The sequence below is a fragment of the Vigna unguiculata genome, chromosome 4 (genome assembly GCF_004118075.2).
Source record: "Vigna unguiculata cultivar IT97K-499-35 chromosome 4, ASM411807v1, whole genome shotgun sequence".
In the NCBI taxonomy this organism is placed as follows: domain Eukaryota; kingdom Viridiplantae; phylum Streptophyta; class Magnoliopsida; order Fabales; family Fabaceae; genus Vigna; species Vigna unguiculata.
In genome coordinates this window covers 25,981,741-26,053,829 of record NC_040282.1, presented here as the reverse complement: position 1 = coordinate 26,053,829, position 72,089 = coordinate 25,981,741, and the positions used below count along the sequence as shown (strand labels likewise).

The window sequence follows — 72,089 nt, the reverse complement described above, 5'->3', positions numbered from 1 at the left end:
TGAAAGAAGGACTAAGATTAGGAATATCTACCAAAGTCCAACCTATTACTCTTTTGTGATCTTCGATAAAGGTTTACGATCCCTCTCAAGATTAACATATTTTAAATGAGATGGTAAAGGTTTCAACTTCAAAGTGGGTGGTTGTTCCATAGATGGCAAAACTGTACTACCTAAGGTAATTTCAGCCACTTAGTATCATACTTAGATGCCACAAAGGTATCATCCATTGACACCGCATCCTCAATATCACCTATTTTACAATTTTCCTTTTTGTATAAAATCATGTACGACATATTCAAAAAAGAAAAATACAAAGAAGAAGAAAAACCAGAAAAAATGTCTAAAAAACCAGAAGCAAAATTGTTCACTACATCACTCAGTAAATCGATACAAAACAAAGAATGGTCTTTAGTCAAGTGCTTCATGGCTTCTAGCACATTGAACTACAACTTCTCATCTCCTATCTCCATAGTCAAGGATCTTGAATGAACATCTATCTTGGTACGTGCTGTCATCATGAATTGTATTCCCAACAAAATTGTGGTTGAACTCATTCCTTCATTGTCCTTCATGTCCAAGATATAGAAATCTGTAGGAAAAATTAACTTGTCCACATGGAGAAGCGCATCTTCTAGCACACCTACAGGGTTAACTATGCTACAATTGACTAGTTGAATGACCACACCAGTAGGCTTAAGAGGTCCAAGATGAAGTGAAGTAAAAATTGACAAAGACATTACATTAATGGAAGCTCCTAAATCTAACATAGCATTGTCAAACTTAGTACTTCCTATAATGTAGGAAACAAGAAATATACTTGGATCCCTGTAGGGTTGTTAATTAAGTTAGACATGTTTCTTCCCATGTTCATTACCGCTTTATCCATAACACACCTTTTATGTGTGTAAAGTTCTTTAAGAAACTAGGCACATTTAGAAATTTGTCTAACAACATCCAACAAATGGATGTTTATCTCCCCCTTCTTGAAAGTATTCAAAATTTCTCTGTCTAACTCCTCCATCTTTTTAGTTTTTAGTTTCAAACGGTTTGGATAGGAAGAAGAAGGAGAATAAGGTGAAGAATTTTAAGAGGAAGTATTAGGGGATACTAACATGGAATCATCATTGGGTTCAGGCGTTTCAGATGTTACTTATCTTCATCTTCTTGAACATCCCCAAGGCGTTGTACTTGCTTACCTATTCTTCAAGTAATAACACTTACATTTCGTGGGTTGATTACATTTTGTGCGGGTAGACTACTCGAGCCTTGTTGGGACTTCATCTAGTTCAACTCATTTGCCATTTGTCCAATCTATTTCTGCAGATTTTGGTTAGTTGCTTCCATCGTCTGTTTCAATTCATTGATTTGTCACTTCATCAAGTTAGCCATCATTTTCATCATTATTTCCATGTTTGACTCACTAGAGGTTGTAGCTAGTTGTTGTTGTTGCCTCTATTGAGGTGAAATATAGACTTGTTGGTATTGAGACTGTTGATTTCCCCATTTTAGGTTGGGATGTTCCTTCCAACCTGGGTTGTATGTAAGACCCACGAAATTTAAATAATTAAATAAATAATTATTTAATAAATGCGAGCAGTGGAAGCATTTATGACATTAAATGTTAACTTTCATGACATGAAAAAGTACTAGCTTAAACGGTTGAAAGTACTTGGGTGTGTGAGAGGACTTGGGTTAGAGTCCTATGTATGCCAATTGTGTGTTATTCAATTTTATTATTATTTTCTTATGATATGGTGGGCGTGATAAGAGAGTATAAACTTCTAGATTTATAAATATTATCATGAAACATGTAATGACTTACTGGTTATGCATACACTTTGTAATTGTGTGGATGTGACTTCGAACCTTGGCTTGAATAAAATAACTATCTTTTTGCTAAAATCAAATTTTGGCATGGGTGAGAAAGTGTGAGAACCCTAGCCGTCAAAAGGAACAGATGGAGAGGCTAGAGAAACCCTTAGTAATGGAAATTGAAGTACCATGAATACACTTTTAATTAGAATTTTCTTTTTTATTAAAAGTGATTAAATTGGATTAGTTAAGGGAGGGAAGAGAGTAATTAGGAGATGAAAACACTTCTGAATTTCATGTGCACTGGAGGAAGAGTCTGTCAAGCATCCTTCAGTGAGGGAGAGAGAGAGAATAATGCAGAATTTTGGGTGATCAAGAGGAGACCTTGTGGAGCAAAAAGATATTCAAAGTTTGGCAATTGGAGCTTAAATACCAGGTTAGGGGAGTTCCACTTTGTATTTTAATACTAATTAGATGATTGTGTGATATGTCTCTTGATCATGATACATTGCCTGCTGCTTTCGACTGGGTTTTCTTTGTATTTATGAAAATTTCCAAAAACCGCATGGCGGCATCGAATGAACCGCCAGGCGACGCATGTCACAGAACCCATTTATGGGTGTTTCCCTATGAACCACGTGACGATAGTGCATGTTCCGCCAGGCAGCGCGAACTGGTTTAGCTAGTTGTTCTCATCTTGCTTGCGTTCTGATAAATGGTACGGGTTGAATTAGGCCTTTGCATAAAAATATAAAATTGTGTAAGTGCTTATGTGTTTATAAGACTAAGATTTGATGTATGTGTGATGTGTTTATGAATCTGTGAATGAATTTGGGGATTTAGGGTTCCTATTGGGGTTGGTGATGAATAAGCATGAATGGTGTAATTGATGGGTGCGTTGGTGTTATGGAAATAATGTTAATATGAATACAATATGAACCCTATATGATGTGTGCACTTGAAATTATGTCTGCATGATAGTGGGCGTTGTGATAGGGATGTTTGGGGTCACGAATGGTGCGGGAGAAATCTGGCAGAACCCAGATTGTCACGCACCACCTGGCGGCATCTAGCTTACCGCGAGGCGACACATTAGGGCAGAGGATGTCTTGAGTTGAATCTGTGAGTTATGTTTTTTGGGGTTTCGCTGGTGATTTTATGCATGAATTGGGTTGGTTGGCAGGGGTTTTCTTCAGCTGAAACAGGTGAGGGAGTAAATTTTAATGTGTGTAAGGGAGAGTGGAAGGGAATCAAATGCATGAAATAATAAATAAGGCTCTTAGACATAATGTGATGAATTGTATGCTTTGAGCTGTAATTATGTGTTCATTAGTTGCAAAGAGGATTCTTAAGCATTTGAAAGGGAAAACTAATGTTGGATTATTGTATCCTAATGATTCTAACATTGTTCTTAGTGGTTTTTCAGATCCTGACTATGCAGGGTGCAAATTGGATAGGAAAAGCACAAGTGGCACATGCCATCTACTTGGATCAACCCTAATCTCATTGAATAGCAAGAAGCAAGCATGTGTAGCACTCTCTCCTATTGAAGCTGAGTACATAGCAGTTGTAATTGAATGTGCTCAAATCATATGGTTGAAGCATCAACTCATGGATTATGGTATAAAGCTAGAAAAGGTACCTCTTTATTATGATAATACAAGTGCAATAAACCTAACTACGAATCCAATTCAGCATTGTACAACTAAACACATTGAAATCAGGCATCATTTCATAAGGGATCATATTGAAAAGGGTGAAACGGAAATCAAGTTTGTAAAAACTGAAAATCAATTTGTGGATGTGTTCACTAAACCACTTGCACATGATAGAATCAACAAGCTTAGAATTGAATTAGGTGTTCTTAACATGAAGAATTTCTGTAGATATTTGTTTGGCTTGTTAACTTTATTAGGTCATGTGCTTGCTGCATTTAAAGTGTTAAATTCTGCATAATCTTTGAACTGCCAGTATTTTAGTTAGCTAAACTTGCAAAATTTGCACATAGATTTCATTTAAAATCTCAAATTCTGCATAATTTTTGTTCTAGAACTATTTCAATATGCTAATCCTCACAAAACAACACATAAATTTCACTTAAATTGGTCTAGTATGAATTTCATTAGATCTGAAATTTTTAGTAAGTTGAATTTGCAAAATCAACATATAGATTTCACTTAAAATTGCCACTACACCAAAAATCAGTGACCTAGTGCAGTTTTAGTTTACTGACTTTGTATTTTTATGTGTTGATTTCACTTATGCTGATGTGGATTTGATCGAATTGATTTTAATTGATTGACCTAGTCAAACTATTCATCACATGACATTATTTGAACTGTAGTTGCAAAATATAACAACTATTACATGAGCTAAAAACTAACTTTTCAGATTGCATTGGCCATAAAGCACTTTGATTGCATGATTTCCAGTGTGCATGCATTTGTTGTGAACTATTTTTGAGTAGATAGCACATAAAACACATGGGAAACACATCACTAAATGCTCTGATACAAATTCCATAACATTTAATTAGTTGTGATTTCCTGTACTGCATTGAAACCAAAATATCTATACAAATTAGTTGACTAATTTTAAAAATCAACATGCTGATTCTATAAAGACATGCATAAGCATCATGCATTGGCATTGATATCTGCTACTAAGAGCCAAACCTGGATTCATCATGCCTAGAAGATAGATAACAAATCCCTCAAATGAAGAAAACTCCATCCCACCTACTCCATCATCTCCTATTGCCTTGAATCATGGAAGGCTTGAAGCATGGTTTGAAGGGCATGAAGATAGGATCCAAAACTTCTTGATTGAGATCACTAGGAAGCAAATCATACTTCCTAAGGTGTTGCATATGTCATGGCTGAGGGCAGAGAACTTTGGGACTTTAGAGCAACATCTCAAGTCTTAAAAATTAAAGACTTTTCTTGAACTTTCGGGCAAGATCTATCCAGACTCGGTGAAGGTCTTCTATGCTAACCTCAAGTTCAACAATGGCATCCTCAAATGAAGTTTCAAAGGTGTTGAGATAGAGATCACTACGCAAACATAGAAGGATGTGGCTGGCCCAAGGCAAAGGGGTGTACAAGTTCACAAAGGAGAAACTATTATAGTGGATGAATTTAACAAAGTCCAATTTTTCAATGAATGTATACGTAATTAAGGTGTGTAAACTTGAAATTTCCATGTGGGAAGGCTTCGTGTAGAGGAAAGGTTTCTAGCCATGGAAGTGACCAAGATTATCATGCCTAGGTGGAGCAATCATACAACCTTGAATGAAGGTGACTTGGTGGTCATGTAATGCATCCAAAATGGACATACACTATCCATGACCATATGATGAAGGAAAAAAGAATCACTAATTTCAAGCTTCCATATGTGGTTCTCATCTCCAAGTTCATTAAGCATTTTGGTGTTGATTTGGAAGGAGAGCTTGAAGAGTCTACTAGCCTATGGAACCATGTTTCCACACTGAATATGCACAAGATGGGATTCACCAAGGTAGGCAACACATGGCTGGTTGAAGGAGAGCAAGCTCCAAACATTGAAGTTGGAGCAAATGATGAAGCGGGCACAAATGGTGCAAACCAAGGAGAAGATTATCCATAATCCATGCCCATTGAGATTTATCAACCTCTTGAGAACATTGGACCTGTATATTCCTAGTTTTAGAGGATGGTTATCAACCAACTTTAAGATTTGAACATGGCACAAAATGCAGACCATGCATATTGCACAACAAGGTTCCAAGACTTCGATGATTCGCTACATAATGTTCATGACCTCCTCTCTAATGTCTACAACAGAGACAACCCCAGGGATGAGTGAAGGGGATAACTTATAGGTCAGGCATTGTATTTAGTGTTGCATTTTGTGTGTTTGTTTGTCTATTCCAATATTTTAATTAATTGCTTTCCATTTTTAATCGACTGATTATATCAGTCTCAGCTTCATGTTTGGTTTTCCATTTCTATTTTGATTCTGCAGTGTTTGTATTCACTATCAATTGCTCTGATAGTCCCTTATGTTACTACGTTAATGAAATTTTACTCTTTCCAAAATTATATGTGGATTTTCTTTAATTAATGAACCCAAAGGGGGAGAAAAGGGTATAAAGTTGAGTTAAAATGAGTAAAATTGGGTTAAAATTGGAAAATATGAAATTAAATTTGTTGGAACCATGTAATATAGCAAACTGGATTTGAAATTTGAATTTAAATCACATTATTAGTGATAGGGGGAGCATATGCATGTGATATGTATGTATGCTTTTGTTCTTTTCCTTGGATGTGTATTTGGATATTGGTATCCTATGTGCAAAAGCTTTTTCAAGTTTCTCAATGGATCTTAGCTCATCCATTCAACTTGAGGGTGTTGGCTTCATCAAATCAGGTGGAGATTGTTGGTACAAGCAAGCTTGAAGCAGACATTTGATAAAGCCAAGTGCATCAAGATCACATTTGTTTGATGAAGATTGATGAAGATCCACTTGAACATTATGTTTTTAGTGTATTAAATCTGGAAATAATGTGTTAAATGTAATGATTAGATGTTGAATCATGTTGGTAGGCAATATGACATAGGTTAGATGTCATGTTAGTCTTAGTGTGTCCTTTTTAATATGTTAAAATGGGTTTTAACAGGTTAAAAGGCTTGCAGTATATAGTTTTTGGTATGAATGTATTCAATCAGTTGAATTATTTTTCAATCAACTGATTTCACTTAAACTAGACTACATAAGCTGTATTTTTGAGAGCAAAGGTACAATTCCAAGTGTTTGAGCGCAAAAACTTGTCATTCATCACTGGAAAACTCTCTTTCTCTTTGCAATACACAACTACAACGTGTAGATTGAAGATCTTTGTTTATCTTGGAGGCATTTTGGCTTTAGATTAGCTTGAAGAACTCATGTATTGTTGGCTAGGGAGAGCCACCATCAAGTTTTGTAGTTCTTGTGCCTCTAGTTGTTTGCCTGATGTGATTTCAGGTCTATTAGTGTGATTCTTGTAGAGTGTTAGTCTAGATTTTTGTGTGAGTCCAAAATCTTGTGAGTTTCTTTGTTCAAAAGTTTAATCTTGGTGTGTGATTTGTAAAACTACTGAATATAGTAGAAACCAGGCTCAGGTTGTCCTGGTAAACTGGATGTAGCTCTGTGATTGAGTGAACTAGTATAAAAACAACTATGTAATTCTCTTTCCTTCATCTCACCCACTTTAAATCACTAAAAACTCAAGAAAACCAAGAAATTCATTATTCGTTGTTCTTTAATGTGTTTTTGTGTAATCTGAGGTTGCATACCTGTTATAAATATTGATTAGAACAAGTCTTGTATGTAAAAGTTTGTTGTTTGTGTTAAATATACGAATTCTGCATTCTGCATAAATTCCAAGGATTGTAGCCAATTGATTTGAAATTGTAATCGACTGTTTCATAGGTTCAAGAACAAATTAGTCAGCTGTTTTTTTTTACTGATTGAAAGTGTATTGTTTTGCAACTTTTGCATTTGAATTTCATTGTCTATTTGATTCAATCGGAAGGGGTTTTATGCTTTCGAAAATGTTTTAAACAACCAATTCAACCCCCCTTCTTGGCTTAAATCACCATTTCAAATTAACATAAGCATCATGGATAGGACTATGATAGATGTTTAAGTGGAGGGGCATTGGTGGACAAAACGCCTACAAATGCGAGACAATTGATTGAGAATATAGTGTCAAACCATCAATAATTTACCACCAATAGTAATTCCAGAACTCTATTGAAAGGAATCCATGGAAATCACAAGAAAATAGAAGGGAAGTTGGATGACTTAGCTGCCATGGTAAGAACCTTGGTAGATTTACAAAAAACTGCTACCCCTGCTACCTTATGTGGAATTTGTGCTTTTACTAGTCATCCTACTGAGGTGTGTTCTGTGTTAAAGGAGACAGGGATGTTAGACATTTAACAACCTCAGGCGTATGCTGCCAACATCTATAGCAATGGTAGATCACCTTAGCAGCAATACAACAATGATTTGTCCTCCAACATATACAATGTAACGTCCTAGCCGGAAATTACTTATTTAAAATAAAATCAACTAAATATAGTAATAATAACCTCATTTATTCTCAAATTCTTTCCCAAAACGCGAGAAAATTTAAAAAACATTTAATTGAACGCGACAAACCAAATAAAATCATGGTGTTCAAACATTACAATCCTAAAATAGTATTGAAGCCAATACAAATAATCCATAAACTTCCAAATAGAAAAATTAGTGAATTTTCTATTGTGTTCCCCACTCCATCTCTACGCATCTACACGCTCATTTGCATCAACATCTGATGTTACATGATCATTGCCAAACACACACAGATAGGGTGAGCTCATTTAAATAAACAAATAAAACATGATAGTAATTAAAGCGTCACAAAACTAAATCCAAAGTTAGCTTTTCTCTTTCCATAGTTCATCCACTTTCAACATTATGTTAAACACCTCTTGATTCTACACACTTTGGTGAGGACACTGATCGACCTTTGTTGCACGAGTGTCTACTCACCCCTCCGACTATAGGCCACCACCTAATAGTCCACACGCGGGAATAAATTGCCACGACCACAATTCGCGACACCAAGTGAAGTTCCCTAAAACGAACCAAAGTCCGTAGTTGTCCCTAAACTACCAAACTCTATTAGATGCATTGAAGAGCGCAATCATCTGAAACCTCGTCGTACGAGTCACGATCTTGCACACTCCACTGGACTTCCTAAACTACCAGGCTACAACATAGAGTTGCCACGTGTTACCCCAATACAAGTTAAACTCGTAACTAGGGCCCTAGACAAAACATCGCATCATGACATTCATCCAAAGCTGTGTAGAAATCCTCCTCACAAACCACTCTACACCCAAAATCATTGGCGCCCCTCTCGCGTCGCTAGGCAGAACTTGGTTCCAGACCGCCAAGCGCACCTCTCGTGCCGCCAGGCCCAAGCCCCTTCTAGGACTTCTGCCTCACAATTTCCGCCTGGCAAGATAAAACCTGCCGCCAGGCGCTACACGCGTACAATGGCCATTGTCACTATTTTGGGTCTCCATCGCCTGGCAGGCCGCCGCGCACCGCCATGCGCCATACCACTAGCGTAATGTTACTGGTTTTTGGCATATTAAAGAGGTCCTAAAGGACCCCAAACACACAGTACGCGAATTATAACACACTTAAAATCATCCAGTCATGATAGTATGACTGAACATCAATGTACCCATTCAATCATGCCACAATAATTGTCAATATTGCACATACACTTTAAAATAACACAAACAGTGAAGCATAATATCTATACCACCTCCAAACATCAATCTCATCCATCCAGGCATATTTATAACAACTGAATTACACTTTCACTCACTTCACTTAGCAAGTTTCTTCATTCATAGCATGCCTTCCCCTTAAACAACAATGGTGCATTCTACTTCACATTCATCATATTACCAATTAACCATCCCTTAATCATCTGAATCAACAACTCATAGTGCCCTAATTACCGCTTTCCAATAAATACAACCCATATCAGTTTTCATAATTCAAGTTGTGCTTTATACTTAGATATAATGTACACAATGATGACTACATTATTTTACCAATTAATACCTTGCACACAAGGATAAACTCAATTGGATATCTGGCCTCCTAGTTGTTAGATATAGCAAAGATCCAATCAATCCTCTATATTTATTTGAATCAACTTACTGCATTGCTTCATCTACATCCATAAGGCAGTTTGTAGCAATTGGTGTGATAGCCTCTTTGTAATCCTCCATTTTGAACTTTTTCAATAGGTAAAAAAAGTATTTTGACTAGCTTAAAAATGTCTCATGCTTGAGTTGCTTCACTTGTAGGCCTAAGAAGTAGGTTAGCTCGCCCATCATAGACCTCTCCAATTCTCCTTGCATAGATGCAACAAACTCTCCACACATGTAGTTGTTATTTGATCCAAAGATTATATCACATCACTTGCATGTTTTCTAATGAAAAGTGTTTTATCAACAACACCTCTATCATATCCTTTAGATAAAAGAAAGTTGCTTAGCCTCTCAAACTATTGTCGTGGTGCTTGGTTCAAACCATACAAGGCCTTTTTCAATTTGAAAATGTGATTAGGATAGAGGTGATCTCCAAATCTAGGGGGTTGTGATACATACACTTCTTCATTTAAGAAACCATTCAAGAATGCACTTTTCACATCCATTTGAGAAAGTTTAAAATTACATATTCAAACATATGCCAACAATAATCTCATAACTTCTAGCCTAGCTACAGGTGCATATGTTTCATCAAAATCAATATTTTCCTTTTGATTATAACCTTTGGCAACTAGTCTAGCTTTATTCCTAACAATGTTACCATTTTCATCCATTTTATTCCTAAACACCTATTTAGTCACAATCACATCATTTCATTAGTTCTAGGAACAAAAGACCACACATCATTTCTTGTGAATTGATTAAGTTCGTCTTGCATAGCAACAACTCAATTACTATCACCTAATGCATCATTCACATTCTTATGTTCAATTTGAGACACAAATGCAACATGTTTAAACAATACAAGCTTGTGTCTAGTGGATACTCCCTGTTTTATATCACCAATTATGTTGTCTTTTGGTAACCCCTTGGGATCAATGCACTCCTTGGGTAAGTTGTTGTCAATAGGTTTTTCAGCCGAATGAATATCCTTTTCAACTGGATGATTTCTTGCAACAAATTGCTTTTCTACAGCAGTTTGCTTTTCTTGCAGCATATCTTCTTCATCTACAATCTTAGGTATTTGATCTTGTTGTACTTGTTGACATGAGAACCCAAGGTGGTTTGCTTCTTGATGATTTGATGAAGATTGAATGAAACTCTTTTGAACTATCTTGAAGCCATTACCATTGGAATGAAGCCTACATTAATGAAGGAAAGGTGATTTAATGATAACCATGTTGATCAAGGCTAGAACGTGTGCTCTCCATGTAGTTACATCATTTAGAAATTGTATTTTAAGTTTGTAATTCATATTGTAGACATTGTAGCATTAATTAGATGTATTTGGTCTTAGGTGTGTCTTTTAATCTGTTGAATGGTTTTTCAACAGGTTAAAATGTTTCTTTTAATCTATTGAATGGTTTTTTAATAGGTTAAAACGTTGGCTGCAATAGTCTTAAACTGCAATAAATTCAATCAATTGATTTAGTTTTTAATTGACTGATTTCACTTAAGTCAAGTGAAATTAACCGTTGATTTGAAAATCAACCTGTTGAATTTCGTAACAGTTTAACTATATAACCTGTGATTTTCGAAAGAGTGGTATGGTTGATCATTTTAGAGCACAAATTTGTTCTGGAAACTTGTGGAAACTCTCTCCTTTGTGATCATACGTGTTGCAACTGTTGAAGATTGATCTTGGATCAATTCTTGGAGCTTTTGGCTTGGTTTAAAGCTTTGAGAAAGTGGTTTGTGGTAGGATGGGCTATGGTACTAATGAGGTTTGACCTTTCTCAAGCTTTATGTGTGCCTGGTGGTTTTGCAGATCTGCAAGAGGGTTCTTGTTGTGCTGGTGTGATTCTTGTGTGATTCAAGAGTCTTTTATGGTGTTTTTGCATATTTTGGAAGTGTAAGGGTGGATACTTTGTAAATCTTTTGAAATAGTGTAAAGTCAAGCTCAGGTTACCTTGACAAACTGGATGTAGCTCAGGTTTGAGTGAACCAGTATAACAATTTTGTGGTGTCCTCTCTTCTCTAACCTTTCTCTCTTGCATTATCATTTTAAAGTTTAAAGAACTTGTGCTTTAATCATCTCTTTCATCCTCTTGCATGTTTTCATAGCATTTGCAATATTAAGCATGTTTACATAATCATTTGGAACCTGTCTTGATCATTCTTGTGCATTGTTCCTGGTTTAAAATTCAAATTCGCATTTCTGCATTTTTCCCATTATTTCAGTCGACTGTTTTCTTGTTTCAATCGGTTGATTATACCAGAACATAATCTGTTTAGTAAAATCAATCGATTAACTATATTTTTGATCGATTGAAAGTGTATAGTTCAGTATTGTTTGTATCCTAACTTGATGATCTATTTGATTCAATTAAAGGTGGTTTTTAGCTTGCAAAGATAGCCTAAATTTTTAGCTAGCCAATTCAACCCCCTTCTTGGCTTTTCAACCATTTCAAAACTAACAATTGGTATCTAGAGCTAGGTACTTGAAATTTGCTCAAGTAAGGACCTAAATCTGTTTTGAATTACTTGAAATGGCTGAAAACAAGTTACCCTTTGGTGAAGGTGCCTCAATTCATAGACCCCCTGTGTTTAGTGGCATTAATTACCAATTTTGGAAAATTAGGATGAAAATCTTTATTGAGTCAATAGGTCAAGGGATATGGGATGCAATCATAAATGGACCATATACTCCTAAGCATATTGTTGATGATGTGCAAGTTAATAAGTCGTGGACTCAATGGACAAAGGAAGAAAGGAGGATAGCTCAATATGATTGCAAAGCAAAGAGTATCCTTACTTCATCTCTCAACATGGATGAGTTTTTTCATGTTTCACAATGCAAGAGTGCCAAGGAAATGTGGGAGGTTCTTGAAGTGACTCATGAAGGAACCAATGATGTTAAGAGAGTAAGGAAGCATGCTTTGATTCAAGAGTATGAGTTATTCAAGACGAAACAAGGAGAAAGGATTATGAAATGGATCCCAAAAGGATCTAGAAAGGCATAACCATGATGGACCCAACTTGTCAAAGGGTACCAAGTAATCCAAATCTGTTTTGCAGGTCATGCAAGGTGATAAGAAAGATTTGTGGTACCTTGATAGTGGTTGTTCGAGACATATACCAGGAGATAAAACCAAATTTGCAAAGTTGGAGTTGAAGGAGGAAGGGTTTGTAACCTATGGAGACAACAACAAAGGAAAAATCCTTGGAAATGGAGTCATAGGCAATGAATCGTCTTTCAACATCAAGAATGTGCTGTTGGTAGAAGGACTCAAACACAATTTGATAAGTATAAGTCAACTATGTGATAAAGGCTTTAAAGTCATGTTTGAACCAAATAGTTGTTTGATATATGAAGCACATGGTAGTATTGTTTTGATAGGCAAAAGAGTCAATAATATATATCTACTTGACCTGCATCATGCATCATTTAGAGTGATCAAGTTTGCTTACAAAAGAGGATGATACTTGGTTATGGCATATAAGACTTTGTCACATACACATGCAGCATTTCAATTGGCTAAATAGAAAACAGCTGGTTGAAGGACTACCAAAACTCAAGTTTGAGAAGGATAGAGTGTGTGAAGCATGTCAAAAACGAAAACAGACTAAGGTCACTTTTAAATCCAAAAATGTTGTTTAAATTGAAATACCTATAGAGATGCTTCACACGGATCTATTTGGTCCATCTCGAACCATGAGCCTTGGTGGCAATCTTTATGTATTAGTCATTGTTGATGATTTCTCTAGGTACACATGGACTTTATTCTTAGCTGCCAAAAATGACACTTTTCATGCCTTTAAAAGAATTGCCAAGATGCTTGAAAATGAAAAGAGTTCCAAGATAGTGTCTATTCGAAGTGACCATGGTGGGGAATTTCAAAATGAAAAGTTTGAACACTTTTGTGAAAAGCATGGCATTAACCATAATTTTTCTGCACCAAGAACCCAACAACAAAATGGTGTTGTTGAAAGGAAAAACAGGTCACTTAAGGAACTAACTAGAACTATGTTAAATGAAAACTCACTACCTAAGTATTTTTGGGCTGATGTAATCAAAATTGCTTGCTATGTTTTAAATAGAGTGTTGATTAGGCCAATTTTGAAGAAAACCCTCTATGAGCTTTTCAAAGGGAGGAGGCCTGCTTTAAGTCACCTAAAAGTATTTGGATGTAAGTGCTTCATCTTAAATAATGGCAAAGAAAGTCTTGGCAAATTTGATGCAAAAGCGGATGAAGGTGTTTTTCTAGCCTATGCTACATAAAGTCATGGATATAGAGTCTATAATAAGAGATTGATGACTGTTGAAGAGTCTATGCATGTTGTATTTGATGAAACTAACCCAAAGTTGCAAGATCAAGTGTCAAAGAATGCAGATGAGGAAGATCTACTACAGGAACAAATTTTTGCTACAAAAAACCCTCTGCTGTAGGAAATCAGTCGGTTGAAAAGGAAAAATAGTCGATTGAAAAAGCTGGTGACAACAACTTCCCAAGGATTAGATCCAGCCTTGAGGTTTATCAAAGGACAACATCATAGGTGATATCAAACAGGGAGTATCTACTAGACGTAGGATTGTATTTTGTGAACATGTTGCTTTTGTATCTCAAATCGAACCTAAGAATGTGAATGATGCTTTGAATGATAGTAATTGGATTGTTGTTATGCAAGATGAACTCAATCAATTCACAAAAAATGATGTGTGGTTTCTAGTGCCTAAAACTGATGATATGAATATAATTGGAACCAAATGGGTTTTTTGAAACAAAATGGATGAAGATGGTAATGTACTAAGAAACAAAGCTAGACTAGTTGCTAAAGGTTATAATCAAGAAGAAGGCATTGATTTTGATGAAACTTATGCATTTGTAGCTAGACTAGAAGTTGTGAGATTACTGTTAGCATATGCTTGCATGTGTAACTTTAAATTGCATCAAATGGATGTGAAAAGTGCATTCTTGAATGGTTTCCTAAATGAAGAAGTGTATGTTTCACAACCTCCTGGATTTAAGGATCATCTCTATCCTAACTATGTTTTCAAATTGAAAAAGGCCTTATATGGTATGAAACAAGCACCAAGACAATGGTATGAAAGGCTAAGCAATTTTCTCTTATCAAAAGGTTATGCTAGAGGTGCAGTGGATAAAACACTCTTCATTAGAAAACATAATAATGATTTTATAGTTGTTCAAGTGTATGTTGATGATATCATCTTTGGTTCAAATAACAACACATTGTGTGAAGAATTTATTGCAGCTATGTAGGGTGAATTTGAGATGTCCATGATGGGTGAACTTACCTAAAATGGAATGTAACATTCTGGTAGGATATTACTTAAAATAAAATAAAATAAAATAAACAAGCAAAAATAAATAAATCATTTATTAAATAAAGCATTTCCCAAAAACACAGGAAAATTCAAATCCTTTAAATTTAATTTCCAACATAAATAAATAAAGTATTAATAAAATACTCAAATCCTCCTATTACAAATTTATTGTTCAAAACCATAATGAAATTATAGAAAATTATTTAAAAATGCTTTATAAACAATCCCAAGATCTTTGTTCCCACTCTCCGCTTTTATGTAGCTCTTGGCTCACCTGAAACATCATCTGCCACCGGATAATAAATTACTCGATCATCGCCACACACACAGATAGGGTGAGTTATGCACAGATATACATATAAACATAAAATAAATATGCCCTCCATCCCAATGAAAATAACACCACTAAAATATTTCATTATTTTCAAATTACCCATCCCTGATCTCATAGTCCTTCATGAGTCATATGCATGAACTAGGTCTTGGGACTTCATTGTACTCCCACGAAACTAACCCATTCGTGGTCCAACCCTATGAGCCTATCATGCTCATAGTCCTGCCCTACAGACTCCTCGTCTATAATAAAACATCCAAGCCCAAACCATGATATCTCGCTTGGGTGAGGTCTGTTCGCCTAGGCGAGGTCATCTCTCGCCCAAACCCATAGTCTTTTCTCGCCTGAGCTACAATCTAAGCAACACACCAATATTTATCACGATTTCTCGCTTAAGCGAGATCTTCTCGCCTAAGCAAGACCTTAGTTTGCTCAAACCCTCAGCTCCTCGCCTAAATGAGGATTTAAATCAAAATCCAACCTTGATTCGTCATAGCTTCACTTGGGCGAGCCATCCTCACCTGAGCGTGAAGACACATTACTGAACACCAAGCGAGTCGCCTGGCGAGATGTTCGACCCTTAAACCAGTAGCGAATTTCTGCAACTCTCGCTTAGGCGAGTGTCTCGCTTGTGCAAGTATTGCACTATTTCTCCACTGTTCTTGCGCAAAAACAACAAACCCATACCAAAAACTCAAGACAATCATTACCAAGGCTTTCATTTCATCAAACAACCACAAGAACATATTTGCATACACATTTGAATTAATAAAACCAAAGGTTTGGCCATAACAACCAATACAGTACCATAACCCTACTCCAATTCATATAAAACACCCATAAACCAAACAATGTGCACATCATCAACCATCCAATTCTCAATCATACTGTATGTACTACGAAATTTCATATACATAGAAACCAATTGAGAATGTAAAACACAGAATCACAAAGCATAAGTCACACATGTAATTTTAGCACCCCTAACCTGAATTCTTGATTGAAATTGGGAAGAAAGTAAGGGTTCCTTGGTTCACCAATGCTTTGCCTCACTCTCTCTCCCAATTCAGCCCTTGCACACCCAAAGACTCACCTCTCACTCTCAATTTTGTGCCCCTTTCAAGACTAGTTCCCAACACTGCCAAAACCTTTTCTTTTCCCCTAAAATAGCCTTTTATATGTGTCTTAATTATGGGTTTAAGTACTAAAACGAAAATGAGACTAATGGTCTTTTTAATTTCCAATTAAGGGTAATTACTTAGTGTTTTAATATTATTTTGCCAACCCTTTGGCTGCTCCTCATTCTAGTTTTACCTTTGTCCTTTCACCTCCACTCCAAGCTAAAATTATCAAAAATAAAGCCTACTTTATGTCCATCAAAGTTTGGACCCGTGACCCTCCACTCATGAGACCAAAGCACAACCACTATGCCAATTCACATTTAGTGATAACTATTATAATCTTATGATTATAATATCACTCACCAGTCACATTATATTATCAAAATAATAATTAATAAATTAAGACACAAAGCATACATAATTGGCATACATAGGACTCGAACCCAAGTCCTCTAACACAATCAAGTACTCTCAACCATTGGAGCTAGTACTTTTCCACATCATACCAATTAACCTTTAATGACTTCAAAGTTTCCCACCACCCGCATTTATTACTTAATTAATTATTTAATTAATTAATTTCCACGGGTCTTACATGGAACATTTTTAAATCAAGCAAAATATTGTTTTGACTTGTTGAAAAAGTTCAAAATGGAGGATTGCAAGAAAGTTGCCACTCCAATTGCAACAAATTGTCTTATGGATGTAGATGAGGCTGCCCAACCAGTGGATTCAACCAAATATAGAGGGTTGATTGGGTCTTTGCTCTATCTTACAGCAAGTAGACCAGATATTCAATTTGGAGTATGCTTATGTGCTAGGTTTCAAGCAAATCCAAAGGAATCAGATGTTGATTTATGGTATCCATGTGAGTACCTCAAAGGATTCGAAAGTACCTCAAAGGAACAACCAATGTTGGTTTATGGTATCCATGTGAGTTTAACATAATTCTTAGTGGCTTTTCATATTCGGACTCTGCAGGGTGCAAATTGGATAGGAAAATTACAAGTGGTACTTGCCATTTGCTTGAATCAAGTCTAATCTCATGGAATAGAAAAAAGCAAGCTTGTGTGGCACTTTCCACAGCTGAAGCTGAATATATTGCTGCTGGACATTGTTGTGCATAAATCATATGGTTGAAACATCAACTTTTGGACTATGGTGTAAGGCTAAGCAAGGTACCTTTGTATTGTGATAATTCTAGTGCAATCAACTTAACCAAGAATCCAATACAACATTCTAAAACCAAGCATATAGAGATTAGGCATCATTTCATTCGTGATCATGTTCAAAAGAGATATTGTGAAATCAAATTTTTTAAAACTGAAAATCAATTGGCGAATTTGTTTACAAAATCATTGGCTAGAGATAGGTTTAACAAGCTAAGAACTAAACTAGGCATATTAAATATCAAGAATGTGGTCTGATGTGTTTGTAGCATGTTAATCTTATGTATTCATGCACTGGTTTCATAAAAATCAGCTAGTGTATGCAAAAATTAAAAACTGTCATATTCAACCTGTTGATTTTGCACTTCAACGTGTTGATTTCACTTAAATCTGCCTCTGTTTAAAAAAACATGATCTGTCAACCTGTTGACTCTGTATTTCAACATGTTTATTTCACTTAAACTGCCACTGAATGCTGAAAAATTGATTTGCTATGATTTTTAATCTGCTATTTTCACAATTCAGTATGTTGATTTCATTAAAACTGAATCTGTAAAAATGAAGTTAAATTTTACGATTTTCAATCTATTGATTTTCAAAATGAGTTAACTGATTTCACTTAACCAGATTCTGTTTTTAATCTCTGCTGCTCTGATGTTGTTTTAATCGACTGATTTTGTTTTTCAACATGTTGATTTTACTTAAAGTTTGCATGTACTCACGAATTGAATTGTTGAGCTGACCCAGTCAAGAAAGCATCTTTTTGTTAGGTACTATCTGCTTTTAACTGCTCCTTTCATCAGCCATGTGTTACTTTTACTGATTTGTTTGACCAAAACGCATGTTGGTGAAGAAAATTTTGGAAGAGCTTATTTGTATGATTCTCTTAAGTTCGATTCAGAGGAAGAGTTGTACCCAAGATGTGCTAGATTTACACAACTATCGGCAACTTTGAAATTGTACAGTTTAAAAGTAAGGAATTGATGGACAAATAACACATTACCTATCTATAATTTGGAGGCGAAGAAAGTTTTACTTCCAATGAGTTTGGAATATCAAAAGATACATGCATGCTCCAATGATTGTGTATTATATAGAGAGGAGTTTGTTTCACTGAAGGTGTGTCCAACATGTGATTTATTGTGGTTTAAAAAGAAAATTGATGTAAATAGTGGTGATGAAGAGAAAGAGGTCCACCTTCTAAGGTGATGTCGTACTTGCCTATAATATCTAGATTCAAACGACTATTTTGCATTAAAGAAAATGCAAAGAACTTGAAATGTTCGTTGATTGAAGAAAGTGTGATAATCTTCTTCGACACCCAGCTGATTCTTCGCAATGGAAGAAGATTGGTGAAACATTTCCTGAATTTGGTGCAAACACAACAAGAAAAATTGATATTACTGACAACAATAATACGTTGGTAATCCTTAAAATTCGTCTGTAAATTAAAATTACCAACGAATTTCTGACGGCCAAAACTCCTTCGGTAATACCTTCATAGATGAATTTTACCGATAGATAATAATTTTGTCGATAATTACGGACAAAAATATTCGTCGGTAATTTCAATACTGATTTTTTTTGTTCAAATTTAGATTTTTTTTTTCGAAATTAGACTTTTTCTTTTGGGTAGAATTTAGAATATATTTTTTTTGTTAAAATTTAGAAATTAGATTTTCTTTTTTAAAATTAGATTATTTTTTTTTCTTTTGGCTAGAATTTACAATTTTTTGGTTAAAATTTTATTTTATTTTTCCATTAGATTGATTTTTATTGGAACTTTATTGTTGTGAATGCTTTAATTTGGTCCAAAACAAAACAATTCCAGATTGCATCACCAAAAAATATAACCTGCCCAAATAATTAGAAAAATTAAAAAACATAATCCACCACAATAACAATATCACAGATCCAGAAAAAAATATAAACAAAAACATAATCATCCACAATAGCATTCACCTATACATCCCAAATCCAGAAAAATGACAAAAAAAATACAAACAAAAACAGAATCCTCTACAATAGCATTCACCTACACATCACAGACCTAGAAAAATAGAAAAAACTAAAAATAGTTAGCGTTCGGCTTCCTCATATGAAGTTTCAAACCGAGAAGAAGCAACAACAAAAAACAAAGACGAAACTGAGGAATAAACCCTCACTCAAGGGTGAGGCAAAACAGGGCCAGCGTGACTAGTCGACAATGCTTCTAATCGCATGGAGAAGGTGCCAGTGACAAAAGCTTGAAACATCATTGGAGAAGACGAGATCCATGAAGACGAAGAAACCCTCGTGTTGTGAAATAAAAAAGGTATTTGTAGTGGCGACAATGTTGAAAGGCTTCTTGTAGTGGCGGGGACGACTGCATTTCAGAAGGGAGGAAGTGGTAGGGAAGAAGACGATACCTTCAAAAAGAGAAAAAATGAATTAGGATTTATGAGAAAAGAGGACAATTAGGGTTATTTTAAGATGTTCATTAACATTGTAATGAGTCCGCCAAATTAGCCCAATCTCACATTACTCTTGTTATTAACATTTAATTATTATTAATAATTAGTATTTTAACTTGTAAATATTAATTTTAAATAAATAGAATAAAAAAATTAATTTTCCTGAATATATTAAATAATGATTTCAACGTAGACAACAATATCAATTCCCAATTATGCATTCATTAATAATTTTAAATAATTTAATAAAAAATCATTTATTGATAATAAAAATTTTATATTATAGAAATATTAATAATTAACAATAATAAAAATCTTCTCCTATTAAAGAAAAATAATTCAAAGAATTCGTAATAAACATTTTCTATTGAAATTATTTTTGTAAATAAAATTTAAATGAATTAATTAACTAACATCAAAATTAAAAAAATAATAAATATCAATAATTATTTTTATACTACAAACAAAATAATTGTATTATTAATATATATATATATATATATAATTTAAAAGAATTAAATTGTAAAAAAAAAGTATTGTTATTATATTTTATTTTTGCAAATATTGAATTTAAATTTATAGAATAAATTTCGAATAAATGATGATTGAATGAATTAATTAAATTATGACTCAAATAAATGCTAATTTAAAATAAATGCCGATTAAAAAATAATTATTATTTATCAAAATTATCATTGCTATTAACTAATACTGATTGAAAGAAAGAACTTGTCATGTGTCAAAGTCTCATTGCACAATCAAAGAGTCAAACAAGCTACTTTAGTCAAACAAGAGGGCTACTTTAATCAAAAAGTTACTTTGATTTGTTAACTTTTACTTGATAATACAAGGAAAATAATAGATATGATTAAACATGGTAACATTTAATTGAGAAGTTACTTACGTTAAAAGTAAGAACACCACAAGTTAATTGAGAAGTTACATTAATTGATTTGAAAATTTAGAACAATAATCTTTTGATAACCACTACAACAAAAACAATTTTTACCAGAGGTTATTTATGATATTTCCGGGGGTTTTAACCCCCATTAAAGGAGTTTCCGGCGGTTTGTTTTTCTCCTAGAAAAACCAGTGTCGTTAACGGATTACCGGCGATTTTGACTAAACCCTGGTAAAGCAACACTTACCGGCGGTTTTGAAACCCCTGGTATTTACCGGCGGTTTCAAACTCCTGGTAATTACCGGCGGTTTTAAAACCCCTAGTAATTATCGACGGTTTTGAAACCCCTGATAATTACTAGCGATTTTCAAACCCCTGGTAATAACCAGCGGTTTTAAATCCCTGCTATTTACCTGAGGATTTAAAACCCCTGGAAATTATCCCTAGAACCGATACTTTTAAGGGATTTTCAAACTTTTGCTAGTTTTCAATAGTTTTAAATCCCTGATGGAGTTATTTGTGTTTTTACTTTATGTTTCAAATTTCCTTAATTTTATTTATTTCACTTTTTTAATGCACATAATTCTTAAAACATCAAATAAAAAGCAAAAATTATAAAAAAAATGTATATTTGTTTATAACTAGATATAACAATCATATATCAAGGAACATTGTCTATAAGTTCAAGGAAAATATTACAATATCTTTGTTCCAATTTTTATTCCGGCCATAATTTGTCTATGTTCTTCCTACAAAATTTAGGAAGTTAAATTTTAAAATCTTTGAACACAGAACGGAGAAGATTGCATGGGGTCTTCAATACTCTCAAGCTTTCCAAAACAATATGATTTTGAGCAAGAAGTTTAATGAGCCATGTAAGAGCAACAATTGTGGTATCATGGTCTGCAACCAGCATAGTTAATATATTATCCTTCAATTGCTTATCTATGAATTTATTTTCATCCTCTTCTCTATCTTTGTTGTGTTTCATAACTAACGATCCTAAGAAATCCTGTTGAAAGTCTTGGTCACTTCTCCGCTAAATTGTAGAATCCAACATCTCATACATCCTATCTTGAGCCTGCACACATTCATAGCATGCATTAGGGTGAAAGAGAGTTAAGTTATCTTAGTAATTGAACCAAAGAACCTATTTATTTCTGGGCGGAATGTTTTGTACTACTTTGTTACCTTGATGCCACGATGAAAAGTTGTTCCTGGAATTTTAAAAGGCAATGATGCAAATGAGGAAGAAATAATCTGAAAATTTGATCTAAACTTTTCTTGCTTCTCCCTTGAAGGCTCTAAACTCATGATCATATGTCTAATCACTTTTAGAGTAAACTGTAATATTCAAAATTTCAAACATTTAGTATGGAATAAGAATGTATAATATAGCCAAATAAGAAGTTTTCTTTGTTTGAAAAGTTAATGCCACTCAACTGTAGAAGCCTCCTCAAGAACCAGGACTTTCCTTCCTTCCCATTGATCTCATGTCTGCATCTGCATTGCCTGAATGCTGATAAAATGAAAATAATTTTTCAGTCCATCAATTCATAAAGGTTCACCAACCAATATTCTTAGCCTTTTGTGTGCGTCTCCAATAGTATGCAACAAGGTAGTGGGGCCTATAACTTGATACAAGGACTGGTCAATTTAATAGTATCAACTATAAAAAGAGTATGTTATGATGGATGAGATAGATGATGATGTGAAGGTGAACAAGTGTTACTATGATCAATTACTTGTCCCCATCTAGAAGAGGACTTATGGATGGTGTGTACATCAGAACTAAACAGTATAGGCATCTAGAAAACATTTTAGAGAGAAGCGAAGATAAACACAGTCTGGGATCCAGAAAACATTTTAGAATTTAGAATTATTTTAACAAAGATTATACTCCTTTAAGAAGATGAAATCAAGCCTAACAAAAGGATAAAAAAATTCAAAAACCAACTTAAATATGCAATCAAGAATGAATTGATTTCCGTTCCTATTACTTGTTTCATGAAATTGTATTATTACTTCCCCAGGATTTCCTTATTTGCAACTTAAATTCCTTCTATTCCTTAATATAGTATATCACCGTCTTTTCAGAATTCTATATTACATCCTTGGCTTTGATACATTCTCAAACCTCATTCAAATGTCTAATTACATTGTTAGATTATATCACTAGCCAGGTGTTCTAGAATAACATATGAATCTGACAACTAAATATCTGAAATTATAAGCTATTGAAAATGATCAAGTGCATGGACAAGATGTATGTGTATTAAACCAGTCAGTTAATACGTCTATGAAATGTTAACAATAAATTTTATTCCTTCCAAGCAGAAACATGGGTCCATGACAGAAGAAATGTCTAAAAAAGTATAAAAACTCTAAAGTGGTCTTTGGGAAAATATTCCAAGGTAACTTTGATCCATACAGTAACAAAACATGAACTAATAGTGCACATATATAGAAATAAATTTGTTAAATTTTAATCCATACATTCTATAAGTTAAATTTTTATATTATGGTTTCATCTTCAGAATCATTGTTAAATTTTAATTAAAATAATTATTACTTTAATTCTAATCTTATGATACAACTCCAAAACTTAATAAATTTAAAATTTTCACAATTATTAAGTCTACTCTGTCTTGTTGCAGGAAAAACATTAGTCTTATGTAAGTTTACTAGTAAAATAGTTATTGAGATGAAATATCAATTACATTGCTAGTTGTATATTTCCATCCTCATTTGGAAACCTCTTCTACTTGTCATTTTCTCCCTGCTATCACCCTCTGGAATCAAAGTTTTTATGATAATTGTAAGACCCGTGAAAAATTGATTAATTAAATAATTAATTAATTAATAAATGCGGGTAGAAAGTGCCTTTATGGCATTAATTATTGTTTAATGTGATGTGGAAAAGTACTAGCTTAAATGGTTGAGAGTACTTGGCTTGTGTGAGAGGACTTGGGTTCAAGTCCTATATATGCCAATTATGTGTTGTTGTTTTATTATTGATTTTAATGATATGCATGAGTATGGAATTGGTATTGTAAACTTATATTGATTTGAGTATATCATTAAATGTTAATTGTTGTAGTGGTTATACTTTGGTCTTATGAGTGGAAGGTCACGGGTTCAAACCTTGTTGGGCATAAAGTAGGCTTTATTTTTGCTAATTCTAGCTTGGAGTGGAGTTGAAAGGGCAAAGGTAAAAGGAGTAGCCAAAGGGCTGAAAAACCTTAGTTAACAATGAATAAGAAATTAAAAACATAATTAAGCCCATTTTTTACTTTACCCTTTTAAACCCTTAATTAAGACACCTATAAAAGGCCATTTTAAGGGAAAAGAAGGGTTTTGGCAGTGTTGGTAATTGGCTTTTGAGAGGAGCACGAATTCTAAAGGAGTGAGAAAAGAATTTAAGGTTGAATTGGGAGGGTATTGGAACAAAAGAGTGGGCAACAAAGGAACATTCTCTTTTTCCCAAAATTGAATCAAGAAGTTCAGGTTAGGGGAGCTTATCCTAATTTTCGTGTTGTTATTTTAGGTGTATGCATTGGATAAATTGTATGTCATGGAACTTGTGTGGTATGTGCTGTGATTCAGAATTTGATTGGTTGAGATTGTGTGCAAGCCTTGCTATGCATTTTTTTGTGATTAGAGGGAGGGTTTTGGTATGGAATGGGTAGATATGATTTAATCTCGAGTTGGGTAATATGAATGGATGATATACGACCTGTTCTGATGATTGTGGCCACTATTTGTGCTTGGTAATGTATTAATTGTGTTTTGGTATTGTTGGTGGTGCAATTTGGACAAAGTTGGGCGATTTGAGTGCGTGAACAGACTCGAGAACCTGCAAGTCTCGCCCAAGCGGGTCCACCTCGCCTAAGCGAGAGTTGTAGAGTCTCACATTGGGTCCTGATTCGTGGTTCTCGCCTAGGCGACCTGGAAAATGGTTGAGCAACAAGGTCTCTCACTCAGGCGAGAGGCACTCGCCTAAGCGAGGTCGCGAGGAGAACCTGGGAGTTTTGAGCGCGATATCTCGCCCAGGGTTGTATTTGCTTTTGCCAAAAAATCTCCCCCTTTTTTATGATGATCAAAACAATATGTTTAAAGTATCTGCAATCAAAAAATCTGACAAGTAGATTTGTTAGTAGCACTGTTTGGTTTAAACTTTTAAACTTTTTCTCCCCATGTTTTGATCATTTGAAAAAAGTTTTAAGAGAAAAGCTCTCCCTGAATTAGACAATGGTAAATAAAATGGACTTTTATTAAGAAATAATAACAATGGTAAACACTTTACAATAGAAAAAAAAATAATAACAATGATGTAGACATTTAAAATTCTTGACTCATGTCATCATCTTCATCATATTTTTCAAACTTATGTTCTAGATTAGAAATCCTAGAATTTAGTCCTCTTATTAAGCCAGTGATTTCTTCATGTCGGTTAGTGGAGAGGAGAAAGAATTCTTCAAGTCTCTGGTTTAGGTTTAAAATGTGATCCTCTAAAGAAGAGGATGACCCACCAACCCCACTTGATGAGCCAATATTTGTGTCAACAGGAGGGATAGGAGCAGTGGGAGGATTCTCTTCTTCGTTATGGTTCGAGGGAGGCATATCATCCTTGTGAATGTAAGTATTCCCAAAAGGAATAAATTTCATCTACTTCAAGAAATTTTCAGCAATTTTGTTTGCCTCAGTGGTGTTATGAGATTGTTCATCATAGACATTTACACCTTTGTACTCATAAATACGAGAGATTAGCAAGGAATACGGGAGTGGATATTGAGGCAGTCTCTTGGCTTTGAGCATTGTGTCAAGAATGATGCTTGGCCAATGGATAGGAATGTGATTGAGCATAGCATAGATAATCATGAGATCAGCTTAACTGCACTGTGCATGATTTGCACCACGTGGACATAAAATCCAAACAATAAGATAGTGAAGTAGACACTCATCAACTTTGAGAGGTCCTGCTAGCAATTGTCGACCTATTTCTTGATCTAGTCTTCGCATTAGTGATCTATAGGGGAATATTTTGTTGAATCCTTCAATGCCAGCAATGAGGATTGGAGATGTGCCATCATGAATGGGAAATTGAGCAACATTTTCCCAAATATCATCATCCAGAATGATGTCGACGCCTTTCACTTTTGTAAAACCCACTCCATCTCTGAATTTGTAGTTGAAGTAGAAGGCTCATACCAGATCAGGGTAGTAGGTGCCCTGCATCTTTGTGAAGAATTTGACCCCTTGTTCAACAAGAAAGACAAGGATTGTAAAACGCCGATTTACAAACCATTGAGATTTGATGAATTTTGGAGTGATAAGAGGCTTGTCTTTTCATAGAGTGATGAATTTAGATCTCTTATCTTCATCTAAAATCCAACCTTCAATGGAGGCAGTCCTAGGTGCAATTGAGGTTTGAGGAGCACGAGATACAGTTCTTCTACGGGTAGGAATCTTCCTATGAGAAGCTTCAGCCATTGTTTAAATGGAGGAGAAGGAAGCTTTGAGAGTTTTTGAGAAAATGGAGGGATCTGAAGAATGTGAGGGGTGAAAAGAGTGTAACAGTGACTAGAATGGCATGTATTTATAGGGTAATGTCTCCAACGGCCATATACATGGATTTTAATGCAAATCTAGTCTTTACAACGGCTAGATTTTGAAATTATTTGGTCCAACGACGTGTAATAATTGATTATCTAAAGGTGATAATCGATTATTGTTTCAAAAGCTATGTAAAACATGAATCCTGATGAGCTGATAATCGATTATCTTAAGTGATAATCGATTATTCCAGAGAGGTTTTGATATTTGGCTCAGAATTAATGATAATCGATTATTGCCCCCAATAATCGATTATTCCATAATGTTTTGGAATTTTTAAGAGTGGCTGATAATTGATTATTAGCCATGATAATCGATTATTGACGCTGTTTTTCGGATTTTTGAAGGAACTTGAGTTTTGGCATTTTTAAGAAATCTCTAGTATTCCTAAGTCTCTTCTTAGTTCATAAAATCTATCTTTAGCTAATGGTTTGGTAAAGATATCAACTAATTGATGCTTTGTGTCTACGTATTCTATCTCATAGTTCCCTTTATTTATGTCATATGTTAGGAAGTGATGTCTTATCTCAATGTGCTTTGTCCTAGAGTGCATTATGGTATTTTTGGTTAGGTTAATGGCATTGGTATTATCACATTTCAGAGGTATATGATTTAGAAAGATATTATAGTCTTCTAATTGTTGTTTCATCCAAAGAATTTGAGCACAGCAGTTTCCAGCTACTATGTATTCAACCTATGTAGTTGACAAAGCCACACAAGCTTGTTTCTTAGAGTGCCAAGATACTAATGAACTTCCTAAGAGGTGACAAGTACCATTGGTAATTTTTCTATCTATTTTACAACCACCATAATCAGCATCTGAATAGCCTATCAAACTAGGAGATGCTCCTGAAGGGTACCAAAGTCCAAAGCATGCAGTTCCTTTTAAATATTTTAAGATTCTTTTCACAGTAGTAAGATGTGATTCTTTTGGATTGGCTTGAAAACGAGCACACACACATACAGATTGCATAATGTCAGGCCTACTTGCAGTAAGATATAACAAAGAACCTATCATGCCTCTAAACATAGTCTGATTTACCTCTATTCCTGATTCATCTTTGTCTAAATAGCAGGAGGTTCCCATAGGAGTACTTGCTTCCTTAGCAGTATCCATTCCAAATTTTTTAAGTACTTCTTTACAGTACTTAGTTTGAGAAATGAAAGTTCCATTTTCCATTTGCTTAATTTGTAGACCCAAAAAGAATGTCAATTCTCCCATCATTGACATTTCAAATTCTCCATGCATTATACTTGCAAAGCCCTTACATAGAGAATTATCAGTAGACCCAAATATTATGTCATCTACATAAATCTGAACTAGCAATATATGCTCATCTACACTTTTAATAAACAGGGTTAGATCAATTTTACCTCTTTCAAAATCATTTTCTAACAAAAATGTACTTAATCTTTCATACCAAGATCTAGGTGCTTGTTTTAATCCATACAATGCTTTCTTTAATTTATAAATGTGATTAGGAAACTTATAGCCTTCAAAGCCAGGTGGTTGTTCAACATAAACATTTTCTTTGATAAATCCATTTAAGAAAGCACTTTTGACATCCATCGGATACAATTTAAATTTCAAGAGAGAAGCATAAGCAAGAAGTAAACGTATGGCTTCTAACCTGGCAACTGGAGCATATGTCTCATCATAGTTTATACCTTCTTCTTGTTTGTATCCCTTTGCTACAAGTCTGGCTTTGTTTTTAGTGATGTTTCCATCTTCATTCAGCTTGTTTTTGAACACCCACTTTGTTCCTATGACTTGGTGTGAATCATCCCTAGGAATGAGTTCCCAAACTTCATTCCTTTCAAATTGATTTAGCTCTTCTTGCATTACTATACACCACTGATCATCTTGAAGAGCTTCTTCTACACTTTTGGGTTCTATCTGTGAAACAAAAGCAACAGTCATATAGAAATTTGACATATTTCTAGTAACTACTCCATTTGATATATCTCCAATGACATTTTCCAAAGACAGCCCTCTAGGTGATTTCCAGCTTTTGGCAAGATCTTCAGGTTCAGTCAATGGGTTCTCATTTAGGTACATCTCATCAAGAGCTTCTTTAAAGTATTCTTCATCACCTGCATTTGTTTTATTTAACTCAAGAGGGTTCTCCTCAAGGTCCACAATTTCATCAAAAACAACATGCACAGATTCTTCCACATTCAAGGTTCTTCTATTGAAAATTCTATAGGCTTTACTAGTTAATGAATATCCTAAGAAAATAGCTTCATCTGCTTTAGAGTCAAATTTACCCAAATTTTCTTTTCCATTGTTTAGAACAAAGCATTTGCATCCAAATATTTTTAAATGTGCTACATTAGGCTTTCTTCCTTTAAACAATTCATAGGGGATAATTTTTAAAATTGGTCTAATTAGCATTCTATTTAATACATAACAAGTCGTGCTCACATCATCAGCTCAAAAATATTTAGGCACATCATATTCGTTCAACATTGTGCGAGCTAATTCTTTTAAGGATCTATTTTTCCTTTCTACAACTCCATTTTGTTAAGGAGTTCTAGGTGCAGAAAAATTATGCATAATTCCGTTTTCTTCACAAAATTTTTCAAATAATTCATTTTGAAATTCTCCACCATGATCACTTCTCAAAACTTTAATTTTCAATTCTTTTTCATTTTGAATTACTTTTGCAAATTTCTTAAAAGCTTTAAAGGCCTCACTTTTTAGTGTGAGAAAGAATGTCCATGTATATCTTGAGTAATCATCAACAATAACAAGAGCATAATAATTTCCTCCAAAAATTTTTGTCCTTGAAGGACCAAACAAATCCATATGCAACAGTTCTAAAGACTTTGATGTAGAAATCACATTTTTTTGAATGAAATGATGATTTTACGTTTTCTTTTCGACATGTATCACATAGTTTATCTTTTTCAAACTTTATTTTTGGCAATCCAATTACTAATTTTTTAGAAATTAGTTTGTTTAATTGTTGCATGTGAATATGAGCAACTCGTTTATGCCACAACCAAGGATTTTCTTCTTTAACAACCAAACAAGTTATATCACTAGATGATGCAGTATCAAGATCAATCAAGTAAATGTTATTGTGTCTAATACCTTTTAAGGTTACTTCTTCGAAGTCCTTTTGATGAATAGTGCAAAATTCACTCTCAAATATTACTTTGAGTCCTTTATCACATAATTGGCTTATGTTGAGAAGATTGTGCTTTAGTCATTCCACATACAGTACATCCTTGATCTCCAAAGTATTTCCTCCACCTACATCTCCCGTTCCAAGTATTTTTCCCTTGTTGTTATCCCCATATGTAACAAATCCTTGTTCCTTTCTTTTAAAGTTTTTAAACTTCTTTTTGTCTCCAGTCATGTGTCTTGAACAACCACTATCAAGATACCACATTGATCTTTTGGATTTAGAAGTCATCTACAAAACAATGGAACAATTCATTTAGGTCCCCAACAACTTGTTTGGGTCCTTGGGGTTAGAAGAAAAATATTTACTTATGAACAGGCACCCAATGATACTTCCCATTTGGAACACCAAAATGTTTAATATTGCATTTATTTGAAGTATGACCCTTTTTCATGCAATAAAAACATGTAGCAGTACATGCATATGTATTCATAAAATGAGACGTTCCTTTTTGTACCCAAACTCTACGAGTTCTTTTAGTTTTATTTTTAAACTTATGATTATGAGCATGCTTGGTCTTATTTGGGTTTTTCTTAGATCAAACTTTTCACAGTTTTTATTTTCTAAGGCATCTTCAAGATGTTTTTCTAAAATACATATATCAAACATGTAACTTTTACATGAAGCACATTCAACATTTTCTTTTTCTAATATTGAAATTTTATTTTTCAGAAATTCTTCTTTTTCAAGAGATTTTTCAAATTTACATTGCAAATCTTTAAAATCATATTTTAACTTTTTATGAGCAGTATCCAATTTACTAGATTTAACAAGTAATTGTTGAAAAGCATCATACAGATTATATAGTCATTTTCATTGCAAGTAGAATTTACCTCACTGTTAGAATCATTGTGATTAGCCATCAAACATAGATTTGCTTCTTCATTATCAGAATTGCTAGAATTTGATGAGCTTGAGGCATTGTCTTCCCATGCTATGTATGCCTTCTTTTTAAAGAATTTTCTACCCTTCTTTTCTTCACTTTTATTTGAATTTGGGCAATCAGCCTTGACGTGTCCAGATTCTCCACATCCGTAGCATTTGAAATTTGAAGATGATCCTTTATTCTCTTTCTTGTTGTTCTTGAATTGATTTTTACCTTTGGTCTTCATGAATTTTGTAAACTTCTTAATCATGAGACTAAGATTTTCATCGTCATTCGAATCTTCTTCTTCCTTTTTGCTTTTTGCCTTTAACCACTTCAGTTTTGAAGGCAATGTTCTTCTTTCTTCCAATATCTTCTTCTTCTTTTAGTCTACCCAGTTCAAGCTCATGCTCCCTTAGCTTTGCAAATAGGGCCACCATCGTCATTGTCGCAAGATTTTGTGACTCCGTGATGGCTGTCACCTTCGGCTGCCAAGTCCTGTTTTTATATTTAATTCATCAGTGTCAAAAGTTTTACCTAGACCTGTGAGATGATTGATAATGTGTGTGAATCGTTTCTGCACATCGTACATAGTTTCTCCTTGTTGCATCCAAAACATTTCGTATTCTTGGATCAAGGAGTTCTTGCGTGCCCTTTTCACATCATTTGTTCCTTCATGGGTCACACGCAATATTTCCCACATATCTTGTGCACTGGTGCAGACTGAGATCCTATAAAACTCATCTAGGGTTAAGGTAGATGAAATTATATTTCTAACTTTTACATCATACTGAGCTCGTCTATTTTCGTCTGCGGTCCATTGCGAGAATGGCTTTGGTTCCTGCACATCATTTACAATATTAACAAGAACAAATGGACCATTTAACACAGCATCCCAAATACCTCTATCAACAGATTCCAGAAAAATTTGCATCCTAACTTTCCAGAAAGGATAATTTTCACCAGTAAATAAAGGAGGTTTGTTGATAGACGCACCCTCAACAAAAGTTTGATTTTGTCCAACCATTTTCAAAAAAAATTGAATAACTATCAAACCAAGCTATAATACCAATTGTTAGTATCGCGCAGCGGAATGTTTAAGCGTTTGGATAAAAACCAAGAGGGGGTGAATTGGTTTTAAGCAATAAAATTAATACTTAAAAATTTTTCCAAATTTTATCGATTAAATCAAATATTAATTTCTTTAAACATAATAGTAGATGAAATAAAAAGATAGAGAAAAAGATTGAACACAAGTATTTATACTGGTTCGGATCAAAAGACCCTATGTCCAGTTGTTAATCTTTAAAAAACGAGATTAACTAAATCACTAACAAATATCATATTACAATCAGATAATAAAAGAGTAAGGAAAGAAAACACCTCTCTTGAACACACAAGAGATAAACACCTTTCTCTGAATCACACAGAGAACCTTGACCTTAACTTTCCCAGCAACAGCAGTAGCACTCAATCTCCTAGAAAACCTCTTAAGAAAAGTTATCGCTCTACCCACACTAGGTTTTTCAAAGCTTCTTTTGAGAACACTCAGAGAACACTCTTTGCAGTCACAACACTTGCACTTTAGCTTCTCAAAAAGGTAAGTTAGAAGTAACTCTGATGTTCCTTAAATAGGGGTTCCAAAAATTAGGTCAAAAACTAAACAGTCGCGCCAAACTGACCAGGATAATCGATTATCACTAGTGATAATCGATTATTCCAGTGTATTTTCTGAAAATGAATTTTTGAGCAGATAATCGATTATCAGAGGTGATAATCGATTATTGCAGTGCTTTCCTGAAAAAATTGACTCAGCTCAAGAGAATTGATTATCCTAAGTGATAATCGATTATCACTGATTTTTCGAGAAATACCAAAATTTGCTCTTTGCATTTGATTCTAACTATTCTAATTACACTTTACAAGATAACTTTAAACATAACAACACATGTTCTTCATATTGACTCCAGATGGCTTTTAGGCTTCTTTTATCATCATCAAAATCTTGCTTCAGCATTAGACTTGTATTTGCTTTTGCCAACAATTTGCACCCTACATAGTCAGAATCTAAAAAACCACTAAAAGTTACGTTAGAATAACATGGATACCATAAACTAACATTAATTATTCTTTTTAGATACTTAAGCTAATACATCATGGACATCTCAATTTCTCCCCACATAGTGTCTAATATCACCAATGATGTTATCCTTTGATAGCCTTTTAGGTTCAATCCACTCCTTAGGTAAGTTATTGTTTGTAGCTATTTCATTCGGCTGTTTTTCCTTTTCACTCGATTGATTTTCTATAAAGCAGATTGCTTTTTTGCAGCAGATCATCTTCATCCACATACTTTGACACTTAATCTTGCAACTTTAGGTTAGTTTCATCAAATACAATATGCATGGACTATTCAACAGTCATTAATCTTTTGTTATAAACTCTATATACATGACTATGTATAGCATAACCAAGAAAAACACTTTCATCCACTTTGACATCAAACATGCCAAGTTGCTCTTTGCCATTATTTAAGATGAAACACTTACAACCAAATACTTTTAGGTGGCTTAAAACAAGTATTCTCCCTTTGAAAAGCTAATAGGGGGTTTTCTTTAAAATAGGCCTAATCAACACACAATTTAACACATAACAAATTATGTTGACTGCATCAGCCCAAAAGTACTTAGGTAGTGAGTTTTCATTTAACATGGTTATAGCTAGTTCTTCAAGTGATCTATTCTTTCTTTCAAATACTCCATTTTGTTGTTGAGTTCTTACAACAAAAAAGTTATGTTTAATCCCATGTTTTTCACAAAAGTGTTCAAATCTTTCATTTTGAAATTCTCCATCATGATCACTTCGAATAGACACTATCTTAGAACTCTTTTCATTTTCTAAAACCTTAGCAAGTCTTTTGAAAGCATGGAATGCGTCATTTTTGGCTGCTAAAAACAAATTCCATGTAAACCTAGAGAAAATTATCTACTATGACTAATGCATAAAGGTTTCCACCAAGACTCATGGTTCGAGATGGACCAAATAGATCCATGTAAAGCAACTCCAAATTTCTTTCAGTTGAAACATAATTTTTAGGTTTAAAAGAGACATTGGTCTATTTTCCCTTTTGACAAGCTTCACATACTCTATCCTTCTCAAATTTGGGTTTGGGTAAACCTTCATCCAATTATTTTCTATTTAATTGATTAAAATGTTTCATGTGTATGTGACAGAGCCTCTTATGCCATAACCAAGTATCATCCTCTTTAGTAAGCAAATAATGAATGTTAAATGATGCATGATGCAAATCAAACAAGTATATGTTGTTGACTTTTTTTCCTATCAATACAATACTACTACAAACATTATAGATAAGGCAGTGATTTGGTTCAAACACAACTTTTAAACCTTTGTCACAAAGTTGGTTTATACTTATCAAATTTTTCTTTGACCCTTCTACCAATAACATGTTCTTGATGTTGAATGAGGATCCATTGCTTATGACTTAATTTACAAGTATTCTTTCTTTGTTGTTGTCTGCATAAGTCACAAATCATTTATCCTTCAACTCCAACTTTGTAAATTTGGTCTTGTCACCTATCATATGTCTCGAACAACCACTGTCAAGGTACCACAAATCTTTCTTCTCACTTTTTATGACTTGCAAAATAGATGTGTATTACATGGTACAATTTGATAGGTTGGGTCCAATATGGTTATACCTTTCTAGATCCTTTTGGGATCCATTTCATAACCCCTTTACGAACATCATACTTTCTAGCATAACATTTTTTTAATAACATGACATTTCTTCATACAATAGTTGCAAGAAATGGATAGCATATCATTTGACTTGCTTTTTGAAAAGAAACTAGAGAACTTCTTGGCTTTCTTTTTTTAAAGTAGGATTGTAACCAAGTCCAGCTTTCCCAAACAAACAATTTTGAGACCCAAGAATAGCTTCTAAGTTTGTTTTCCCTCTTGTGAACTCTGCACAGGTTTTCAAAAGGTATTTCACTTGATTTTTTAAAACAGTGAAGTTTTCACAAGGTTTTTCAACTGGCTGATTTCCAGAACAATCGATTGAATTACTGTAAATCATTTCTAAGTGTTCAAAATCAGTTTTTAAATCAACTATTTTTGTTTCCAATTTATTGACTTTGTTTTCCAGCCAGTTGTTTAAGCCTTTCAATCCATTGTTTAATGCAGAAATCTTGTTTGCTTCATTATACAACTCTTCAAAATCATGCAACACTTCAAGCACCTCCCACATTTCTTCACATCATTAGTCCCTTTTATGCATCACTTCAACCACCTCCCTCATTTCTTTGGTACTTTTGCATTAGGAAACTCTAAAGAACTCGTCCATGTGCAATCATATTGAACTCTTCTTCTTTCTTCCTTTGTCCACTCAGTCCAAGGCTTGTCAACCTGTTTATCATCAAGAACATGTTTAGAAGTGTAAGGTCCATTCAAGATTGCATCCTATATCCCTTGGTCAATTGATTCAAAGAATATTTTCATCCTAATTTTCCAAAATGGGTAGTTTATGCCACTAAACATAGATGGCTTATGAATAGAGGCACCTTCAGCAATGAAAAGCTTGTTTTCAGCCATTTCAAATAGTTCAAAATTAGTTTTAGGATCAAACTTAAGTAAATTTCAAGAACCTTAATCTATTCCAATTATAACTATTGAAATGGTTGAAAGGTGGGTTGAATTGGCTAGTTAAAAAATATGTTGACTTTTAAAAGCCTAAATAAGTTTTCAATTGAATGAAATCAACCACGAAGTATGGATGGAAACACTTCTGGACTAAACATTTTCAATCGATCAAAAATAGAGACAGCCAATTGATTTCGTTAAACTGATACAATATTGATAGAATCAACAAATTGAATCATAAAAACAATTGACTGACAAACTGAGAATGGCTGAATTGCAAATTCTGTTGAATCCTAATTCGGATTCCATGAGGAACTAAGTTTTTGCATTGATTCCTTGCCAAAGAATGAAATGAAACCTTGAGATTAATGTTTTGTTCGGTGGGTTTTGTTGTTTCTCCATTGTGGATTTGTGTTTGCGTTTTAATTGAAGAATCCAATCTGAATTTGCTTAATTTTCAGAGTGGAAAACTCGTTTTTAGTTGATTTTCATGCTCAATGAACTTTGACAAATTCATGAACGCTTGCATTGCTTAATTGCATGTTGAATTTGTGGTTAACATTTGCTTAGTTGTTTAATAGCGAGTTCATGAGGAATAACGAAACCAATTCAGTTTGCGATCTGTGATGGGTGAAATTTCATTCGAAGCAAGGAATCACTGCTATCTTTGAGGTTGTTTAATCAAAAATTGTAATTACGTTTTGTTGTTGTGTTGAAATACTGAATTTGCCAAACCCCCCCTTGTGTTTGAATCTGGAAATTGAAGCTTTGAACAAGAACATTGGTCGTTGGAAGACGACTTGGTTCAACTGTCACATACTGCATTTTAAGTGTTTTAATTTGGTGAATTACGACCTCTATCACTCTTGCACCACTTGTTTACTCCACCTCGTTTTTTTAACAAAGGTGGTCGTCTAAATGTTAGACTCGTCTACCACAAAGGGCCATCTAAAACTAGACTCGTCTAACGAAGGCTCCCAAACTCGTATAACCATTGATGACCTCGCTACCCACACTCAATTCATCTACCTAATGTAATCATGCACCTTGTATACTCGGGACTCATCTACTCCACACCTAAGCATTCTCGATGGTTTCACATGACTCGCATATCTTTCTTAGGAACACACTTAGTAAACTTTCAACATATATTTTTTCTAGAAATTATATTAAATATAAATTATCTTATTATTGATATAATGAAGTAACATATAATCTATATTTTTGTAGTAATTACTGTGGATATTTTATTTTATCTCAATCAATATTTTATTAACATTAAATATTATTATGGGTTTATTTTTTATTTTAGTGAATTTTTTCTCTATTCTTGTTTTTCTACAAGTTGGAGGTTGTTATGGAATTGAAAATGTCCTTGAATTTAATGAAAATCCAAAAGTTTCTCTCGCACGCTTTCTTTTCTATGTTTTTGTTTGAAACCCTTACGAAGGACTGACTAATTTATTGTAACTTTTGAATTCATGATTCAATTTCTCACTTTATCGATAATAAATTCGTACATTTCTTTAAACTTAATAGTTTGATGCATTCTTCCTTGATCAATAAATAGGATCTTTAATGCATTAGTATTATGATAACTTGCATGACCATATAGACAATGGCGGATGTTAGAAGGGACTAGGGGGCCATTGTCTCCCAAAATTTTTTAATTTTTTTAAATTAATATATTTATATATTAAAATTTTAAATTTTTTAAATTTTTTTATAATTTTTAAATTATAATATACTTTATACATTAAAAATTGGTAAAAAATAAATTAGATATTTTCTTATTCTTTTTATCACACAACATATAATATTAATAAATAATAAAACAAGAATACAAATATTTCTTAAGATATTTTTTATTTTTATTTTTATTGTGTTTTAAATTTATCACATATTGTACTCATCCTCCATTCTCACATGTTTTCCTTTTTCCATTTACAAAGAAATAAGTTAGATGCAAACTTATTATTTTTACCATCATTTTTCATCTGTTTTCTTCTATTCTTAAAAAAGAAATAACTCTTATTTGTCTCACTTGATAGTGAAATATTAGTGTAATAGTTACCATTATCTTTTTAATCTCATGAGTCCGAGTACGTGTATATTCACTTTTTATGAATATAAAAGAAAAAATGGGTTGTGTTCTTTCATAACCAATTTTTAATTGTTGCTCAATTATCACAAAGTTTTCTTTTAGTAATTGCATTTTTGAATATTTGATTTGATTATGATAAATTATTTTTTAATTTTAAACATGAAAAAATAGATATATTGATGAAAAATAAAATGATAGATTTATTTTAAAAGAAAAACATATTCAACTTCTTTACATATTAGAAAACATGATATTAATAATTTAATTGTTCAATTAAAGGAGTTTTTCTTTAGAATAATAGAATAATTGGGTATCGGGATGGGTATGGAGATATATATATCTCCGCCATAATACCCGTCCCCGTTTAAATTATTAAATTATTCACAATTAATTAAGTAACCATATATATATATATAATATTTTTTATTTCTTCTAATTATTTGGTTTGTCATGAAACTCATTCGCATCTCCATTATATTTTTCATCTTATCATAATCTTTATGTAATTATGTTAAAAAGATGTATGTCAATTAATTTTTTTTATGTCTCACATTTGAATATTTTTATTATTGTTTAATATTTTATTTATTATATATTTTTCTTTCACATGAGAATGTTTAGTACTTTCAATTTAAGTATTTAATAGCACAAACATTTCGTTTACTAGGTAATATAAAAAAATCTTTTACTTATATTATTAGTTTTTGTTTCATTTGAAAAACATTTTTGTTTCGCTAAAACAATTTTTGTTATTTCTCAACCATTGAGTATATATGTTGATATTTGAAAAGTTTTCTTAGATCTTTAAGATATTTTTTAACTTATCATATTCTTAATTATATATATTTTTTTCTTTGTGCGATTTTTTTCAATAGTCTCTAAGATTGTTTGTAAAGATTTGTTAATTTTTTTAATATTTTTATTTGCTGTTTATTTTCATTATGTATAATACTATTTCGATATATTCTATCTAATTATTTTTTATTTTCTAACTCATTATCAATCATATATACTGTAATTTTTTCACTATAATTGTATAAGTAACTTTTATTTACTACAATATAAAAATTTAATGTAATTGTCATGAATATTTTTTATCACCATCCAACATAATTGAAGTTCAAAAGATACAAGATCTATGTTAAAATTTTATTACTATGATTATTATTTGTTCTTTGTATCATTTTGATCAAGTAATGTATTATAACTTTTATTAGTATATAGAAAAGAGATTCATTAGAATTTAAAAGATTGAAGTAAACAAAGATTTAAAATATATTTTAATTTGAATATTTGTTTTTCTTTTATAGTTTTTTTAAAAAACTATTTTTAAATTTTATCAACTAGGTTTCATTAATGTTTGCAAATTTAATAAATGTTTTAGTTCTCATTAAATTTTATTTGATATTATAGTCTAAAATGTAAACAATTATAATTTATTTTAAACTTTTATTATGATTATTATTTGTTCTTTGTATCATTTTGATCAAATGATGTATTATAACTTTTATTACTGTATAAAAAAGAGATTCATTAGAATTTAAACGATTGAAGTAAACAAAGATTTAAAATATATTTTAATTTGAATATTTGTTTTTCTTTTATTTATTTTTTTAAAATATTTTTAAATTTTATCAACGAGGTTTCACTAATGTTTGTAAATTTAATAAATGTGTTGGTTCTCATGAAATTTTATTTGGTATTATAATCTAAAATGTAAACAATTATAATTTATTTTAAATTTTTATTATGATTATTATTTGTTCTTTGTATCATTTTTATCAAATGATGTATTATAACTTTTATTAGTGTATAAAAAAAGAGATTCATTAGAATTTAAAAGATTGGAGTAAACAATCATTTAAAATATATTTTAATTTGAATATTTGTTTTCCTTTTATATGTTTTAAAAAATATTTTTAAATTTTATCAACTATGTTTCATTAATATTTGAAAATTTAATAATTGTTTTGGTTCTCATGAAATTTTATTTGGTATTATAATCTAAAATGTAAACATTTATAATTTATTTTAAAGTATTTGATATCGAAGAAACAACCATCTTCTAATATTAAATATTTGATAATATTATGTTTCCTTTACCATAATTTTTTTATAAAAATTAATTAAAATTAATATTGAAGTAGTAAGAAAATGGATATGAGTATGGGTACGAGATTATTACCCGATGGGGATGGGATGAGACAAAAGTTTGATACCTATTGGGTTTGGGTATGGAGATGAGGATGAATTTTTTTTACGAGAATGGATATAGGATAGCGAAACTCGTGCCCGTCCCGACCCGATACCATCCCTGAACAAGAATCAAGTCAAAAATTAAATAAATAATCTTTATAAATCGATTATATTTTAATTACAAAATTATGTTGTCCATAGTAAAAAAATTACATAAGAATAGTAATCAAGTGGAATATGAATAGTAATCCGGCGGAAGGGATGTGAGTTTAAAAATTTTGTTTATATTTTTAAATTAAAAAAGTCAATTTTCATTTTAAAAGTAAATATTCAATCTCTATAATTATTATCCCACTCATAAGTATGAAATTTCCGTTTCATCTTCATCCCGTTAAAAAAAATAATAATTAAATAACTTTTTCCAAAAGAAAAAATAATAATAAAAATATTATATTATCAATTATTCAATGTCGAAATGACACATATTTTCTTATTTTCAATATAAAATATCAAGACAAAAATTATGATTATTAATAAGTTTTTAAGACTACCTTAAAAATTAAAACATTAAAAGTATTTTAAAAATTTAAAATGTTGTCACGTAAAAAAATATGGATGGAAATAAAAACAGAGAGAAATATGTACATATTCGGACCTATATCGCATCAGTCATGCATTTTTCGTCAAAATAAAAATGAATTAAAAGAATATACCTATAAATAAGACTTCATTTGTCATCCTTAATTTGGCGTATATAAAATTGTGAGCTTCCTTTATATTTTTTCGACACGCTTTAGATCAAATTAATATATATTCTTCTTAACACAGTTTATTTTTGTACAAAAATAGCTTTCATATTTTGATAAATTGGGTTATCTATACTTACGATTAGTTCTTGTTCATGAATTCAAACCACTTTTTCAATTTTATTTTTATTTTCTAAATTCGTCTTGTTAGGTTATGACAACTCAAAATCTTTGAGAGAACTATGTTAGAATTCATGACCTATCATGGTTGAAGCCTGCAAAGAGATGAAACAACACAAAGAGAAGAGAACACGAAGCACGAGGCAAGGAGGAGAATGAAAGAAGGAAGCTCTGATTGATTGAAGATCTCAGTGAAGAATTTATTACAATTGTACTATAACGAGAAGGGTAGGCCTCCTTATATACAGAGAAAAGGAAAACAGAGGAAAAATAAAAAACCAGACAAAGGAGGGAACCCGTGTGGACATGGGCCTAGCAAGACCCAATATGGGTTCTAAGATCCCGCTGCAAGTTGGCAGTAAACATTATGGATGCCAAGCTTGGAACTGAGTTGGGAAAAGATGCCGGGAGGGAGAGCCTTTGTTAAAATATCTACAAGTTGTTGATTTGTCTTGACATGAAGAAGTTTAACCAGACCTTGCTGAATCTTTTCCCTTATAATGTGGCAATCTATTTCTGTGTTTCGTTCACTCATGAAATACATGGTTGTTGGCAATCTTTATGGCGGAAGCATTGTCATAGTAAATGGTGGCAAATTGTGTCATGGGGAGTCTGATGTCATGCATAAGATGAAAGAGCCATTGTATCTCACAAACAGTATGTGCTAAAGCCCTATATTCAGCTTCAGCAAAGCTTCTGGAAATAGTGGTCTGCTTCTTTGATTTCCAAGAAATGATGGTTTTTCCAAGATAGACGATATACCCAGTTATAAATCTTCGAGTGTTAGTGCATCCTGCCTAGTTAGAGTCGTTGTATGCCTTGAGAGGAATCTCGCTTTTTGCATCAAGGAGAATGCCTTGTTCGACGGTTCCTTTCAAATAACAGAGCACTTTGTAGGCAGCTTGTTGATTATCCTTTGTAGGTGAAGAGACATACTAGCTAAGTTGATTGACAACGTAGGTAATGTCCTGTCTGGTGTTTGTCAAATAGATCAACTTACCACTGAGCCTGCGATAAGTGGTGGGGTATGGTAGAGAGTCACCATCTGCATGAAGCTTAGTAGAAAAATTCATGGGTGTGCTCACAAGGGAAGAATTCAACATACCAATTTCACTAAGTAAATCAATAGTGTATTTACGTTGTGAAAGATTAATGCCCTGATGACTTCTAGCGATTTCAAAACCTAAAAAATAGGTTAGATCTCCTAGGTTCTTAAGTTTAAAATTTTTGTCAAGAAAAAAGGTTATATGTTTGATTGCTTCATGATTGTTTCCAGTGACAATAATTTCATCAACATAAACAAGGATAGTGGTGATCTTATTTTGAATGTGTTGTATGAACAGAGAATGATCAGTAGTGGATTGATTAAAATTTTGGCTAAGAAGAAAATTGGATAGTTGAGCATACCATTGACGACTAGCCTGTTGCAGGCCATACAAAGATTTATGTAAGAGGCATACCTGATCTGGATTTTTTTGTTTCATACTCGGAGAGAGATCCATGTAGATAGTCTCATCCAATTTTCCACGAAGAAAAGCGTTGTTTACATCTAACTGGGTTAACTTCCAATTTTTTATGGCAATTATAGCAAGAATGCTACGAACAATGGTGAGCTTTGCAATAGGTGTGAAAGTATCATGGAAGTCCATGCCCTCGAGTTATGTGAATCCTTTAGCCACTAAGCGGGCTTTGCATCTCTCTATGGATCCATCAGCTTTGTGTTTGAGCTTGTAGACCCACTTGCATCCTATGGTGGTGCAATTAGGAGGAAGATTCACGACAGTCCAAGTTTGATTTTGTTCAAGTGCAATCAGCTCCATATCCATGGCTGCCTTCCAATCATAATTTTTAACAACTTCATCAAAGGATTTTGGCTTAGTGTTGCTGTCAATGCTGAGTATAACCTGTTGAAAATGAGAGGACAATCTAGACAAAGAAATGTATGAATGAATAGGATATTTTGTTTTAGTTTTAACACATGCCAGATCAGTTTGATAATCGTTCAGATATGTAGGAGAACTTCTAATTCTGTTGGATCTTCTTAAATCAAAAATTTCAGAATTACTACTTTGAGTAATAGGAATAATGCTATTAGAATTGTTAAAATTACCATTAGGGTCACTGTCATTTTGATCATTAAAGACAAAATTATATGATTGGCTAATAGGTAGGCAAACATCACCTATGTTAACATTTTCATTAGTGTTATAACAGCTAGGAAAATTATCCTCATGAAATAAAGACATTACGAGAAATCTTAATATCATGGCTCTTTAAATCATATATGATATACCCTTTTGTATGAGAAGGAAATCCTAGAAAAATACCAGGTCTAGCACGTGGCTCGAACTTGGATCGCTTGGCAGTCATGGTTTGCATATAGCATAGGCAGCAAAAACCTTGAGGTTTTGGTAATTATAAAACTTTTCATGAAGTTTCTCATGAGGGGTGCAGTTCTTAAGGAAAGGAGTGAGAGTTATATTTATCAAGAAAGCAGCATGTATGAGAGCATAAGACAAAAAACAAGTAGATATCTTAGATTGGAAAATCAAAGCTCTAGTAACATTCAACAAATGTTGGTGTTTTTTTTTCAGCTATCCCATTTTGTTCGGGAGTCTCTACATAAGTAGTTTGATGAATACTGCCTTTGGAATTAAAAAGATCACGCATCTTGAACTCATTGCCATTATCACTTATAATAATTTTTAGGTTAAAATACCTTTTTGGTCCCAATTTTCGTCAACTTTTTTGAATTAGGTCCCAATTTTCGCGGGGTGCTCAAATAGGTCCTAAATTTGGTCAATTTGATTCAATTAGGTCCTAATTGGGTAACGCCGTTTAAATTGATAACGTTTCACTGTACAGTTGGCTTTTCCTTGCTACGTGTCGAAATACTAATCCTACGTGTCAGTGTTTGCTTTATAATGAGATGGTTAATTAGGGGGTTAATGACATTACGTTTTTAATTAAATGCAAGAAATGAAAATTAAAAAGAAAGTGTTAGGGTTTATAAAAAGTCGAATAAGCCATCTCGTCGTGTGTGACCTTGCTCATGGTTGAAGCTTTGTTGCAGCTATGTCTCAGACCCAATCATCTTCTTCATACTGTAATAACTGCGTGCAGCGTAGTGTTCCCGCTTCTCGCACTCAAGCTTTAAGACCTATTTGTGATTGTGGGCAAGCTGCAGTTGTGCGGACAGCAAGAACTCCGAGAAATGTGGGTAGAAAATTCTGGGGTTGTGCTAACTACAAGGTAAGATTGATTTAATTGAATCAATTGCTATTGTTCTGGGTATGTCTGATTTAATGAATCTTTTATGTATTTTCTGTTCATCAACAGCGGTAGAGTGAAGGTGGTGGTGTTTCCTGCAATTTTTTTCAATGGTGGTACGAAGACGTTGATGAAGAAAAAGAAGTTCTTATTGTGAACCAAAACATGAAGATAGAAGATCTCGAGAATGTAGTTAGGGATTTGAAAAAATGCTTTAATGTATTAGTCATAGTTGTTAGTATCGTTGGGTTGATAAACGTTGTGATGTTGGCGTTGATGCTGAAAGATTGACAAAAAAGGGTTGTAATTGTGAAGGTTCTGATGTACGTCTGTTCGAAAATTATGAATGAATTAAGTTATTTATGTTCAATGAGGTCCTCAATTGTGTTAGTTTTGTTCAAATAGGTCCCTACTTTTGTAATTGATGTTCAAATAGGTCCCTACTTTTGTAATTGATGTTCAAATAGGTCCCAAATTTTTAAAAAAGTGTTTAAGTAGATTGTGTACTGGATCAACTTTTCCTGTTTAATAATGTTCTTAATACAATTAGGATGCATTGTAAGTCGTATAAGAATGTCAGTACTAATAAAATTATAATTCAGAAAAAACCAAAATCCTCATAATTGAGATTAAACAAGTTGTTGTCCACCATAATCCTGAATTTACCAACTTACAAAATGAAAATGTCTATGATCCAAATTATCCAAAAATGGCTAATGAATTTTACAAAATAACAGCCATCAAAATTAAAACTTAAAGACCAGATTACATATACATTAAAGAAGTGAATCAGAGTGGCAGGGTTGGTTGTGGAGGAGCAGAAGTTGGGTCCTGTGATGGCTGGTTTGGTTGTGTAGTAGCATAAATTGTCTCCTGAGATGGCTGGGTTGGTTGTTGAGTAGCAGAAATTGGCTCTTGAGATGGCTGGGTTGGTTGTGGAGGAGCATCACTTGGTTGTGAGGACTGTCCTTGTGTAGGCAGTTGTGGGCAATTTGTTCTATTGTGCCCCAGTTCACGACAAATTCTGCATCTTTTTCTATGGCCACCTTTTCGTAATTGGGTATCATCTTTCCTCAACTCCCATTGTTCCAGCCTTCTCTTTTTCTTGGGTCGCCCAGGCATAATCCTTTTATGTGGAGGCATGACATCTGGAAAATCAGTGGTGGGCCACATGTTTTGTCCATTGATGGGGTAGATAATGGAGTTGTACATCTCTTCAAAAGTTGATTTCCTGAAACATAGGGGGATATAATCTGCTGCATTCAAGTTCAAGAACCTGATGGCAGCAAGTGCATGGCAGCACGGGATGCCAGTTATCATCCACTTCCTACAGCTGCAATCTTGGGTGTCTAGGTTGACAACATACTTGTCACCTAGCACTGATAGGTGTGCAACTTCAAATACTTTCCCCCCAGCACAACTACATTACAATTCATATAGACATATCAGATTCTACAACAGAAATCATCAACAAAGATGAGGTTATACATGATCAACCAATTTATAAATTGCTCTGCACCAGGTAATAACTCCTGAATTGCAGGCAACAGACCCTGTTTCACAGCAGTTATATGCATTAAAATTAATACAGTTCATGGCTATAATGTGAATAAAAATATTTCCATGAACAGATACAAACCTTCTGTTGATCTGACATAAATGTACATGCCCCACAAACTTCAGGTCCTCCTAGATCATCCACTAGGATTTCCAAAAACCATTTCCATGTCTCTTTGTTCTCTACCTCCACAATTGCGTATGCTAGAGGAAGCATTTGGTCGTTAGCATCCCTGGCCACTGTAGTTAGCAACTCGCCCCCATATTTCCCTTTGAGGAAGCAACCATCCAACCCAATAAAGGCGCGAGAAAACACAAAAGCATCTTTGCATGCTTTGAAACATGTGTAAAACCTACCAAAAATAGACTCACCCTGCATTTCATCCACTTTAACTTTGACTGTGCTCCCTGGATTGCATCTCAGAATTTCATAAGCATAATCATGTATTCTTCGAAACTGTTCTTTGAATGACCCTTCCACTTGGTCTGAAGCTAAGGATTTTGCCCTACGAGCCATGGCCACTGAAATACTTGTATTCCACTTCCTCAACCCTTTTTCTCGCACATCCTTAATCTTGAATTTCGGATTTTCAATCAAAGACTTCTCTACCTTCTTACTCAGCCATTTTGCACTCATAATCTTAAGTTTAAACTCCCTAGAACAGTTATGCCTATCAACCACTTTTCTTAGTTGCCATGTCTTGCGTAATGGAATATATGCAGCATATGCGGACCATTCACATTTTCCTTGTGCCCCCATACATTTCACCCTCACTCTTTGTTTATCATTTTTAACCCATCTTATGTTTCTACCAGAATGAACTGCATAAGTTATTATTGCTTGTTGGAATTGTTCCTTATCTATGAAATTTGTTCCCACATCCCACCTATAGTCAGCCATGGAATTTGGCATGACAAATGTGCCAAAAGGACCACAGCTCCCCCCTTCATCACCTGAACTTTCACCAACACATCCTTCATCATCACTTTCATTAAGACTAAGGAGGTCATCTGATTGCCATTCATCTCCTGTTGTTTCTCTATCCAAAATTACATAACTACCATCTTCCTCACTGTCACTGTATTCCTCTTCTTCACTTTCATTCTCTTTTTCAATATCTTCCACCTGGTCAGACTCTTGCTCATTATTCACCTCCACACTCCCTTCATACAAATTATGATCACCATGGTCCAAACTGATCTGGACATCAATAAGTCCCTCATCCTCTTCTTGAACTCCTTCCTCACCCCTGACGTGAGATTGCACCTCACAATCACTTAAACCATCACCCCTCATCTGCACTTCTACCTGAACCTCGTGAAGCTCCTCCTCAACCTCCATATTAACCTTCTCATGAACTTCCCGATGAACCTCCTCACCAACCTCCTCACAAACCTCCTCATTAACCTCCTCATTAACCTCCTCCTCAACCTCATTTTGAACCTCCTTTTCAACCTTATGTACCTCCGCATTAATGTGACTACCCTCCCCACTCTTTAACTCAGCCCCACAAAGCAAACCTTGTTCATCCTCTAAGTCGTTTTCCACAACTTCTGCTTCAGATATACCATGGACAACAAACATATGAACCTGGCCATAGTGTTTCGCAATGTGCATCATATTTATTGCACTTTTGTCATCCTCCAACTTATACATGGCATTCTCTATTGCATACCATAACTCCTTAATATTAACATACCCCATTTCCCTGATTTCTCCCACCACCTCAAAATAACTTCACGTGTCTGGGTCACAACCCCAAACAGTGGTTTCCCCACCTATGTAATTAATAGGACCAAACTGTTTAAAAATTCCACCATGGTGGACCACAACTTCGAAAGTCTCATCACACATTACAAACAACTTTTTCAAACAAGTGATATCTGGCACATATAAAAAACATTTGGTAAGCAGGGTCCACAAACACATTTAATATCGCATAAAACATGTGAAACAACATACACAGGGTCCACGAACAAAAAAGGTAACACAACTTTCAAACAAACCGCACCGACACCGACAAAGCACACACACAACCCCAATCCACTGACAAACATGTTCAGGACAAACGAGTGGGACACTACAACGAAAATCAGGATGCCATACAATAGTAGACAATGACAACACAATAGCATAATAAAACAAACAAAACCGCTTTCGAAACCAACACCAACCCAATCGCAAACGACGAAAAAGAAAATCGCAAACAACCAAAAACCCAAAACCAAAAATGAAATCGAAATCCTAAACGCAATAGAAAACCTAACCTGGTTAAGATATGTGCGATGAATTCACGTTGACCCCGTACCAATTGCTCTTAAAAATCGAGTTCAATGTTTTCCCCAAATTCCAGCGCAGTAACCTAAACCCCCAATTCCCTCAGCAAAGACCTTAAGTTGGGTTTCCTTCTACTTGCATTTATCGCGCTGCTTGTTATGTTTTATTTTTATTTTACTTTCTTTTCTTTGTTTTTTTCCTCTTAATTAAAAACTTAATGTCATTAACCCCCTAATTAACCATCTCATTATAAAGCAAACACTGACACGTAGGATTAGTATTTCGACACGTAGTAAGGAAAAGCCAACTGTACAGTGAAACGTTATCAATTTAAACGGCGTTACCCAATTAGGACCTAATTGAATCAAATTGACCAAATTTAGGACCTATTTGAGCACCCCGCGAAAATTGGGACCTAATTCAAAAAAGTTTACGAAAATTGGGACCAAAAAGGTATTTTAACCTAATTTTTACTTTGGTTTCAAATTGATTCTCAACATGATTAATGAAATTAGTGAGGTGCGTCCTTGTCTCAGATTTATTATGCATAAGATAAACCCAAGAAAATCTACTAAAATCATCTATGATGGTAATATATGAAAAGATGTTACCTGATTCGATGGAACTTGTAGATATGCTGCTGATATGACTTGGTTTCTGCATTATTGTTCCAAGCTCTTCAACAGGTTTGATTAAAGCCATCAAAGCTTGGTATTGCTGCTTTGTAAATTTGATTTCTTGCCCATCATCTTCGTTCTTGGTTTCATCAGTTTTGAGATTAGCATCGATGGCCGGGTGGAAAATCGTGTTTCTTGTAACACGTATCAACCGTATGATCGCTTTTACCACAATGAGTGCAGATACACTTGTTTCCCTTATTACTTGGGAACCCATTCTTTTTGAAACAAACAGACTCAACGTGCCCCCCTTTACCACAAAAAGTACATGTTGATGATGAACCATTGGTGGCAGCAGCGATAATCTTGTTTTCCAAATTAGCTCCATTATTCATCGGCTGTCTTTCCTGTTGAGACACATAAGAAAAAATCTTTGAAATGGAAGGCAACGGTTCCATCAATAAAACATGTGATTTCACATTACTATATTGATCATTTAAACCTCTCAAGAACTGCATGACACGGTCCTCTAGTTTTCTTTGTGCCACCAATTCTGAAACCTTCTTGTAGCTACACGTTGGATCAAGTCTAAAATTATCAATTTCATCCCAAATTACTCTTAACTTGGTAAAGTACTCACTAACAGTTTGGTTTCCTTATTTCAATTGAACAACATCAGATTGTAAATTAGAAATACGTAAAAGATCACCTTAGAAGAATCTGGCCTTTAAATCATTCCATATGTCTACAACATTCTCCATCTATAATATGGTTTGCCGTATTTGTGGTGGAACATAATGAACCAACCAAGACACGACCATGTTGTTACATCTTGTCCATACGTCATGTAAAAGATCATCTTTCTCTGGTGCAGTGACATATCCATTTACGAACTGCAACTTATTCTTTGCACTTAAGAGTGATAATTTTTTGAATCTAACACAGAAGACATGAGAGAAACTGCTGGATTTTCTCCAGGATGTAAGTACAAGTAACTATCACTTGTTAAAGGTGTTTTTTCTTCCTTAACCATGATGAAAGTAAACGAAAGAACCCAAAAGAAAGGGAAAGAAAACACAAAGATATATGAAGAAAAAAGATAAAGAATCAGAGTGAACCAGGCGCAGCAGAGCTCTTCAATTGAAGAGCTCTGATACCATGTTAGAATTCATGACCCATCATGGTTGAAGCTTGTAAAGAGATGAAACAACACAAAGCACAAGGCAAGGAGGAGAACGAAAGAAGGAAGCTCTTATTGATTGAAATATCAGTGAAGAGTTTATTACAATTGTACTATAACGAGAGGGGTAGGCCTCCTTATATACATAGAAAAGGAAAACAAAGAAAAAGATAAAAAACTAGAAGAAGGAGGGAACCCGTGTGGACATGGGCCTGGCGAGACCTGATATGAGTTCTAAGAAACTATGATTATGTTTTGTTGTATTATTATAACATTGGAAAATTATCTTTTGACAAATTTTATTTTTGATAAATTTTACAAAGTTTTCATAAATAGAATTAAAATAGATTTATTTTTTACTTTTTAACTAAGATAAAATAATAAAGTAGTATTTTTTACCTAAATAGATAATTTGTCAAAGTTTATAAAAAAAACTTTGTTAACCTATAGTTTTCTATAACTTTTAATATTATTTAATCTATGTATGATCACGGATCAAGATTATTTCGCTTTCATGATATCCTTTTGACAAACAAAATACAATAAAAAATATAAACCATACTCAATTTCAATTTGAACTGTTCTAGGCGGGACAAGATTTTAAAACACTTCCAATGATGGTCGCATGTTTATGTCATTTTATACTTTTGCATAACTTTAGTTCTATTTTATTTGCCAAAAAAAAATTGATGAAAGGAAAGAATCTGCCATTTTGTACTCAATACGACATAACTTTTATTTTTGTTTCAAATGTACTACCTTTATTAGATCAATTTGTTTTGATGAAGTCTAAATTTATATCTTTATGTTCTACTCAATTTAATTTGGTTTTTTAACCTTTACATATTTTCTAGTCACATTACGCATATCATTAAATGACTCAAATCAATAAAAATGAACACAACATATGTATTAATACCTTTCTATCCAACTAAAAAGTAATATAATAAATAACTCAAAGCTAGTATTGGAGAAAGGTTTATGTAGTTTAAAGATTAGACTTGATCCTATGATTTGTTTTTAAACAAAGTAAGATTGATTTTTATTATGCATATTTCCATAACTTTATCAAGAACATTTCTACGTTGCTCTAAATAGCACTAGAAAATATTCCTAATTGGTGATGATTGCCACACTTGGCACATAGCTTCTAAAGGTAACTTTCTTCCAACAGTGATTCCTTTTCCTTCAATCAGATCAATTTCTTCATCAGTGCTTCGTTTCCACTCAAAACATTGAATCAATAAAGCCAAAGTTAAGCTCACTGTGCGTTGAGCTAAGTTTGATCCAGGACAAGCCCTTCTCCCTAACCCAAAAGGAAGCAACTTGTTAGCTTCACTTTCATTTTCAAACCTTTCGGGCTTAAAATGTGTTGGGTCACTCCACAAATTGGGATCTCTATGAATAGCCCAAGCATTCACTAACAAAATTGAGTTTTGTGGAAGATTGTAATCTCCAATGGTGCAATCTTCGGAAGAGAAATGGGGTACCAACATTGGAGCCGCAGGATGCAAACGAAGTGTTTCATAAACAATGCTTTGAATGTAAGGAAGTTTAGGAATGTCAACTTCATCTACTAGACGGTTTTGACCTATGTGAGTGTCTATTTCCCTTTTTGCCTTCTTTAGTATTTCTGGTTGGTTTAATAAATTCGTCATTGCCCATTCTAAAGTCACAGCTGATGTGTCAGTTCCTGCCAATACCATAACCTGCAATGCATCAAATTAAAAAAAAAATATTGTAAATAATAAAACTAAAATACACAATTTCCATCTTCTGAAAAATAAAATAAAACTTCAAATAATACCCTTCTCTCTAATGTTTGTATATATTTCTTCCAAAACATAACCAAAAACAGTTTATTTCAATTTAATAAAGAATGTTAATTAGTAACTTTGTTTAGTTTTTTAATTTCATTTAAGGAACTGCATTTTTTAAATTATCTTTTAATCACGTTTGTTTTTGAACCAGTTAGTTTACTAACAGTTCATTTCACAAATTTTGAGGAAGGACGTCAGTACATGGGTGTAAATTTATTTCCCAAGTTTTGGTTTCCACCGTTTTCTAGACCATGCTCATAATTCCGGTCTGTTATGACCACATGCACAACTGTCATCTTTAATGCTCAATGTATTATTTTCCATTCCAATTTTTGTTTCATGCATTTCACTGACACAGTTATCCAATCCCAATCTCAAATAATTGTGGCCCCTATCTACCTCACCATAATTATCCATGAAAGCTGAAAAAGACCGACTTATCCAGATGCCAATAATCAACGCAATATTGAATATACTAGTTAGGCATTTACTTTATTTCTTTGCACTCTTTTAAACAACCCCAAATGATATAAAGGAGATAATATAGTAATTACCAGGGCAAGTCCTTTGATGATTTCATCTGTGTAGTATTCAGGTTGTGATTGTTGTTGTGTTAAAAGATGATCTATCATAGTATTGGCACTCTGTTTTCTGTTACGATGTTCGTCAATGAGTCCTTGTAGAAAAGCATCGGTTCTCTTACCGATTCTCTTCAGCTTCTTCTCCAACTCATCAAAATCAAACCATCTCAGTAAAGCCAAAAAGTCTCCAGGGTTATTTGCCCCTCCCAAAGCCACCAACTCTTTAATAATCCCTCTAAATTGTCTGGCTTCTTCCGCATCGCTCAAGTCACAATCTTCACCGTAATACCTCTTCCCAGACACCATCCTCATTATAGTGTTAAAAGTCATTTCCGAAAAGCTTCAATAAATTATACAAACAACAATAAAAAATTAAAAAATTATGGAGTATAATCAAAAAATTTTGCTAAGTAGTTCTTAATAATTTCTACCTAATTTAATTCTATGCTAAATTTACCTAGATTTGAGTTCCACTCTGGCGAAGGCGTTGCGCGAGTCGTGAGCGAGCTTTCGCACAAGCCTCATGATCTCGTCCGTGCGGATTTCCGAGAAGCAGTTCAAACGGTGCGTTGAGAGAACCTCAAGCGACACGATGCGGCGGAGGTTGCGCCAGTGGTCGCCGTAGGGCGACACCGCAATGGTGGTGTTGTTGTAGCCGATGTACTTGCCGGTGAGGAAGCGAGGCCGGTTCGCCAAGACGATGTCATTTTTGGTGAAGCATTCCTGCACTGCCTCGAGCGACGAAACGACAACGACGAAGCGCGAACCGAACCAGAGAGAGAAGACTTTGCCGTGTTTCTGAGAAAGGGCGTGGAAGGTGCGGTGGAGCGGTTGTTTCATCTGGTGGAGGTTTCCGATTATGGGGAAGGAGAAGGGCCCTGGAGGGAGGTTCCAGAAGGTTCTTGTTTTGAAGAAGAAGCTCCAAGAGAAGAGAAGAACGATGCATGTGAGAAAGAAGTAAAAAAGAGTGAGCATGGTTGTTGAAAGTGTTGCTTGATAGTGTTTGGCTGAATCTTGTTTGTGTGAGTCTATATAAAGCCGTGAGAAAGGTGTGAAGACAAGTCCACATGGGAGTTCGCACTGCACAGTTAGGCTGGGAAAGAGCTTACGTAATGGATGATTTCATACAACGGTTAGCATCATGGCTTACGAGAGGTGAAACTAAGAACTCTCTTGCACTAAGTGACAACACCACCGCAAGACAACACAGAAAAAAGCTTCCACTCTGTTCAAGTTTATGATGGGTATCTCAATTACTAAAAAATAACACTACCTAAAATTTTAAAATAATGTTGTGAATTTCTTTTCTTTTTCAATAGTATTATCGAAAATGTGTGGTTTTTATTTTTACCAAATACGTGTATTACTTGAATATAACTGTTTCAGTGCGTCAAACCTTCTTTGGTCTTCAAAGCACTAATGTTTGAAAGGTCTTCAACCAATAAGAGAGGTTAACACTTTTTCAGAATTTTTGTAAGCATGACCACTTCCTTTTTAATGGGTGTGGTTGATTAATGGATGTTAATAATGGCAATCGTATTCATTTTCACTTTTCAAAAACAGCCTGCCAACAACGATTGGCTAACATAAAGTGGAAAATAATACCCTTTTGTGAATTTATGATACCATCTTAAATTGTCTTAAATTGGTATGGAGGCTTCTGTACCGAACGATATTTTGCTGTGTTGATAAGGCTATTTAATATGACACTTAGTCTTTTTTTGACTCAGCCTGATCCTTCACAAGATTCGACCACTTTGGTTCAACCAAACAACTTTGTCTTATGGTGTTGGAAACTGTTTATATTTAATAAGTGATGCTATTTTATTAATTTTAATTTATTAATCAAATATTTTATTAATTTTTTAATTTGATGTTATTTAATTAATTCATTCTTTTAAATTTTAATAATAAAAATAATTTAAACTTCTTTTATAATAAAAATATTTTATCACTATTAATTATGGTTATTTTGCTATTTCTTTTTTTTAATTTTGTGATAATTAATTAATTCATTCAAACTTATTGTTTATAGAAATAACTTTAATTATAACAATATTTATTTTAATTTTTTTGATAATATAAGATTTTATCACTATTAATTGATGATATCTTTTTTTAATAAAATATAATATTTTTATAACTATTAATTATTAATATCATATTAATCTTACAAAATTTTGTGTTGTATAATATTATTTATTCCCAATCTTATATCTTTTATAATATAATTTTTTTATCACTATTCATTAATGTTCTCCTAATCTTTTGTGTATTAGTTTGTTCATTCAAATCTCTCATTTATAAAAATAATTTTCATAAAAAAATATTTATTTCAAATTTTTTTCTTTATTAATTATCGATACCTTATTAAGCTTTTATTTTTTATGTTTATTAATTATTTAATTGATTTAAATTAATGATAAAAATAATTTTAATTATAGAAAAATATTTATTTCAAATTTTCTTTCGTTTATAATAAAAATATTTTATTACTCTTAATTAATGATATAATTTTATTCTTCTAATTTTTGTGTAAATTAATTAATTAATGAATTTAAATTTTATTGAACAAATAATATTAATTATAGAAAAATATTTATCCCAAATTTTATTTCTTTTATAATATAAATATTTTATCACTATTAATTATTGATATTTTATTATTTTTTAATTTTTGTGTTAATTAACTAATTCATTCATTCAAAACTATTATTCATAAAAATAATTGTAATTATTGTAACATCCCAAATAAATAGATAAATCTAATTAAATAAAACGTCTCATACTTAAAATATCGAGTACGGAGTTTAGGGTATGAAAGTTTACGATTACCCAATCATACCAACACTGGAAACAGAGGCACTACATTGCCTAAAACAAAAATAAAAGTTTAATAGTGGCTCAAAAGACTTGCCCATAAACAGGGGGATTAAAAAAATAAATAAAGCTTCTTCAAACGTGGGCTCAATAGTGAACCCAATACCCATCCATGATCATCAAGCTGCATCATCCTCATTTTCACTGCGATTGTCAGGGGTTCCCACATCTACTCACATCAATAAATTGTTGATCATCGCAAAGAAGAAAAACCACACACAAATACACAAGGAAACAAAAGAATAAGCTAGAGTAAAAAGATTATTTTATCATAGAACTTAACATGCAATTCAAAAATCAAGAATACATATCGGACATCCAAACATGTGATAGCAAACAAAGTTAAGACTTTTTAGATCGTAATATTAATTGTTAAGGGTATCTTGTTGTATTGATAATAAAGCACGTCCAACAACAAATCCATCTTTGGATTGATTTGTCATCGACAATGCAAAAGCTTATAATTATGAAATATTTACCATCACATGTGTGTATATAATCCGACCAAATATTAATCTTCTTTTGGATCGACCAATACTCGCATGAATATACATAAACACGAACATTTAACATCTCCTCAAGAGATGTCATTTTGACAACATCTTGATTCAATTTGTTCATAAAAATAATGTTAAACAAAACCAAAATTTGAATATTTATTTATTCCAAAATCAAATATCTTTATTATATATATCAAAAACCAAAATATATATAATAATGTAAAATCCAAAATAATATTCACATATTCATACAACGCAATTTATATATATATATATATATATATATATATATATATAATATGTGTATAATATCATGCACCATCACAGTAGCCTTCACGTAAAGTGAAAGTCATTTTTATATTCCAAAACCAAAAAACTATATTTATATATAGACCAAAACCAAAATATTAGATATACATATTCCAAAATATAAATCTTTATGTTCAAATATCTCAATTTAATTATTATATTTAAACCAAAAAATAAATAAATTATATAATATTCAAACCAATGCTTTTGTATTTCTAATCCAATATTAATAGAAAATAGAATTACAGCTGCGTAACCCGTGATTCACACTTTATGCATTTTAAATGGATTTGAGATTGTATATACCAAACAGCCACGCATGCCAATGACGATACTATGCTTTAATTAAGGAAATGTAACAATGCTTGAATTGTTTTTAATGTATTTGTCTGCCAAAGGTTTGAATTTAAAATATGAATAAAAACATATTCACCTAACATTCTTCCAATCAAATTAATCCCAATTGAAAACCAAATAAACAGAGAATTAATCTATAATCTAAAATATAAGAAAACAATGACTTCTGGAAAAGACCCAAATACCCCAACTTAAATTCTTGACAGCTGTCCCATTTTTAGGTTTTTTGGTAAGTTTGCTTCTTCCATGATCTGCCCATTTTCATTTCCGTTTTTGACGAATGTACCCCTATGATCAAGCTTCGATTTCGTTCGATTGTGTGGCCAAAGAAGTCGTTTTTGGTTTCCCGCCTTAGATGGAGGAGTACTGCATGATTTGATTGATTTGCATGGATTAATTAATGAGCTCAGTTCCTTTACGATCAAAGTTCATTGTTCTGTATTTTAAAAATTGTTTCAGCTGGGTTCTTTCCTTCTTCCTCAGTTTTTACTCTCCGTTCTGCAATATCTTACCCCATCTTCTTAAGGTTTTCCATTTCTTTGGTTTTTGTGGTTGAGTCTTTATTTTTTTGTTTTCTGAGTTCGTTGTGGGTTTGTGTTATAATCATTTAAATTTTGTACTTATAGACGTTTTGGCAATGAAGTTAATCCGAGTCAAGAGTGTAGCCAATTGAGTTCACCTTCCCAGTATAGTGAACATGAGAAATTTATGTATAAAGTTGTTGTGCGTACGATATCTGAAATTACATGTATGAAAGAGGTAATCAGTAAGTTATTCTGGGTTTTTGTAACATTTTTGTTGAATTTATGATTTATTTGTTGATATAAGTTCATTTTGTTTTGTAATAGGAACAATATTGTGTTACCATTACAAATATTGTAAAGTTTAATTAAGGTAATGATGGATGGTGTTATCCAGTATGCAATAGTTGTAGGAAGAAGACTGATGAAGTAGGTCCTTTTAAGTGTGTTCTCTGTGGGTTTGATAATGAAAAACATGGAATTAGGTTTGTATTTATGTTTTAGATATTTTTCATGTTTACATTAGTAATATGTTATTAAATAACTAAATCTTTTTGTTTCAGATATAAGTTAGAATTACAGGTTACAGATGGAGACAGTTACACAAATTTTGTAATGTGGGATCAAGACTGTACTAACTTGATTGGTGTATCAGCTCTTGAATTGATGAATAAGATGATTGAGGTGGTATTAGTTTGTTTGTCAATTGTTTCACTAAATGGATGTGTAAGATTGCATTTTATTTATTTTAGGATGGTGAAGATGATCCCAAATGTTTTCCAGAGGATTTAGATGCTTTGCTAGGATGTACTCTTGCTTTTAAGGTTAGAGTTCAACCAAGTAACAGATCTTCCTCTGTAATGAAAGCTTCAACCAATCCTGAAACTATTGCTTCAATTAGAAGTAAACTTGATCCTAAGATGGTAGGTTAATATGTTGTACTAAGAGAATTTATGTGTTTGACTTATCCTTCATAACATGATTTTTTTACTATTATTCATATGTAGATTAAGGACAACAGTGGTGAAGGTACATGTGATTCGAGTACCGAAACAAACTCCAAGGGCGGACCCGAAAGAGAGGAGGTCATTCTCTTGATTATGATTTAGTTGTTTTTCCTTTTTATTGATTTCGTGATGTAATAACTTAGTTTGAGATTATGTATTTAGTACTTTGATTTTCAATGACAGGATAAAGGAACTAAAGCAGCAGGTATATACGTTTGGAATAAGCAACCAAAAATAGTTGGGTCTATTAAAAGTGCACCTCATGGGATAAAGGTATATGTAATATCAAATTTTTTTACTTTCTTAATTGTAGATTTTTACAGTTTACTTTTGGCTGAATGATAGCCCAAAGAGTCAAGCCCCAAGGCTATATGTGGTCCCAATACGCAATCTCAAACAATTGGACTGAATATAAGTGGTCGTCATACAAAAAATGTACATCTAATTTGTAAAATTTTGTACTTCTTTCATAATTATAAATTTATTCAAATTTGTTGAATGAATTTGACAGATTGAAGAGTCAAGTCCCACAGCTGTATGTGTTTCCACAAAGCAATCTAAATCATCTGATGGATCCATAAACAAATAAAATTCTGGCGGTTTCACTAAAAGTGCATGCCATACAGGAAAGGTATGTAGAGTTTAAACTCATTGTATACTTAATTTTGATAGTACTATTGATTTGAAGTAAGGATTTTATGTTTAAAAATCGCAGAACAAAGAAATCATTGGACAGGCAAGTTTTGATCAAAATACAGAAGCTGATATGTGCATGGTAATATATAATCTATTCTTATGTTAGTTTTACATGTTTTTGTAATCCACAAAATAAATATAATAAAAAATTGTTTGGAATGTGCAGTTGACTTTGAGTGGATCCGCAGATCATGATCCTTATATTGACTTCTGTGTTACCCCTACCAAGGAACTGTTGTTCGACTTTGAGGTTGATTGCAACCATTTGAATGATATTTCAAGTGCAGAATTTTCTAGGTCCAAAACTAAAAAGCGGATGAAACAGGAGAAGCTTTAAGGTTGACCAATCAAGTTTGTAAATAAATATGGATTTTGATGTCATGGTGATCAAAGTTGGTGATGGTGTCCTGTATTTTGGAAATCATTATCATATTAATGGTTTTGTCTACATTTGGATTTGCGGACAGTTGTTTATTTTTACTATACCATCGTTGTAATATTTTATCCACGAACTATGTTTACCAAATATTATGTTTACCAACTATATTATTATGTAAATGTTATTATTTACTATTGCACATCAAAATTCTAAGTTCCATTCACAATTTAACTATTATGTATGGAAATGTGTTTAAGTTATTTCGTCGTATATTCAAATTGATATTCTATCAGCTTAATCATTTAAGCCTGTGTGAATTTATCGTCCTAAGTTCCCACGCACATTCAATATATTATACTATTTGTTGTGTAGAAGGTCGAACTATGGTTATAACATTATTGTATGCATGAACAAGTACAAAATATAAGAATAAGCAAGATAATTATAGATAGAATTAGTAATAAATAAGAATTCTATAGACCTACAAAATAGATGTTTATATATATAAATATATAACGATAACATACATTTGTTAATAGATATATATCGAAAAGATTGTTGTTCTTCTGATGGATCTATGAAATACTATTGTGGTTAATTGTTGGACAAAACAAACTACCAAATACAAAGGCTATACTTTTATCTCCATTACATAGATAAAATTCGATTGTTCCTTATCTACACCAAGTCTGATTATGGTTCCTTCCTTTAATTTGTTCTGCTTGCAGAATTCTTTCCACCCACAACTTAAGTAGCATTCTTTGTTCCTTCTTCCAGATCTTCGAATTGTACAAGGCCAACAATCACCTTCAGCATTGACCAATATGTATCGTGTCCTCTTCTTAACAAGAGCTTTTGCTACAAATTCAGATTCCAAGTACTGAAAGAAAATCAAATCGGTAGTTATAATTAGAACACATGAAAATACATTGCACTATAACATCTAAGGTCAAAAATCATATACCAGTGATGATGATTTGGTATCATTCTCAGATAAGCATTTGGCCATTGAATAGCAAAAATCTGAAGGGTCATAGTCTCCGAGATGTGTATCATGGTTACTAACGCTGACCACTTGAGGAGCATAATTAATTTCAATTCCCTCAGATGAAAAAAGCCTAAATAAGAATGTTTTAGAAGTTGCAGCCCTTATTGTTGGAGATGTTGATACTGCTTCAGGTAGAGACATCATAATGGAAAAGCAATCCGACAAATTACAAAGAATAAATGAATTGCACACAAGCTACCTAGGGTTTCAATATCCTTTACTATTTCCATATGGGGAAGATGGATATAGATATGATGTCAATCATCGTGATAGACCAGGAATCAACCAGAAAAGAAATAGACTGACAATTAGGGAGTGGTTTTGATTCAGGTTGCAAACAAGACACTCAGAAGCATTAACTTTGGTTACATCTAGACGACTTTTTCAACAATTCATTGTTGATGGATATACAATGATGGAATCCGAAAAATTGTCGTTCATTAAATATAATCAATCTAAGTTAAGGGTTGATAAATATAATAACATCTGTCAAGCTTCAAGTAGTTCACAAAGCCAAGGATCACAACAAGGAAAGATTGTTGTTCTTCCTTCATCTTTTATTGGTAGCAGAAGATTTATGGACCAACTGTATTTTGATGGAATGACAATTTGTAGATATATGGGATTTCCAGATCTCTTCATAACTTTCACGTGCAATCCTAAATGGCCAGAAATTACTAGAGCATTGAAAAATTTAAAGTTATCCTCAACCGATCGTCTTGATATAGTTTCAAGGGTCTTCAAGATTAAATTCGAACAACTTCTCATAGATCTAACCAAAAATCATTTATTGGGCCGAACTATTGCATGTAAGTAATCCCTTCTATGAATAATGATATAATTGTATTATACTAACTGTTCTGTGATTATTTTGTAGTCATGTATACTATAGAATTTCAAAAGCGCGATCTACCTCATGCACACTTGATCATCTTTTTGCATCCGAGCAGTAAATACCTAACTTCTGATGATATTGACAAAGTGATTTCTGCTGAAATCCCGTGTCCAATTACATGTCCTCAACTACATCAATGTGTTCTAGATCACATGATACACGGTCCTTGTGGTACTATAAACAGATACTTGCCTTGCATGAAAAATGGAAAATGCTCGCGCCTATATCTAAAAAACTTAGATGTTGGAAACCAAGGAAAACAAGAAATACTATTGGAAGGCTAATTTGGGTACCTCCAAGTACTAGTGAAGTATTTTATCTTAGAAGAATGCTAACCCATGTAAAAGGTGCAACATCGTACATAGATATCAAAACAGTTAATAATGTAACATATTCTACATTTAGAGAAGCTTGCTTAGCTCTAGGAATTTTAACAAATGATACAGAATATGTCGAAGCTATAAGAGAAGCAAAAGATTGGGGTTCCGGACATTATCTTAGAAAACTATTCGTTACTATATTGTTGTCAAATAGCGTTAATCATCTAGAAGATCTATGGAACAAAACATGGGAGTGGCTTGCAGATGGAATTTTGTATCGCGAGAGAAATATTTTCGGAATTGCAGGTTATATCTATTTTGTTTATTTGCACATGAATTGGATTACGAGATTGTCTCTTCCAAATTAACAAGAAATTCTATAAATTATTTGTACGCAAATTTAACCATTGGAACAGAAATGCTCCAAAACATGACTTTGATCGAGATAGAAAAATTGCTTAAAAATAATAGAAGCAGTTTAAAATTCTTCCCAACCATGCCATACCCAAATGATTTTGTTGTCCAAAATTGTGGAAATAGGCTTATTTATGCAGAACTGAATTATAACATTGCTGAGCAACGAGAATTGTTCCAATCCAACTTAAGATCAATGACAGGTTCAGAATCTATGTTCTTTCTTATTGTATTACTTTAAACGAAAATGACATTATTTAACAATTGTCATAACAATTCCTTTCAGGTGAACAAAAGCAAATTTTTGAAAAGATTAGTAAGGCCATTCTAAATAAACAAGGAGGGGTATTCTTTCTTTATGGATATGGTGGAACTGGAAAAACTTTCATGTGGAGAACACTGTCAGCAGCATTTCGTTCTGAAGGAAAAATTGTACTGACAGTTGCTTCAAGTGGAATAGCTTCTCTATTACTACTAGGAGGACGAACAACACATTCTAAATTTAAGATACCAGTACCAACATTAGATAATTCAGTTTGAAATATCGAACAAGGATCTGAAGCTTCGGAGTTGTTAAAGAAAGCTGAACTTATTATTTGGGACGAAGCTCCAATGACACACAAATATTGTTTTGAAGCATTAGATATAACTTTGAATGACATAATGAGTGGTATGACAAAAGAGAATGTTGTTTTTAGTGGAAAAGTGATAGTATTCGGAGGTGACTTTAGACAAATCCTTCCTGTTAATCCTAGAGGTAGCAGGTCCGATATTGTAAATTCCACAATTAATGCATCTTATCTTTGGGATCACTGTGAAGTTCTAACATTGACAAAAAATATGTGTCTGCTACAACGAGGTTTACAAAGTAGTACTGCATCCGAGATTCAGGAATTCTCAGATTGGATTGTTAAAATTAGTGATGGTAAGTTAGAAGAACCAAATGACGGTTTAGTAGAAGTCGAAATACCCAAGGAATTTTTGATTTCAGAGTTCAATGATCCGATACAGGCAATTGTGAATACAACATATCCAGATTTAATTCACAAGTACACAAAAGAATCATTTTTGCAGAGCAGAGCAATATTAGCAAGTAGAATGAGATTGTCAATCAAATCAATGAATACATGCTATCACTAATTCCAGGTATGCCAATGGAAGTCATGAATTTATAATGGTACATGTTGGTATGATTGGTATTAATAATAGTCTTATTTATATATCTAACAATTGTTTACAGGGGAAGAAAAAGAATATCTTATCTCTAATTCAGTGGATGAATCCGCTTCAAGTGATGCTTATAGCAATATCACCTCTGAGTTCCTAAATTCACTTAGTATGTTTGGACTTCCTAACCATAAGATCAAACTAAAGATTGGAGTACCTATAATGCTTTTTAGAAACTTGGACCAAGCTACAGGATTATGCAATGGAAGCAGATTGATCGTGACCAGACTTGCAAACCATGTCATAGGTGCTAAATTGATAATAGGTAACAAGGATGGACAAGAAATTTATATTCCTTGAATGTCAATGTCTCCGTCCCAGTCCCCATGGCCATTTAAACTAATTAGAAAGCAATTTCCCATCATGCTCTCATATGTAATGACAATAAACAAATCTCAAGGTCAGTCAATAGGTTTTGTCAGATTGTATTTGTCGACACCCGTATTTAGCCACGGTCAGCTCTACGTTGCAGTTTCTAGAGTTCAAAGTAAATCTGGATTAAAGATATTAATCCATGACAATGACAACAAAAGATGCAGCAAAACAACAAATGTTGTTTACAAAGAAGTCTTCCAAAATGTATAGCTTAGCAATCTTTTGTTATGAATTTCAAAATATTTTGTCCAATAGTGTGTAGCAATATGATATAGTATTAAACATTGAAGCAGAGACTTACTTTATTTGGACATACATCCAAGCAAGCCAATGATGCATGAAACATCTGCCCATGCTGGAAGTTGGAAATCACGATATCAATTCCCTGCAATGAAATATCAATCTCCATGTTGTTAGATACCAGATTAAGAATTCCTGAAAACAATAAGTAAATAAATATAACAGAAAAAAATTTGGTATACATTTGATGTGCTAAATCCAATAACGATCGACAAAGTAGGTAATTATCTTATTCATGAATATTTAAAGACAAATTTACAAATTTTTCATTCTCCCCAAATTCATAGGCAAATCACAGTGATGGAGGAGTAATTCTTACCCAGATCGATCCATATTTTGTTCTCTGGTCCTATTTCTGCTTTGTTCATACAAGCTGAATGACATGAACGACTGTAGGAAGTACTGTCGAAACCACGAAGCTTTACCATTGCTTTGTACCATTACTCCACATATGCAACGCTGTATTTAAGACAAAACCAACCCATCCACCAACTCATCCTTAATTTAACTAACAACACCACGATAATTCATTTATGCACCTCCATTACATAACAACGTGACTGTAAAATATCTATATATTAATTTTGACTACATAACAGAATATCTTCAACCTAACGACGTTATCATACCAACAACGAAACAAACAAATGGATTTGATGTAATTTCAAATCCGGAAATGAGTGCTGAATATAAATCTATAGGTCCCAGGTTATTCTAATATTAATAACAAACAACATAATTGTACATGTTTACAAGAGTCAATTACTCGGTTCCAACTAACATATTTTAGATCAATTTATAGACGAAGAACTAATAAAAACCATTACCAATATGTAGAAAGCAGTGGTGAATAATTCTTTGTTAAATTTTCGACATCTGTTGTAATGATAATCATATGTTTGAAAATCTGTAATACATATAGTAGGATTATACATTTTGTTATAATTATATATTTCTACAATACGTAATGAAAAATTACTTTCAAAATGTACAAACTATTACTATTAAAATAAATTATACAAAACTTGAGTAATTGAATTTTTTTTAAACAAGTTGATTATAGTTTAACATAAAAAAGTTGGACGTCATTGTTGAAAACAAAATAACAATTAAACTTGGACCTCATTGTTGAAAACAAAATAACAATTAATTGTTTATTAAAGACCAATTCATCATCGACAAAGGAAATTCAATAACGGATATAAAAACAAAAATATAACTACAGATAAACATATTAACAATATTGAGCACACAATATTAACACAATAAATAAAATAGTAGAGTACTTAATAAAATTTATAGATGTACGGTTAAAACATACTAAAGTATTCCAGGTGTTCAAACTACTACATAAAAAGTACTACATAAGGCTTTACAATCTAAACCTTAACTACATGGATTATATTTTTCTTCTCATTGTCCATTCCAAATTGAATGATATCACCAGCAACCAACAAATTATCTTTGCAGAAACTTTTCCACCCACATGTGATATAGCATTCATAGCAAGTTCTTCCAGTCCATCGAATTCTGCAAGGCCAGCGTCTGCAGGTTTCATTGGTAATGAAATATCTCTTCCTATCCTTATCCAAAAACTATTTAGCAAAATTCGAGTGCAGATACTGCAACACAATGAAATTAATTTAGACAAACCAGCAAAACCAAAATACCAAGATCAAATTAAAGACAATAAAGAATTTGCATACCAGACATGAAGCTTCAACATCATATTGAGTTAGCTTCTTGGTCAGGTTATGATTTCCATTATCAAGGCCATTACCAAACACCGTATGAGTATCATTACCAGTCGAACTATTACCATCATTGTTCAGCAGTTCAGATGAAACCCTTTCATACAATATTTGTGTTCCTTCAGCCAAGAAAATCTTATAAAGAAAAACATTGTTTCCTATATAACTAAAATGTACGTAAAAATTGCTATTCAAACCATAATACTTAAAGAACTCCGCGAAACTAAACAAAACAAAACAGCCATCTATATTGATGTCCACAAAGAACTCGAACTTTTTGTATAGGGGATCATACAATTCCACCTTGGAGTCCAGTTTAAGATCATCTTGACAAAACATTCGAAATTCCTCTACCAAAACTATAAATAGCTGTTCACAAACATGAAATAAAAAACCAATATTACCTACAATACACATATGTATACAACGAAATAATAATAAACAAGTATAAAAATTGTTACCTTTGAGGTATCGACCATCAGTCGAAAACATTGGAAGAACCTAGGTGCGCATGAAAGTTTACATAGTTTTCGTGATCCTCCTGAATTCCCTACAACAGGATACTGTACTTCCTTCCAGCGTACGTCAAATACTCTTAACCTAAAATATCGATCACCGCAACACAAGGTACATATATATGCAGCATCATCTATATCATAAAAATCTAAAATCTGTCTTCCACCGACAAACTTCCTGTCGGCCAAAAGCCTTTCCTCGAATTCAATATTCAAAACATTTCCCCTCGGATCTGAGAAAAAATTTGTCCCTATTACCAACGTATCAGCCCATTCCAAAAAGAACCTTTCGTCAAAATCCAAAACCTCCTGAAAAACAAATTACCCAAATTTTAAGGTTGATTCAAAAACCCAAAAAGAAACGATCTTTATAACAGAAACGGCTACAGGGACGAATGCATGATGATATTAAAGTCGCCAAGAAATTTTACAACGAAAAAGAAATTCAAATTACGAAACTATAAACACAAACCTGTTTACGATCCATAAACATTATGGAGTTCTGGAAAAAGTTGTTAAAGCTAAAGCGTTTTGCACTTTTGTCCTCCATGTAAGCAGATGAAAATGGAAGTCTGTAGGGCACCCAATTCTTCTAATTCAGGAACGTAAAAATGAAAAACGAAACCACTGAATGTGTACACTACACGAAACTGAAAAGCCAAATCAAATCTGCAATGCACTCTTTGCAGAGATACGAAAAGACTCTCTGAACTTTTCGGAATATGCGTTGCCGCCAAAAACCCACATATTTTTTCAAGAAAGTAATTATTAATATATCTCACATATTTTCCCTTTCAGCTTTTTATTATTTTGGAAACACACAACATTTTTTTAAGTAGGTTTTTCAAAATAGTATTTTCTTATATTTAGATTCCTCTACAACTGATTCAAACATAAATTAAAACTATATCGATCAATAGAATAACAATAATTTTATTTACTTTTAAAATTATCAAATATCTAATAATTAAAACAAATGAGTACAACAACAATAACATAAATACAAAATACACACAACAGCAATAACAAAAAAACAATAAAAGGCCCGTGCGTACGCACGAGTCTCATACTAGTAATATAAGAAAGGAAACTACCACTGAAAATACAAAAATACCCATTGTTGTCTAGCTGACACGTGTAAATTTTTTCGTTTTATTGTCTTTTCGCTTTTTTTCTTCAAACTTCCACTTCTCTCCCTGTCCTCTGTGATGTTCTCTTCTCTTCATTGGGTTTCATTGTCAAATTCAATTTCCCGCTTAATATCTCTGACATTTGATTAGTTGATTGATTGATGTCTGAGTAATTGGCAGAAGCAGAAGAGTGTTGAGTCTTCTAAAGATTAGAATTTGTTTCATCTACTCATTCCTTCATTTTTCTTTCTAGCTTTGTTGTTCCGCTTCTGTTAAGAAATCAGGTATTTTTTTTTTACTTTTTTCGTTCAATCTTTGTTTCATCATCAGTTGTTTGTCTACTTTTTACGCTAAATCTTTGTTTTATCACTTTATTCCTTTTTTTTTCTTTTTTTTGTCTTTGATTATCCGCTGCTCTGTACAGACATGGTTTTTTACTATTTGTTTTTGTTCAATCTTTGTTTCATGATCAACTATTTCTCTACTTTTTTCGTAAAAATTTTGTTTCATCAGCTCATTAATTCGTTTTTTTTTCTGGCTTTGATGTTCCACTGCTATGTAGAAATCAGGTATTTTTCTACTCTTTTCGTTCAATTTTTGTTTCATGATCAGTTCTTTTTCTACTTTTTTCGTTAAATTTTTGTTTTTCCTACCTTATTCATTCATTTTTTTGGCTTTGATGTTCTGATCGTCTATAGTAATCAGGTGATTTTTAACTTTTTTCCTTCAATCTGTTGTTTCATGATCAACTTTTTTTCTACAGCAGACTGACGCTTTCTTCTACCCCTTTCATTTTCGTCTCTCTGTAAACATTAGGTATTATTTACCTTTCTTCCGCCTTATTTTTGGTGCTATGTTTTTTTTTATTTCCTTCATTTGACATGAAGTCCATATTTTTTTTCCGTTTTCACTTTTCACATGTTTGAGAATGGGTCCTTGATTTCACTGTTTTATTTTTTTATTTTGTTATTTTTGTTAACTTGACATTTCTAACTCCAGGATATTTTTGTATTTCAGGTTTTGGTTTTGGTGTTTATGGAAGTTAAATGTTTTTATTTTTAGTGGAACGTGAAATTCCTAGGTTTCGGGCTTATTTATTTTATTTGTTTGTTTTGCATGTCTTTTACCTATATATTTTTAAAAAGTTATCTAATCAGTGCTTTGTTTTGATAAATAGTTTATAGATGGCCAGAAAATTTGATTTTATTAGTGGGAGTGATGGTCATAGAGAAACTCTTAAGCTTGTTGTTAGGGTAACTGATTTGTGGTTTGTAAAGAATAGTGATTTTAATACACATATCGAGATGATATTGATGGACGAAAAGGTAAGTTGTTGTCGTTTGTTGTTAAAAATTATATATCATTGAGTTTAATTTGTACTAACTTTAGTTGATTATTGTATTAAGCATGATATTATTCAAGGCTTGGTTAAAAAGGAAGATTTTTCTTTGTGAGAACAAAAGTTGGTTGAGGGAAAAAGTTATATTATGAACAACTTCAAAATTTTAACTAATCAAGGACAATATCGTGTATGTGATCATCCATTTAAGTTGTTATTTATAGGAGCTACCACCATCAAAGAACAATTACTTCCTACCATTCTAATGAAAGTATTTAAGTTTAAGTCTGTTAAAGATATTGTTGATGGAAATTTCGTTGCTGATTTGTTGGTTGCTAAGTTTGTAAAATTAAATATTGACTTACTATTGTTCTTCTTTTTATTTTCTTTACTTTTTTTTTTGTTTGGTATGTGTGATTAATTAACTTTCCATTTTCAATTAGATGTCATTGGTGTTGTTGACAATGTTAGGACAAAGCCTTATTCCAAAATTGTTGTGTTTGATCTTCATGATCTAAGGTAGTTGCTTATTTTTTTAACTATGTGCTTTGATTGTTTTAATCAATATGTCAATTTTTTACCACAACTTTATCTATGTAGCTTTGCAGTTGTTAGTTGTACGTTGTGGGATTCTTACTACAGCAAATTTCTTAGTACTTGGAAGGGAAATGATCCATCTGAAGTTATTGTTATTATTTTGACTCTTTGCAAGATTAAAGCTGCATCAGGTTGATATATTGTTTTTTTTTTATTTTCGTTCTGTGATGTTGTATATTTAGCTTATCTACATTTTTGTCAGTAGGTCCATGGCCAGTTTATATTTCTAATTCATGGAATGGTTCAAAATTGTTGTTTCTTCAAGATGCACCGAAATATGTAGATTTCAAGAAGCAGTGGTCTAAGTATGTTTTTGTAATACAACTTAATCACTCATTTTATTATATTGTATTGTTATTTATTTTTGTACATGTTGCTATTTATTGAACATTGTCATGTATATTCATTGTAGTCGTTTTGGGAATAGTTTCTCTCAATATAGTCAAGAGCTACCTCAAACAAGTTCCTCTACACAAATAAGTCTGAACGATCATTTTTTGTTTAAAGCTGTTATAGAAAAACTTTTAGACATTACAAATTTGAAGGAGGTATTGTACTGTCTCAATACTAACTTTTGTTCATAGTACATTTATTGTTATTAGATTATTGTTTTGATTTATTTTTATAAATCAGGAGATTTGTTGTGTTACCATTGTGAGTACTGTGAAGTTCAATTTAGGAAATGATGGATGGAGTTTTCTGGCCTGTAATATTACAAGAAGAAAACCGATGAAATTGGACCTTTTAAGTGCACTTATTGTGACTTTATTAACGATAAACCTGGAGTTAGGTAAGTAGATGTCAATTATCATATATGTTTCAATACTTATGTTTTTGCATACTTTTATGATATCAGTGAAATTATTCAATTAAAGGAACTTATATATGTATAATGCAAATATAAGTTAAAAGTGCAAGTAATGGATGAATCTGGATTTAGAAATTTTGTGTTATGGGATCAAGACTGCACTGATTTTGTTGGAATATCAGCTGCTGATTTAAGAAAAAAAATGATAGATGTACAACTATTGTGTTTGTCTTTTTTTTGTTGTTACACAATTCTAACTTATCATATATACTGAAATTAACTATAGTTTCATTATTTAATTTATTAGGAAGGTAAGGATGATCTTAAATGTTCCCCGGAAGATCTGGATGTTTTGCTAGGATGTACACTTGCTTTTAAGGTGAGATGTCAACCCAAAACTAAATCTGCATCTATAATCAAGGTTTCAAGTGACCCAGAAATTATTGGAAGCATTAAAAGTCAGGTTGACCCAAAACCCATAAGATTTCCGTTTTTAAGTTTATGTATGTTTGTTATTGTTATTTTAAATCATTGACTTCAAATTCTTTGTTTTTATAAATTGAACAAGCAGATGAGATGTCTAGGTCTGACATGGCAATAGAGTCTCAAAGTTGTGTGGTATGTTCATATAATATAGTTTTTATCATAGAAATGTTCTATTTCTACTTGTGTATAAGAAAATTTTAAATAGTGTTTCATCATTTTTTACAGATGTCCATCAATGCCACAGCTGACCATGATTATGAAGTTGATAAAAATCGTACCCTTTCAAAACTATTATCACTAGATTCTAACCTTTAGTTTGAAAGACTTGAAGATATTCCATCGGGGCAAATGTCGAGCACCAAAACAACGAAGACAAGGAAGAAATTTATTAAGAAAGAGAAGACTTAATATCAAAGAAATTATGCTTGTCTGACTTTTAACAATTATAACCTTATGTCGACATTATCCCAAGTTTTTGAGGTCACAACAAATCTCTTTTGGTATATGTATATTTGATTTGAAGTTATAAGACAAGATTTGTGTGAGTGTTGTGATTGTCGAATATAAATGCAAACTACTGATGACCGTAGAACATTTGTAACTCAGCTTTATTTGATATGGTTATTAATTTTATATGGACCTGAAAGCTATGACAATTTATTAGAAAACATATCTCTCTATGTCATCGACTAAAATATTAATGTATAATTCAAAGTAACTATTAATACGTATGTTTAAAATCTTTCCTAAGTACATGTGACTTACTTACTCTTTTTGTAATGCTTCCATTTAAATAAAAAAACTGAACTTGTCTTAACTATGATATTACTTATTCCTCATTTTGATTTTAAAATGACCTTTTTGTTACTTACTTTATAAGAAATAAAACGTTATACACAGTGTTTTTGTAACAACACAATTACAATGACGTATATTTTTATATTCAATATGTATTTAAGCAAACACAATGAAATCCTACTATTATATAGTAATATGTATTACACATTTTGTACACCAAAAAAATTATGTTGTATCCATTAATGAACCATAAATGTAACTTTATTTAAAGCATATATATATATATATATATATATATATATTCCATTTTATGGTTCTTTTATCATACTTAAAATTATATTTGTGTTAATCAATCAATATAAATTTAATTTAAGAAAGACATTTACTTACCATTACTAACGTCTTTTGTAATTTGTAATTTAATTTAATTTATAGCCACTCACTATGGTTTTCCTCACAGTTCCTCTTTCATTTCAGCTCTACCTTCAAGATAAGGATATCACCTACAAAGTTGCCAAGTTAGTGAGTTGCAAGCAAAATGAACCAAGAGCACTCACATTCTTCCACATAAGAATAACAAAGCAGAAAAGCAAGAAAAACTCAAATGGAAGAATTGGACAACATCAAGTGAAAGAGTGAATGACAAACTCAATGGAATAAGTAAGCAAGACAAGCAAGAAAAAAAAGGAGAAGCAATAAAGGATGGCACACAAAAGAGAACCTAAAGAATAGGTCTAGAATAAGATGAATAAAACCAAATTCAAACAAAGACTCAAAAAAAAAAGTTGAATCAAGAATGAGAACATATGCAAACAGAGTTGAAATGGACAGTACAAATATGCTGTGGTGACTAGGCCACTTTTACACAAACACTCAGTTCATTCCATAACATTCAGTGGCAAATTTTTCTAAGCAAATTTGCTTTTTCCAGGGATTCTTTTCTTTTCTTTCAACGCTCAAAGTGGTTTATACTTATTAGCATTTGAAGCCATAGGTCACAACAAGTTCAGTTTTCCCATTCCAATTCAACTAGCAAGTGCATATGACAGAGTAAAAGCAATTAATTCAACTCAAAAATCAATTTTGAAAGAATCACACAAGGAAACAAAAGAAACAGATCTTGGCATGGCAATGCAGTAACCAATCAACAAAACTGTTTCACACAACCAAAACTGATTTGGTGAATCACACAGATGACACAGTTGCACTTAAACAAAGTCAGTAGTGTAAAAACACAGACAGATGCAACAAATTTTAAAACACTGATGCTGGCCAAAGTAGTCATAGACTACGAAAATCATGGCACCACAAAGTGGCTACTGCATAAAAATAAAAGCAAGTTGTAACTCACAAGTAAGCCCATGATCAGTGCACACAGATGTGAACCAAACCAAGAAATTGGCCAACACAATCAAAGCAAAAAAAAATGAAACTGCAGATATATATGATAGATGCACAGTCTAGGCCAATCACAAATACAAAAAAAATTGTGATATAGCAAATAGAAGTGATAAAAACATATTGAATGTTGAATAACTGGAAACTGTTCAAACAGGAATAACACATAGCAAATCAACCAAGATTTTGCTAATTAAAAAACTGAAATACTTTTTCAACACATATCAGCTAATGAATTGGAAACAGAAATGGCCAAAAACTAAGTCACTCAACATTAACTGATAGGTATGATT

General features: G+C 32.9%; 2 protein-coding genes and 1 long non-coding RNA gene across 3 annotated transcripts; 1 reads left to right on the top strand and 2 right to left on the bottom strand.

Moving 5' to 3' along the window:
* Positions 1 to 47,977: 47,977 nt before the first annotated feature.
* On the bottom strand, positions 47,978 to 49,440 carry LOC114180264. The gene is made up of 3 exons (XR_003603655.1): positions 48,875 to 49,440; positions 48,668 to 48,735; positions 47,978 to 48,572 (listed from the first exon to the last, which is right to left on the bottom strand). It is a non-coding gene; the product is annotated as an uncharacterized LOC114180264 (long non-coding RNA).
* Positions 49,441 to 50,253: 813 nt separating this feature from the next.
* Positions 50,254 to 52,928, bottom strand: LOC114182463 (cytochrome P450 81E8-like). Its single transcript, XM_028069337.1, has 3 exons — positions 52,204 to 52,928; positions 51,720 to 52,086; positions 50,254 to 51,054 (listed from the first exon to the last, which is right to left on the bottom strand). The coding sequence occupies exons 1-3, from the start codon at positions 52,719 to 52,721 to the stop codon at positions 50,446 to 50,448; spliced, it is 1,494 nt and encodes a 497-aa protein (XP_027925138.1). The 5' UTR covers positions 52,722 to 52,928; the 3' UTR covers positions 50,254 to 50,445.
* An 8,807-nt stretch (positions 52,929 to 61,735) lies between these two features.
* LOC114180644 lies at positions 61,736 to 62,599 on the top strand. The gene is made up of 2 exons (XM_028066948.1): positions 61,736 to 62,165; positions 62,313 to 62,599. Exons 1-2 carry the CDS (start codon positions 61,736 to 61,738, stop codon positions 62,597 to 62,599), a joined length of 717 nt encoding a protein of 238 aa, XP_027922749.1.
* Positions 62,600 to 72,089: the final 9,490 nt, after the last annotated feature.

Excerpts from the sequence above, each read along its gene's own strand:
- LOC114182463 (XM_028069337.1), bottom strand. The coding sequence starts at position 52,721 with ATGCTCACTCTTTTTTACTTCTTTCTCACATGCATCGTTCTTCTCTTC. Across the intron at positions 52,087-52,203 it reads AGAGTGGAACTCAAATCTAG|CTTTTCGGAAATGACTTTTA; the intron begins GTAAATTTAGCA and ends AATTTATTGAAG. Across the intron at positions 51,055-51,719 it reads TCATCAAAGGACTTGCCCTG|GTTATGGTATTGGCAGGAAC; the intron begins GTAATTACTATA and ends GATGCATTGCAG.
- LOC114180644 (XM_028066948.1), top strand. The coding sequence starts at position 61,736 with ATGAGTGGTATGACAAAAGAGAATGTTGTTTTTAGTGGAAAAGTGATA. Across the intron at positions 62,166-62,312 it reads GAGCAGAGCAATATTAGCAA|GGGAAGAAAAAGAATATCTT; the intron begins GTAGAATGAGAT and ends AATTGTTTACAG.